Source organism: Camelus bactrianus, chromosome 9 (assembly GCF_048773025.1).
Source record: "Camelus bactrianus isolate YW-2024 breed Bactrian camel chromosome 9, ASM4877302v1, whole genome shotgun sequence".
NCBI lineage: Eukaryota > Metazoa > Chordata > Mammalia > Artiodactyla > Camelidae > Camelus > Camelus bactrianus.
Genome location: NC_133547.1, coordinates 67,140,591 through 67,212,679, shown reverse-complemented (window position 1 = coordinate 67,212,679; position 72,089 = coordinate 67,140,591).

Below are 72,089 nucleotides of genomic sequence, written 5' to 3'. Positions count from 1 at the left end.
CATTTACAACAGAGTCCAGTGTACTTTTTTAGTAACAAGCCAATTAGTACATATTGTAACCTTGTGGACCCAACAGATTGTGGCCACTACTCAACCCTCATGTTACGGCATGAAAGCACCATAGACAAAATATGAATAAATGATTATTGTTGTGCACCAATGAAAACTTACGTATCAAAACAAAATTTGAATTTCATAAAATTTAAGTTTTTACATATAAAATAATCTTTTTTATTTTTTCAGCTAGTTCAAAATATAAAAAAACATTCTTAGTTCATGGACTAAGACAGCTGATAGGCAAGATGTATCTCATGGGCCATAGTTTGCTCATTCCTGGTCTACAAATGGTTTGAAATGAATATTACAATGTAAAAGATAAATAAAAATGAAAATAAAGAGTAATTTTGTACCTACATTTAAACTGTGCTCAATTAGATGGTCTTACCTGGAGAATTTCACATACATTCTTTGAAATAATGTTTGACGCCTTCAAAGTATTAACCTTTCTAGGTGTAACAAAACTTGTTTGAGATAGTTTCAGTATTTACATTTTCTGTGTTAAAGCTAGGATATTTACAACTCAGTAAGTTGAATTCTTACTATATGCCAGGCTTTGTGCTTGGGGTGGACGTAGGGAAGTAAGGACATGTTTCCTGCCTTAAGATAGCTTTTACAAAGCACACTTTGGTGAATTGTATTCCTGCTTATAATTATTCAGTGGCTTCCAAATGTTCCAAGTCTAAAGTTCCTAATGTGACTTATATTCCTCTTCGAAACCTGGTCCCTGCCCTTCTCTTCAGATAAAACTAAGGCTGTTGCCTATGTCTTAATCTATAGGGGACCTTTTTCAGTTTATTAAACACTATATTCTCATTTTCTACCAGGAATCTTTCAGTGTGCTTCCTTCTGACTGCAATGGTCTCCATCTGCCTAACAACAGTTAATCCTTAAGTCACAGTTTAAGTATTCAAGAGGGCTTCTGCAATCTCTAGATAAGATTAAATCTCTTTTCTGTATGTTACTATACTACTCTATACATTCTTTTTCAATTCCCGTTTATAATTAATGATTTAATATATATCTTCTTGACCTCCCTCTTAGCCCAACACTGCAGGACAAGGACCTTCTCTATCTCACTCAGGATTTAGCCTTGATGCAGGGTCCTGCAATAGGATAGGTACACGAGAACTGCTTAGAGATATTTGTTGAATTATATTCAATTAAAGACAATTCCTCAGTTTAATGACACAGACCACTAAGTAAACAAAATATATTTCTAGAAACAAGATATTGACTGTGCAATCTTGGAACAGTCTGCATCATGAAAACCAGTCTTCAAATCATCCTGATAGAGTAACATTCATGGAATTGATGAGACTCGATTAAGAATCAGTTACTAATTTTCCTGCGTTACATAATTTCTTAAGAATAATCATTTCAAATTATAAATTATTTTAAAATTCTGAATTTTGTAAAATTGTATGGATATGCTTTTGATTTCCTCTGCCCCACATTTCAGTTACCACTACCAAGTTACATCCATTGTTAAGCTTTTGTTGTGTATCATTGTAGACAAGTTCTCATGCATTTTGGAAGCTATTTTTAGTGGAAATATGAAGGGTTGTTAGAATCAGTTATCTTTCCTTTTAAGATGATGTCCTTTTTAAGATAGAGAATTTTTAAATCACATTAACTACTTTTTGTTTCATTTTTAATATTCTACCTGAAAAGTTTCTAGCCTGATGATCGAGTAGCTTGAAGAAACTCAGAAATGTTGAAAAGAATCACATTTATATGAACTGTAAAATTGGAAGGACAGGACTAAAGTGGCATGCTTCTTTTGTTTCAAATATGGCTAACCTTTAAAAATCTAAAATCATTCTTTTGGAAACTTCTTTAGAGAGAATAGCATTTTGAATATATTTATAGTGCCTTTCAATAGTGTTATATAGATTTCATGTGGTATTCTTTATATCTGTAGGTTAAGAAAATTATTGGCATAGTTGGCATGCCCTGCTAGAGTTCAGTAATATCAAAAAATAAACTAATCCTGTTGCTGTTATGTACATTTTATTCGCTTAAAGCCGTTTACTTAACACTTCAACTTGTAAATTTTTTTGCTTGTTTGTTTGGTTTTATTATTTACTCTTTGATTAAAAAAAACTAGTAATTTTAAATAAGTGTGAGTGTAAATAAACGTACATACTCAAAGAGGCCATGTATACCAAGTGCTGCTTGACTGAGCAAGTAAAATATATTTTTTGATTATACCAATAAAATCATTGTTATTTAACATAGGATGATTTTAAGTGAAAGAAACTTGTATCTGCATGCTCTCTTCATGAATATTCAGCAGTTATAAAGAAAGTGAGGAAATTGAAACCATTTTGCTTACTTATAAAACCTCTAAAGTAGAAAGACTAATAAATGCAACCTCAGAGTCCTCAAGACAACATTCCTGGTAACTAAGAATAATAAATAAGATTCTATTTGTTTTTTCTGTTAAAGGGTTAAATAGATGTCCATTTCTTATCCATTTATTTAAAAATACTTTCATTGTTCTCATTAATATTCTGTAACACTTATCTATTAATCAATTGAAATTTGTAAAACATTTATAGATTTGATGATTTTCAAAAAACAATAGTAACAAACTAAGTAACATATGAATATAAATCACAAAGAAGTGGAAAGTAAGTATTCCAGAGGGACATAGTTAAGGAGCAGTTCTCACTAAATGTCCAGACTTCACATTTCAATATGCTTTATTTGTTTTTTGCTTATGTTTGTAAATAGATTACATGAAGGAGACTATATTGTGCTAATACTTTGAATTTGATGTACCCCAAATATCACTAGGTAAATAGACTCCTGGTATTTATTTTTTTAAAAAAAACTATTTTAATTGTTTCCCTGAAGAGAATACTGAATCACTATGCTTTGGTAATTTTCCCAAGGATAACAAGTGGATGTTAGTGGTAGCTAAGCTATTTTGTCTGTCTTCAAAGGCTTCATATCCTCTTTCTAGTATCATTCTCCAGTCTTTGGGCACAAGTTTAAGCATGTGACAGAGTCTTGGGGTAATCATAATATATTATATTCCTGGCATCAGTGATTGGTGCAAAAGGTAGTAGGCATATCACCCAACCATGGATAATCAGTGTTCATCCTTAATGTCAATATATGCGTACAGGGAGAGAGTTTTCCATATTGCTGGGATATATAAATTGTAGCTTATGTTTTCTATTTGTCACTATCTGGAGAAAATTAATGGGAGAGAAGAAAATTAGACCATCACTCAGAGAGAATCATAGAGAAGAAACATAGGGTGAAGGAGATATATATTTTACCTGGATGTTTTGAGTCCTTAGGTTACTGTCTCTGAGACTTTGATTTCCATCTGTTTTTCTTTGATTTGTGTAAGCTATTACTATGATATTACTGGTTAACTGAGCCAGAGAGTTTTTTAAGATTCAAATGAAGTTTGAAATGTACACTGTCCTAATGCTTAAGTCCATGCTCTTTAAAAAAACATTTACACTTATTTTTATTATTTTTAAAGACTGTACTGTTTAAAGCAGTTTTATATTGACAGCGAAGTTGAGAACATACAGTTTTCCCATATATCTTCTCCCTCAACATATTTACAGCCTCCCCCACTATCAACACCTGTGCTCTTTTTATGTATGATAGTGAGGCTAAGTTTTTTGTTTAAAAATTAGTAGTTTTTTTTTCAATCATAAGCACAAGCCACTTTAATTCAGATTGGTCTTGTTTTTTTCAGATATTCCCTTCTGTGTGATAGCTGCTTCTCAACCTATAGTAAACAAAGAGAAATTTGGATGCATCACATATTACTTTAAAGTTTTCTGTGGATATCAGAGCAGGGTAAATAGTCTAATATTGGAAAATAAGAGGCATAAAGCTGAAGACATTCTTGAGATTCCTTTTTAGACAAGGAGTGGGTGAATAAATTATAAAGGAGATGTAAAGGAAGGCTTGAAAAATTAATGGAAGTGTAAGAGATCAAAGTAGCTGTGATCTGATATAGAATCATTTAATTTTGATCATATCAGAGGAGCAGCAACCATTTTATCAACAAAAGGCAGCACTCTTTTATGGTAGCACCATTTCAAAACACCCTTATTTATAACATGTTTTGAAACTGTATGTTAAATGCATAAACACATACAAAGATACATTTTTTAAAAACAAAGCTACTAGCCCATTAGTTTGATTAATTATTAACTAACTTTTGTATCTGTCTTACATTTCTGGGTAGCTTTCTCCATACTAAATTTATAACCTTCTGATATTCTTAGTACAAAAAAATCAGTGAAAAATTCCCAGTGAAAACAAGTAAATGAAAAATTGTAGATTTCAGGGTTTGGTGATTCTAACAAGGCCAGATACTAATCTTGATACTTTTCATGGAGAGCTCACAAGGGTTAGATGGTGCATTGGTATTGAAACTCTCCCTAGCTCTGCCTCTTCCAACAAATAATCAACAAAATGAGGGTTGAGTATTTATTTGAACAAATCAGAATGTAGGTGTCATTCTGATGTTGGGATGAAGAGTGGTATACTGGTGATGAGCAAGCATGGAACAACTGTCGTTTGGGTATATATGTATGCCTGCTGGTGTGTGTAATGTGCATAATCATCCACTGGCGTCTTTCTTGTTCTAAGAATACTAAGTCTAGGGTATTGATACCTGTGAATGGTATTTGAGCCAATTCAGGAATACCAAAAGTGAATTAGGAATCTACCCCCAAGAGCCAGCTGGCTGGGGCTGATTAAAAAAAATAGATGTTAGAACTCTGAATATCAGGTCCAGTCTGGGTAAAGTGAAAACTTAAGGGCCAAAATCTAGATTCAAAGGCAGAAAGTCCTGGAATCTTGCAAATAAAATAAAACTTGATTCCAAATGTTGAACAGTAATCAGTATTGAGGCTACAAATAACAAAGAGCTTTAATTTGGGCTCTTAGGAATTGCAATTTGGGTGACACAGATTCAGGTAAAACCAAAAGAGTGTTCCAAAGAAGAGAAAGAGTCAGGGGCTTATAAAGGCAAAAACCACAAGGTTATTAAAGGTGTCTTACAATAATTATGATTGGCTCTGATACAAAAAGAAAATAGTTGTCCTTAAGAGATAGGCTGTCAAGAGTTACTTAGGGTAAGTGTCTTATATGTAGATAGCCTATCATTAGTTATTTAGGGGAAGGATTCAGTAAGTATGTTGAGTTTCTGGAATATGGTGCTCACGTTCCCAGATGCCTACAATGAGACAATAAGTGGTCTAAAGTTCAGGTTCCATCCAGGCTGAGAAGTGCATAAGTCCCACTTCCTCAGTGGCCTCCCCACTTTGTTTTAGAAAGCTCTTTTAGCAATACCAGCTACATTTTGATATTCCTTTCACATAAAAGGTCTAGAATCAAGGAGTACATAAATAAGAGAGATCAACAGATTGTGGGTCAGAATTCAGATAGTCAAGCATGATTTATTTTGAGCCACAGCAGGATGAAAAATCTGGATATACAAGTCATGTTCAGGAAATGGAAAATTTGTAAAATTTGATGATTAGGTGATTTGGGGAAGAGAAGGTGCAATAGATGAAGTGGGTTTGTGATTGAATCTGTAAGTGGCCCACATGTCTGATATTTATAGAAATAAAAAAAAAATTGAGCTGGTCAGCTTTATCAAATTCTTTTATTCTTTAGATTTTACTCTGTATTCTGAATACTGCCTCAAGAATGAAAAGACCATGGAGTGCACAATTGTTTCCCTTCCCAAACATTCTATCAGTTTTGATCATACTTTGATGTTGAAAATAAATAAGTTCAATCCATTTGTTTCTCTCATGTACCTCTTGATTTCTAACTGTTCCTTTTCTGAGCTGTTTTGAATAAGAATTAATTTTTACTGTGCCTTCCCATAGATTGGGGAGAGAAGGTCTTCATGCATGAAATTTCTGCTATTTTTTTTTTCAAAATCTAGACATCATTGCTTCCCAGCACTCTTTCAGGGCTTGCATCTTTGAAGGATGGAAGGAATGTTACTACAGCCACTGAGCATCAAACAGGTAGAACTCTGGGTTATTGTGTCTTCTTCCTTAGGAGAGAAAGAAAGGGCTGATTTTAGGTCCCTTGCTAAGATCAGGTGAGAAGTCTTTTCTCCTTTCCTCTGCCTCAACTCCCAGGGAATGTATGTATTATATAAAAAAAAATCTAAAAGAAAGTCCAACCAGTTCAAGTAAAGAATAATTCATTTTTATTCATTCTTGAAAGCAGGTTTTGCTAAAAGGTTTGATGAGAGCAACACTTTGTTCCTCGGCAAAACCTTTAAAAAGATACATCTTCTAAAACTCATGTACGCAATGACAATAGAATAATATTAAACAGAGAAAATGAAATGTTATAAGTACCACCTTATCTGTTTATATAGGTTAACTGGATTAAGTGAGATAATGAGTATGAAGGCTCATATACAGTATCCAGTATAACAAGATTGGTGTCTTTAATCTTCAGATGACTCAGTTTCTTAATCAGTCAAATGGGGATAAAAGATTTATGCAGAGTCACATTTTGAATATTTTAGCAATGTAGGGAATGGAAAATAATTCTCCTTCTACCTTTTTAAGTTATTGCCTGAGGCACCCCTGTAATAAAAAGACACAGTAACAAAAGGAAAACAAACAGAAGTTTAATAACTTGTATGCCTGCTGTACACATGGGACATATCCAGGAAAACTGAGTAACTCCCTGAAGTGGCCCAAGCCACCACCTTAAATATCATCTCTAGCTAAAGATAGAATAAGGGGAGGATAAGTTAAAGGAGGTTATCAGGAAGCAAAGGTATGGTTGCTATGAAGATTTAAGTCAGGGCCTTCACAGTGAAATAACAGAGGTTCTTGTGATTCAGACTCATCCTAGTCTCTCTGGTACTGAGAGGAGAACACCCTTACAAATGGAGATTTCCCTTATAAATGTAAATGTGTCTTATGAATGGGATAACTTTTACTCAGTTTTCAGAACATTTGTGTCTGCAGTTTCTTAAAAATAATCAGCTCAGAATAATCCTTATGTCAAAGAGGCATATTTTGGGGTTGCAAATTCTGTTTTCCTTCAGCAACATTGGATTAGAGCCTATGGATTTTCACTTCCATTTTCATGCCTTTTATTTATGTACAGCTAAAAGAGAGTCCTGTATGGCAAAGAGCATGGCAAAGACAGAGCAGAACTGCTATAGAGAGTGGTGGTGTCTAAGAAAAGGCAAATCAGAACTAATATATCAAGGTAGAGAATGTAGACTCTATACAGTCAATGCCCATCAATGATAGTCTTGACCCAGGAATCTGGCATAATAGGTTTGAATTTTAGAAAGACTCTCTGGCAGAGGAGAGGGTGACATCCAGGAGTCAGTTGGGAGAAACTTTTATAGATGAGAATATCAAGGCACAATAATCTTATCTTTCCAAAGTGCTTATTTGGACTCAAGTTCCACAACTAATTTTAAAGTTTCTGAATGCTGAATCTCCCTGTTTCTCTCATTTCATCCTTCTCTCCCTTTCAGAATTCAAATATTAATTGTAGTATGTTTATGCGTGCACACACACTTATGTATTGTAGTTAGTCTTTATGATACAAAGATGAATGATACTGGAAACCTGTCTGTTAAGAATTCCGTTGTGGCTTGGAATAAGTATCACATACTGCATTCTTTGCTTTATTTGTGCACAGCTGCTGCAGTAAATGTTATTTAAAAAGTTTAGGAGGAGGAAGAAATGGAAGAATTTAAGAAGTCCTCACAAATTTCAAAGAGCCAAGAAAATAGGTTGGGAAGCAAGAATTAATAGACAAAAGAATCACACAAATTGAATGTGATTTTTTATCTTATTCTTAAATTTTTAAAATACCACAATAACCCATTAAGATGGGTTTTAAAAATTTACAAATAAAGAAACAGAGATTCAGAAAGATGAAGTATTTCAGGTCATACAGACAGTGAATGGTAGAGCTGAGATTAAATTTCACAGATATCTGACTCAAGGTCATTCTACAGGCAATACAAATTCTCATGAGTATTGACTTAAAGGGTTCTTTCATATGTTCAAATCTAAGGAACTGGGTTTTAGGAAGAGATGGTAGAGCTTGAATGGGAAGGAATAAAGTGGAAAGAAATGTGATTGAAAAGAATGTCAAGATTAATGACTAATATTGTGTGTGATTTCCTATAAAGCCTTTCTAATGTCCAGTGATTCCTCTCTCCGCAACCAACAAGGGAATCCTAATCACAGAGTTTCTCATTTTACCCTCTAATTAAACATTTTCTTTGAATTCTCCTAATAGCATACAGCATAAAACTATTTGACATGGAAGCCCCTATAAACATAAGGACTCAACATAGTACCTCACATTCTGTTCCTCCTGTGCCATGAATAGTAATGCTCCAAAAACCACTTAACCTTAATTATTGTTTATTCAACCATTGCATTCCCTCTGTTATGGTGACTTTTTTTTTTGCCACCCAACTTTTTATCAATCAGTAATTTAATAAAATATAATAAAATAGATCATTTGAAAAATAAACTAAAAAGACATAAAATAAAAGTTGTCTTTTTTCACTGTTAGATTCATTTGTGTATTACTCTGTCAAGACAGCTATAAACATTTATGGATACTTAGCCTTGATTTTTATACTTATCATATAATAAATTGATAACACAGGACTCGCACCAATTTCTGCACCAAACTTGATTAGCACAGCTCTGACATTTTCATAACCTATGCCACCTGCGTAGCACTTCCTGGAGATACGAGTTCAAGCATTTTGCAGTCTTTTTGTGGCTCTGTCTTTTATCTTGCTAGCTCATCTGTATAGAACTTAATATTTAAGTTAAAACCACATTTATTAAAGGAAGAGGGTATAGCTCAAGTGGTAGAGCGCATGGTTAGCATGCATAAGGTCCTGGCTTCAATCTCCAGTACCTCCTCTTAAAAAAAAACCAAAAAACAAAAAACAAAAAAAAAACCCAAAACCTAATTACTTCCCTCCCCCAACCAAAATAAAATAATTAAATAATACAATATTAAAAAAACACAGTTATTGAACATTGACTTCGTATCTAGCGAGAAAAAGAAGAATGTGATCTTTCCTATTCCAGATCCATCTAATGGCAGAAAATATATTAAGTACATACATTCCTAATAGCACAGTATTTTAAGTTATTTTGGAATATAGGAGATGATGTATCAGAAGTGAAGAGGGGATCAGGAAATGTTTCCAGATAAAATGATTTTTTGATAAATAAATGGATCCAATGTTTCGAATTCTAATTCTCCCCCAACTTATGCACCTTGTGTAGCACACAGTCTAGCTAATATATATAGGGTTTATTTAAAATAGAACAAAAAAAACCTCAATAAAATCATAACAAGTTATATGTATAAGGATTATTATGTGATGTCGTTAAATGTTTCCAGATTGGATGGAAAAAAGGGCATGAGGATGACTTTCTTTTTACTCTGCCATTGTTGTAATTTTGAATTTTGCTTCAAATATGTGAAAAATCTTACTTTAAAGTTAAATATGTTAAAGGAGAAAGTAAATGGGGCTTAAGGGTCAGTAATTCTGAGAATGGTTCCCAACTCTACTATTGCTTCTATAATTGGAAGTCTCTGAAAAGGTACAGATTAGGCAACTGAGAAAACCAACAGCAGTGAAAGTACTGTGAGGTAGAAAAAGGGTAACATTATGGCAAACACTGCTGGAAGCCATTGGGCAGGTAGTTTTGATGCAGCTGAATCAAAGCACCTGTAATTTCTTTGTTGCACTTTCCTTCATCATCTTCTTTTGACATAACATAGTTAATTACAGCCCTGGCTGGATCCAAAACTTCACCAGCTCCACACTGCATCCTCACAGCTGCAAATGGCTCAAGTGAAACACACAATGCTGTTTCCTCTTTAAATCCCTGAACCCAGCCCCAGTGGGCTGCCTGGCAATCTTTCCTTAATCCATTCATTATCCCATCATATAAAACAATTATTTCACACCTTTTTCTGTTTGCCCAACCTTCAGTCCTCACTCTCAGTTTATGACCTTGGTTCCTAATTCACTTAGACAAGCATTTTGAAAATAACTTCCACATATGGGCAACTTCACAGTTGTTAATTTTGTGTATCTGTATCAATATACCCTATTTTTTTTTTAAGATTTCTGTTTCTGTTAATAAAATCCTCATTGCCCTCAGGCCAACCCCTTTAATGCACAAATGCCCATCTCCCTCATTCAAGAACATAAATACATCACTCCAGCAATTGCCCTGTCAGTCTTTACATCATCAGTCCCTCTCCCTTAAGTAGGTAATTCTCAATGGCATACAAAGGAGCTATGTTTCTTCATTCTAAAATAAAAAAATAATATCTCTGTGTTTTTTATCTCCCTCCAGCTACTACACTATTTTATCTTCTCTCTCTAAATTGAAAACCATTAAAAACGTTAAAGTTCTAATGATCTCTAACTTCTCTCTTCTGATTAACTCTTAAACACACTTCAGTTAGGCATTCACCTCCAGAATTTCATTGAGAAACCTCTTACAGTAAACATAATATCAATCCAAATTATCAATTTTACTTTATTTTTTATTTGACCTATCATCAGCAATCAATCCCTTCCTTTTATACTTCTTTTTTCCTTTTTTTATTTTGTATATGATCCTTTTATTGAAAGTCTCAATATAAATGTTTCATTAGACATGTGAAATATTTTCTTCTGAATTATTTTGTATTTTTTCCATAATTTTCTAAATTTCTTTTACGACATTTTTTGTCATGAATTTGATGTCCATGAGTTTGAATATGCCAGAAGCATATTGTCTTTAGTGTATGATTTTGTATTGTAGATTTAAGCATTTGAAATAATTACTTTCTTATTTTACTCTCTGTAGAGTAGAATACTTTTTTCAATTGACTTCTAGTACAAAACTTTCTTCACTGTCCTTCTTACTAGCTACTGCTCCTCTATATCATTTGCTGGTTCCTCCAAATAGGTACCTAAACATTATAGTATGAAGGATGGAGGCATGGATCTCTTTTCTATCTGTAATTGCTCTCTAAGTTCTAGGTCCACTCTCATAACTTAAAAAAGTCTTATTCCACTGACATCTAAAATTTTACATCTCCAGCATTGATATTTCTCTGGGCTATATATACAACTTCTTTCTGTACATCTCCACTTGGATTGCTAATAGATACTTCAAAAATAACATATTAAAATCTAATTTTTAGATTTTTTTTCTCCAACTATAATCCTGTTCCATGCCACACCATATTGGTAAATGGCAATTCTACCTTTCAGGGCATTGTATTCTTAGAACTTGAAATCAACACTGATGTATTTTTATCCTTCACACAACACATCTGATCCATCAGCAACTTCTGCTGCTTATACTATAAAAAACCTGAAGTTTTACTACTAATCTCTTCCTTTATTGCTGTCATCCTCTCTAATCCATCATCAGTGGTATCTGGCTCACTATAGTCATCATCTAGCAGGCTTTCCTGCCCCTAGCCCCAGGGTATGGGTTGCATTTTAACCCTTACTAAGATCATTATGACTCTGCTAAATTTTTTTTTTTTTGGTGTTTTTCAACATTTATGTCATGTACTGCCTGTGGTCAAATAAAATCAGGTTTTTTTGTAATCTGTTTTCATAAACAAGTCTTTATTCAGCAGGATTGTCCTAAGACTGAGTATCAAATTTGTAAGACTCAGTACCAAAATGGAGACTACTCAAAGGTGTTTTAGCAGAATGGGGAAGAATTTGAACCTGTAAAAAGCCACTGACCAACGTAGTATGATTAGAATGGAGACAGGACATATGGAGGAAAATGTTAGCAGTTTCCACATGGGCAAAGTAATGAAAAGTAATTTAGCTTATTCTAAATAGCAAAATTAGGTCTTTACCAATGAGTGGAATTTAAAATTTTTCTTTATATTAATCTATGGCTAACTTCCTGACATATAACTGCTAAAGACTGGATAGAGTTTGCCTTAATAGATGGTGGATTCCTAAACACGAAAGATATTCCATAGATAATGAATACTCAACTGCTGGAGATATTCTCAAACAGTAGAATAACAGGATGTTTCAGCTGAGATTTAAGTACCAATATTTGATCAGACAACCACATTTCTTTCTACTTTATAATCAGATGTTAATGCTTACTCTTGGTTAATGTAGAAGCAAAACGTGTTCCACCCTTGCTTTCAAGAAGCTAACAGTCTTGTAGTTAGATCAACAAAGATACCATAATACAATAAACTTGTGATTATGTATTAGTTTTCTGTTACTGTCATAACAAGCTACAACATACTTGCATAGGCAGAACAGATTTATTGTCTTATAGCTCTACATGTCACAAGTTTGCCACAAATCTCACTACATTGAAATCAAGGTAATAAGAAGGCTACATTCTTTGCTGAAGGCTCTTAAGGGAAAATATAATAATATTAACATAGTGAAAATATCTTTTGTTGTCTCACAAAATACCCTAGGGATATAGGCAGCAATTATGTATGGCACTTTAATAAAGCCAGCACTATGTTGTTTGTTTTATAGACTACAATAAGACCTTCAATGTAATTTAATAATCTCTTAATATTTTCAGTGACTAGGGGCAGAATGATCAACCCAAGCTATGATCTCTGCCCTCAACTGGCTTATATAGCAAAGGGAAATATAGGCAATTAAATGAAGACCATTACAGAGTAAGAAGCAAGGGCAACACAGATCAAGAAAAAATAATGAAGACCGGGTTATGTATCCAAAGAAAACATTATTAGGTAAAAGGAAGGAAGATGATACTCCAGATAGAGAGAAGAGGATCTGTAAAGTGTGAAAGGTGACAAAATTGGTTGTGTTTCTTCAACTGTAAATGAATGGCTAGTGTAGAATCTGCATGATGGGGAAAGAGTATGTCAGTAAATGTTAAGTAGATTAAGGTTAGTTAAGATAGTGTTAGGATTAATGTTTAGATGTATTATTTTGCCAAACATATACAGATATTGAGTAACATTTTTGTCAACACAATCATTTTGGTAACTTATGGCCTACTTTTCATGTTGGTTCTAATTCTGCGCTACCTAGTAGCTAAGTACCAATACTACAAGATATAATTATGGGGACATACTACAGAACAACTTAAAATGTCCTTTTATTCTCCAATCTACATGGAATTTACAGTTAAATCAGGTAGACTTAATGGCATCAATCATTTCATACATTCATTCATTCAGTCTTTAGAAAGTCAAGGATGTTAAAATAATCAGAGATACTATCTTTCTTACCTCCCTTGAGGATATGGTATGCCAAATAACCCACCATAAAGACAGCAGTGAAAAAATGCATGTAAAATATTTAACAAAGAACTTGACTCATAGTGAGCCAAGTTATTTTCACAACAGAAAATAAATGATTTGATTTGCTCATTTATAGTGGTAGAGTGGGAATAGATAAATATTGGAAATCTAAGAGACATGGATTCAAACTGGAATACTAGATCAACCATTTATTTCTGTTTGATCTTGGCCAATTCTGACATTCTTTTTAAGTCTCAATTTTCTCAGTTTAAATGTGGATAAGTATATTGAGTTTACACAAGTAGTTTGAGATTTATAACTTAGACATTTATATGTATAAATATGATACAATATATTATTCCATTTAATTCATTTCAATTCAAAGGTCAATATATGGCAGATTTTTAAAAAATTGTCCATTTAGCAAATTTAAATTTATTTCCTCTTAATTCTTTTCAATTCAGCCATCAACAGTATCAAACTTCATCATTTAAATGGATGATAGGTAAGGCTTTATAAGAGGTTATTGCAGTCTTTTCAGATGCTTGCTTTCATAATGATGGATTATCACTTTATAGATGTTAAAATGAATTATGAAAGAAAGTTGGCTCCCTGTGGGAGTTTCCAAGAAACTGTAAGAATATATCCAGGACTGGCTTCATTCAATAGTAAAGATACATTAATACCTGTTAATGTGTCTTCTTTTTTTCCCATTTGGTGGGCCATTTATTTTATATAGGTTTTCATTTACTCATTAAAGTGATATGCACCATTAGCTTGGACTTCTAAAATGATAGCAACATAATAAGCTACCTGCAGACAGTCTCTTCAGTTCTCCCACACATACCCAGAATTGAGCCAGCAAAGTTTCATAATCTGTATGGGCTCTTTTGATTATGCACAAGCTATATTATTTTATTTTTGTCTGGTTCTAATAATCTCTGCTGACTATCAGGATGAAAGGAATTATTGATGAAAAATATGCAAGAATAGTTTGTTCAGGTAAGTGTTTCCTCTTCCCAACCTTTGCTTATTTGGCCTCAAAACATCCTATTGGTAGTCTTTGTATTTAAAGTCATAAAATGTTCCATGAAAGTTCCACTGAAGAATAATGTTTTTGTAATATATTTGTGAATCTTTTTAAATAAGAAAACTAACATGAGTCCATTTTGGGACATTTGGAAATCACAGAAGTATATAAAAGCAAGAATGGTCATCCTTTTCCCCCACTAGTATTTCCATGCATTATTAAATAATTTACTGTATAATTTTATTTTAAATAATTTTACATTATGGATATGTAGTACTATAACTTTGCAACCCACATTTTTTTTTTTTTTTGCTTTTGTTAAACAGAATACATTTTGCCATGGCAAAACAAAACAAAACCAACAAGCACACAAGCAATAACACAACAATAAAAACCACTTTTGGATAGCATCATTCTACACTCTCCTCCTTGTCAAAGAAAACCAGAGCAAGACATACATTGTGGCTGTGAAGGCAAATTTTATTCAGGACTACTGCAGTAGGGGAAAGAGACCCCAGTATAGACCTAGGCTCCTTTCCCAAAACAACAAAGATAATGGTGTGTAGAGCCAAAGAGAAGGTGGGTCTTTGGATAAAAAAAAAATTATTAAGAGGAAATGTTAAGTCTAGGATAATTCTGGCTAAACTGACCTAACAGGATTTCTGCTGAAGGCAGACCAGGGTGATCAGATAAAAAGAGTAGGGAGTGAGGAATTTTGATCAGATGTAGAGCAGGATCATATATCAAGGATAGGAGTTTCTTATTAAACTGACTTAGCAAGGTTCTTGCTTAAACTGGAATTCACAAGGGCATGTGCAGATGGATGTAAGAGGAGGTTCGGAAGGAGAAGCTTGGTCAAGCCAAGAATGTTTGTCACCCCAAGGAGATCAACATAAGAGGAGGTTCGGAAGGAGAAGCTTGGTCAAGCCAAGAATGTTTGTCACCCCAAGGAGATCAACATCAAAGTAGAGATACAGCACAATGTCACAACTGTCTATTGTTACTATTACTATTATGTTTCTGTGCTATATGTCAATTATCTATATGTTTAAGTGCCCGATTGAAATACCCTGTCCTATTCTCTAACCAGCTGTATATATTCAGTTATATTATAGTATTATCTTTCCCCTTTTATAGTAAGGAAACTTTGTGTTGAGTTGTTAAATAACTTCCATACTCTACATAGTTGTTAAGAGTTAGAACAGTATGACTTTAGACTTCAGAGTCAACTACTTTAAGATCTTGCCTACTCTATTGGGTAATTAAGATCACTATAGAAAAGGATGATTAACTGTTTCTTAGATTCTCTTCTAAGATGAAAACTTTCATGACAAATGGCAACTAAAGGTACTGAGGTTGACGGAATATAGGTTTAGGAGCTTGCAAGGTAAGTTACTGACTCTGGAATATTCTTGTGACTGGCTCATATTGTAGTGTAGTTTGATGGAGGAAGGAGTAATGGTATGAAAAAGAGAAACCCAGTAGGAGCAATGAGGGTAAAGTGCAGTAAAGGGAACTCTGACTTTCAGTTGTTGTTTCTCAAAAATCTATTTTAACCTGAGTGCTTTGTTAATCATCTTTTTGTTTTAGCCTTTTACATTTGGGGAGAATCTTCATAATTCATGGTCTGATTTAATCACTACAACAAACCTCTAAAGAAAGTATGATGCTCTTCAAATTACTAATAAGAAAATGGATGCTCAGAAAATTAAATCATATGGTCTGCAGTCACAATGAGGAAACTTTTATTTATCTAGCAATTATTTAATTTAGCACCAATGAAGTGCTAGGGCACTGTGTTAGGATCTGAAGAATTTTTTATATAACAGAACTTAGTCTTGTTAGAGTCATTACTATTCAAGTTATTTCCTAATTACTCAGTTATGTTCCAGTTTTACAGAAACATTCAGAGCAGTTGCCATTTCAGATAAATTGTGACATGACTGCCATTTTTTCCAGGGGCTTCATATATAGGGTTAAAACTTCTGAGGCTTAGAGGAAAAAAAAATGACATTAGCTAAGCATTATAATAAAATTTTCAGAGGTGATCTGACTCTGGAGGTTTGACGTGGGAGCTGTTAGAGGTATGTACACAATACCTTTAAAATTGTGTTGCAACTACCGCAATAAACTCTAGACTTTCTCTCTAGGCTCTTTGTGATCTCACTTGTGTAGCTTAGCAGCCCAGTACCTAGAATTTTTTATATGTACTAATATTATTGGCTGAAGGCAAATCATGGACTTCATGGCGCTTAAATTTTTTAAGTCAAAAATAGTAAAGGACTTTGGGTCTGAATATCATCATCCAAAAATGGCAGTCAAGGATCATCTAAAGGGTATATATAAGCACATCTAGATATTCATTGGAAACATTGATGCACCATCTTTCTTTATCTCTCTAGTCATCATTTCTACTCTTAACAGGTACTTTATATTCTGACCTTCCCTTTCTTTATTAAAAAAAAAGTTCACCTCAAGTAAAAATGCACTTTTTATCCTCAGCCTTTTGTTGTCTCCCCAAAACTACATTTCATCTGGCTTCCTATTTGTTTGGTCCATTGAGAGCCCTGGCTAGAGATCAGATGGAAGTAGGAGAATAGTGTTGGGTTAGTGGTGTATAATAATTTGTCTGGTCTTCATCTGGAGATCCTGGGAGGAAACTTCTAAAACTTTGGACTTTTCATGTGGTAGGAGTATCTTTGTTATTTGTAGTGGGCCCTAGGGACCACACCTGAGTTTATGCTGATAAGTAACTCATGGTGGGGCACCAGATAGGTGGACTTTTAGACAGTCAGAAAGAGGGGTGGTCATGCTAGAAAGATCAGCAGTGTGATTAGAGAGTTATATCTTTGAACTGAGTGATATCAGCCTGATCTCCTGATCTCCATGGAAAGAGGGAGGGTTGAAGATTGAGTTCAGTCATATGGCCAGTGATTCAGTGAATCTCACTTATGTAATAAAAAATCAGTAAAAAACCCTGGATATCTGAAGCTTGAGAGAGTGTCCTGATTGGTGAACACATCAGTATGCCTGGAGAGTGATGAGTCCTGGTTCCACAGGGATAGGAAATGGTAGCTACATGTTTAGGACCCTCTCAGACTGCTCACTATACATCTCTCTCTCTCTCTCTCTCTTTCTCTCTCTCTTTGTGACTGGTTCTGATTTGTATCTTTTATAATAAAACAGTAATAATAAGTAGAGCACTTCCTGAGTCTTTGAGTCGTTTTAGTGAATTTTCAAAGCTGAGGGATAGTGGGAAACCCCACATTTGTAGCCTACTGGTCAGAGTGTGGGTAGCATGGGAACACCAGAACTGATGGCTGGTGTCTGATGTGAAGGCACTGTGTTTTCACTCTGTGGAGTCTGCCCTAACCCTGGGTAGCTTTAGAATTGCATTGCAGTATTGCAGGCACTTAACTGTTGGTCTTTTGTCCAAATACACAAACATCCTTGCACTGTTTATGTATGTCTATCCCCAGCTAATGTGTGCTTTTGTTTTTAAGGGCCAGCATCTATAACTCTCCTTGGAGGACTGTCTTAAGAATAATTGGTCTACCTTGGCCAATGTAATAGGTTAATTGTAATGCCCCAAAGTTCATATATTGGAGCTCTAACTCCTAATACCTTAGAATGTGACTGTATTTTGTTATAGGACTTTGAAAAGGGTGATTGAGTTAAAATGAGGCCACTAGGGTTGGCCTTAATTCAATCTTAATGGTGTCCGTATAAGAAGAGAAAATTTGAATGCACAAAGAGACACCAGAGATGCTCACACACAGAGAAAATACCATGTGAGGACACAGCAAGAAGGCATCCATCTGCAGGCGAAGGAGAGAGGCCTCAGGAGACACCAAACCTGCCAACACCTTAATCCTTGGACTCTAGCCTTCAGAGCTGTGAGGAAATACATTATTGTTACTTGAGTCACCAAGTCTATGATGTTTTGTTATGGTAACCCTGGCAAACTAATATAACCTTATGTGCAGAAGAGTAGAAAATGCTTAAGAATATATGTGCTTATGGTTAACCCCTAACTAATGATTGATTAGCACAGAAGGAAAAGCCCATTGATTTTGCCCTGAGACAGTATAAACTATGAGGCCTAATTTGTACCCCATACTTCCCTGCTGACTCTGCTGAAACTGGAACTTTGCCTGAAAATGTACCCTTGTTAGACATCTTTTCCCTACTCCATTGCTGTTCCTCCTGGGAGCATTTTGTTAATAAATCACTTAAATGTGAATCCTAGTTTCAAGATCTAACTTTTGGGTAATCCATTTTAAGAGAGGGTATTTACTCTGCTGTCTCCCTTCCTTTGAAATTGTGGTAGGCTGGCTGGCCCTTGATCAGTGTGTACTGCACCCTCTCAAGTTAGTCAAATCATATACCCTTTCCTTCTAGGCCTCTTCTAGCCATCTCTCTGAACTAGACATGGCAACAGCTCTGTTGATGCAGGTTCCAGAGGGCAGCCCTATCCTCTGTGGTTTCCCTATACTGAGCTCACATTATGTCAATAGAAAAATGGAAGGTTAGGGTACATACAGAAATCTTGGTATTTATAATCATCAACTCTAATTACGAAGTCTTACTTTTTTAATTTTAATTTTTGCTATGTGTATGTCTTAGTTAAGAGAAGCATAATAACAAAGTAGTTAAGTACAGGGATTCCAAAGCTTTGTCACCTAACAGTTAAGTGACCATGGATAAGTGCAAAGTATTTTAGCACTTTGTATATTAACATCTTCATCCACAAGATAGGGATAATGATATTATCTATTTCATGTTTTTTTCCTAAATTGAGTTAGCATATCCAAAATATTCACAGTGATAAATGCTCAATAAATTATAACTTCCTTTGTTATTATTTGTCTATCAAATAAATTTATTTTTAGAGTATTAGAGTATGTTTAGTATTTTAGAGTATTATTTTTTTAAACCTTTTTTATTGTGTTATAGTCATTTTACAATGTTGTGTCAAATTCCAGTGTAGAGCACAATTTTTCACATATATATATTCATTGTCACATTTTTTTTCGCTATGAGCTACCACAAGATCTTGTATATTTTTCCCTGTGCTGTACAGTATAATCTTGTTTCTGCTATTCTGCATTTTAAAATCCCAGTCTGTCCCTTCCCACCCCCCGCCCCTTTGGCAACCACAAGTTTGTATGTTATGTCTATGAGTCTGTTCCTGTTTTGTATTTAGGTGTTTTTTTTTTGTTTTATTTTGTTTTGTTTTGTTTTGTTTTTAGAATCCTCATATGAGCAATCTCATATGTTATTTTTCTTTCTCTTTCTGGCTTACTTCATTTAGAATGACATTCTCCAGGAACATCCATGTTGCTGCAAATGGCGTTATGTTGTCATTTTTTGTGGCTGAATAGTATTCCATCATATAAATATACCACATCTTCTTTATTCAGTCATCTGTTGATGGACATTTAGGCTGTTTCCATGTCTTGGCTATTGTAAACAGTGCTGCTGTGAACACTGGGGTGCAGGTGTCATTTTGAAGTAGGGTTCCTTCTGAATATATGCCCAGGAGTGGGATTCCTGGGTCATATGGGAAGTCTTTTCCTAGTCTTTTGAGGAATCTCCATACTGTTTTCCATAGTGGCTTTCCTTGATTCCCTCTCCCACTCGTAATGATTTACATGTCTTCTTTTACAATTTTGTGTTTATTCTTTTTGTGATTCATGGCAGTTATCTCCTTTCCAGTTATGAGTTTCTCATTTTTGTAGCATCTTGCTTTTTTTCTATTTAGAGTAGACCTGTCAGTATTTCTTTTAGCATGGGTTTAGTGTTGCTAAACTCTTTTAGTTTTTGCTTGTCTATGAAGTTCTTTATCTCTCCTTCTATTCTAAAGGATAGCCTTGCTGGATAGAGTATCCTAGGCTGCATCTTTTTTTCATTCAGGACTTTGAATATATCTTGCCACTCCCTTCTGGCCTGTAGTGTTTGTGTAGAGAAATCAGCTGACAGCCTCATGGGGGTTCCCTTGTAACTCACTCTTTGTTTTTCTCTTGCTGCCTTTAGGATCATTTCTTTATCCTTGACTCTGGCCGTCTTGATTATATGTCTTGGTGTGTGTCTGTCTGAGTTCTTCCTGTTTGGGACCCTCTGAGCCTCCTGTACTTGGATATCTGATTCCTTCTTTAGGTTTGGGAAGTTTTCAGTCATGATTTCTTCAAATACCTTTTCAATCCCCTTTGTTCTTTCTTCCCCTTCTGGAACCCCTATTATGCGTAAATTGGCACACTTTATATTGTCCCATAGGTCCCTTATATTGTTTTCATTGTTTTTTATTTGTTTTTCTCTTGGCTGTTCTGATTGGGTGCTTTCTGTTGTCCTGTCTTCTAGGTCACTTATTCATTCCTCTTCATTATCTAGCCTGCTTTGTACAGCCTTTAGGTCAGCTCTCATCTCAGCAAATGAGTTTACTAATTCTACTTGGTTCTTCTTTATAGTTTGTTTCATTTTTGACATATTTTATATTTCTAAACACTATTTCTTTTAGTTCCTTCAGTAGTTTGATCACTCCTTTTTTGAAATCTTGATCTAGTAGGCCATCAATGTCTATTTCCTTGATCATGCTTTCAGGGAATTTCTCCAGATCTTTTAATTGGGAATGGTTCCTCTGCTTCTTCATATTGCTCATATCTCTCTGGCACTGTGTCTTACGGAGTATGAGTTATCTAGTTCTCCTGGAGATGGTGTGCTCTTAATGATTTTATTGAGAGGTCTTTGTGTCTTTGCCCTGTTTCACAAACTCAGCTTTGTGTTTCCAGAGGTCCTCTGTTGGCGCCCTTTTCTGGTGCTGCTCCCAGTGGCTGTCGGCTAGCAGATCAAACCCCCTTCCAACACTGGGTCAGGTGCTGAGCTCTTACCAGGCGGGCGGGCAGGTCACCCCCCTTCCCGACGGAGCAGTCAGATGCTGCGCTTGGGTGAGGCAGGTGGATAGATTGCTCCCCCTCCTAGCACCGTGGTCAGGTGCTGCATTCCCGCCAGGAAGGTGGATGGCCGCCCGCCCTCTCCTGGTGCTGGTTGCTCCGCTGCTCTGTGCAGCTTCCCGCTCTGCCTTGGGTCGGTGCTCTGAAGGTGGGCTCGGGAAAGACTGCGGAACGGCCCCGCCCCTGTTCTGTGCCAAATCTCAGCTCTTTGTACTGTTGGCGAGAGTTCTCTGAGGTGGCAGGGCAGAAAGATCCTATCTGCCTCAGGCTGCAAGCAAGTCTCAGTCCTGCCTAGGAAGCAGTGGAGCCCCCAGGTGTGGACCCAGGTCTCAGCCCCGCCCCCGTCCGGGCACTGAGCACAGGAGGAGAAGGAGGCTGTGGCTGAGCCCTGCCTCTCTTCTCCAGAGAAGCGCCAGTAATGGTGGCATAGGTCTAAGGAGACAAAGGCTACGATGCCCCTCCCCCTAGAGCACACCAGCCGTGTTGCTTTGCTTTTTTCGCAGTTTATGGGAGACCGAGGTGGTTCTGCTCTGTATCCCCTCCCAGCCACAGCGCGCAGCACTCTGCAATCCTCCGGGGCTGCCTCAGTGTAGCCGCCCTAGTCCTTTGCCCGGGGGTGGCCTCTTCTGGCCCAAGCTGCCGGCTCGCGTCTTGGGCTGGGTGTTGTGGGGACCCTTTGTGCCCATTTAACTCAGTTCTGTCAGTCAAGGGGTGCTTGGGGCAGGTCTGAGCCTCGGAGGCTCCCCCTCCCTCCCGTTGGCCTCTCCCAGTGAATGAGCTCCAGTCCTCCTTTGCCACTCCCTCCCTGTGGGACCAGTCCCGCACTGTTTTTCTCTTTCTTCTTTGTTTTTACCTTTTCTACTACCAGATATTTGGCGTCTTTGTCTTTCGAAGAGGGTAATATTCTGTCGGAGTTCGGCAGGTGCTCTGGTTGGCTGAGTAGGTCAGTAGATTTGAGTTTTGGTGTATTTATGGGAGAGGGTGAGCTACAAGCGTCCTTCTACTCTGCCATCTTGCTTCTATCCTAGAGTATTATTGAAAGTAGTGGTAGAAAAAGCCTTTTCCTCCTTCTAAACTTCCTTCTATGCCCTAAAAAATGAAAGCATTGACCTCCTCCTTCTTATGTCCAGAAGATGTCCTTGATTGATGAATCTAGGAGAATAAATCATAAAACAAAAATCTCAGAATAAGATCAGGGGATAGTTTTACAGTATTATTCTTCCAGAGCAGAGCACACTCTAGTTTTTGGTCTAGTTGATGCTTGTGTTTATTCAGTGTATATTTGTGTGTAAGACATGGGTCTAGGCTCTTGGAGTATAGCAGTAAACAAGACAAAGTCTAGGGCAATCATAAGGCACACGATACAAGTAAACAATGGAAAGTTTGTAAGACCATCACTTTCCCATTTGAGAAAGTGACTGGGCTGGGGATTGTGTATTCTTTTCATATGAGAAGTTAACAAATGACTCCAGGAATAAGTGGAATTTGAGAAAGGCCCTAAGGCCATTTAAGAAAAAAACAGTCATGGAAAGGGACAGGGTGAAGGACTTTCTAGGTAGATAAAACAGCAATTGCAATGACCCTGATGTAGGAGAGAATGTGTTCTGTTAGGAAGAAACACATAAAGTAACAAAATGATGAGAAAGCAGTAAACCTTCAGAGTTCTCTGACCCAAATAAGAGAGTTCTCTTGAGATATTCATTATATACAGATAAAGCAATTTGCTTTACATTAAAATAACAGTAAACAAAAGTCGTCATATCATAAACTGAAATTTTCCTCCAATGATCTCTATGTAACATGAGGTGATCAGATTACTGACAAAGAGAGCTATCCACATAACTTGCAACAGATTTGCTTATAAGTATCTAGAATTTCAGATACTTGTTTGTATTTGTTAGAGTAATGCTGAGTTCTCAGGACTAGAAAAGCACAAAGAAGCCAAAAGGAAAAGTGAAATGTCAAATGGCTGCTCACATTGGCCCTGAAATAACTCCTGGATGGTAATGTTGAAATACACAGTAACTCATTCAATCCTAATTCCTCCCCAGATCTGTGTTCTTCTCTAGTTTTGTACAGATGAGTTTAAAATTTTCCCAGGTAAGATTTGGCTCTGAGCTTCTAAATGTTCATCAAAGATAACATTGAAAAACTCAATTATGCTACCTCTTTTTTTTTTTTTTCCCAAAAGGAAGAAAAGAAAACCTTGCCATAATCAGTGGAGCTATTTTTAACTTGCAGGAGGGCAGGAATGAAGGTACAAATTAATGAGCTGATGTCATATTAATGTAGTCTTTTTGATCTTGTAATCATGAGCTCTTCACAATTCATGTTTGGTTTTAAGATTGTGATTTGAGACTCCTGGCTGCAGACATATAATTTAAATGCCATTAAAGGAAGTTCCAGATGTTTCAGGGGAAACATTTCTTATATTTAAGAATGAAACCACAGAAGACAATTTTGTCTAACTAACTGTGTGCCCATGGACAATTTGCTTTAATTCTCGAGGCCTTAGATGCTTTATTGGGATTAATTGATTCCTAGGGCTCTTTCAGTTCTAGAATTATATGAAAATGGTCCATGATGGCTAAATCTAAGAAAATAAATCTTAAAACAAAAGTCTCAGAATGTCAGGTGATAAACTTTGACATATTATTTCTAGAAAAAATTAGAATGTCTAGGTTACACAATTTTTCTTTTGGCAGGGGGATGGTGTCTTGTCATTCTACCTTAAGATTCTTGTTGCCTACATGTTAATGTGACCACAGAACCCAAACTTCAAAATGTAGGTCACACTGCATTGTGACGAGGGTGCTTTGGAAGTAGGACATTTATTAGTACTGTGACAACTCTTTCTAAATCTTTAGGATCCTGTGACTAGGTAGGAAAGCTTCTACAACAAAAACATTTTTGCTAAGTGTAAACAAACAAAAAAAAAGTGGTAAAACAGAAAAAATTCCAACAACCCAATAACAAAAATCTTGACATTTAAAAGTGATTTGAAAACAATACAAAAATATGAATTATAAAAAACCCAAATCAAAATGACTGTGTAGTCGAAACAGTTCCTAAGAGAGAAGGCAAGATAACATTTTTAGTTTTTCAGAAATGAATGTTTTTGTTCTTTCTTGAATATTCTTCATTGAGTAGAACCTATTTACTTACTGAAGGTCAGAAATTTTAGTTTAAATGCTGGAACAATTAGATGGAATATGTAGTGTGATTTCTTCAAGGACCACTCAAAGCATTGTTCCTCCTTTGTGGTTTAAACAGTGTGTTTTTTTTGACAGATGTGTGGTTATGAATATTTATAGTATTGCCAAACATGAAAAATAAAATGTTTTGTTTCAGCCCTAGAATGAAATGTATATGATGGTTTTGGAAGAAATAAGGAAAAATGATAAATAGTTATTTATCTTTGAAATTGAATGTGTAGTCTGGATGATTTTTGCTATTTAGAAGGCACTACCATTGAATGATTTCGTAGTGAGTAAGTTTATTAATTATTTTTAAAATTTACATCACTTCACTCATTCTTGATAAAATTCATCTGCCGTTAAGGAATCCATTGTTTCACAATTAATTCCATTAAGGATTTTAAGGTTTCTGTTCTTAATTGAAAACAGAATTCTTGGCTGTCCAAAAAGCTGTCCAAAAAGCTGAACAGAACACAATTAGCTGAATACAAAATATAAAATATTAAATAGGATCTTAAACCAAAGTATATTCCCTGCATCTTTCAAATGCTGATGCTGTCTTTCACATATACTATCATAGTTTTACTGACCAAGAGGCCATATAATTTTCAACAGCCTCAGTTAAAAGTCCCTTTCAGGACCAAAACATAATGTTAGTTAAAATCTGAACAAACGCATATAGCAGTTGGTTACAGGCACAAGTCTACTTCATAGAGGGCAGTGTTTTTGCCTCAGGTTCTGATTTTTGGGGATTCAAGGCTAAGTTGGAAGCGAGGCTTTTAAAAGAAATGGAGTTTCATCTCAGGAAGCAGGTACAAGACTAATGATGAAAGGAAGGAGAAAGAGCCAATATGAACTTGTGTAATAAGGCTGGTCCACTAAGGAGGACTGACTAGTCTACTGGGAGGGAGGAGAGGCATGGAGAGAGCGAACATACCAGTATTTATCTTCCATCTGTCAGTGATTCAAACACAGAACCATTAACTCCTGCCTATGCTTCTGGGTTTTGTGGATGTGGGAGCATAGTGAGTTCCCCCTGTGTACCACACATCAGCATCAACAAAGGAAGCCTCAGGACAGGGGGTGATAGGCATATGGGGCAGCATGAAGGTTGCATTTTTTATGGATCTGGTTGGAGTTCACATAGAACCGGCTCCAAAAGCAGTAGCTACAAGTGACAGATTGGTGTTGAGTGAATGAGTTGTTCAGTTATATGCAGGAAACTGTGGTATTTTAAAAATCCGTGTAAGAAGAAAAGTGTGTGGTGTGGGTTTTATTTCTAATTTTATTCTCTTTGAAACTGTTCAAATATAGCAATTCTTTTTCAGTTGTGGATTTCTAGGTCACATACATAAACTGTTTATATTTATGCAACAGCAAGAATCCTGCATTAGCCATGCATAAGCAATTGCAAGCTAAAGTTTATGTGTTCATAATGCCATGGCCATGCTCTCTTACTAATACTACTTTGAGTTTGTGAACTTTTGGGTCTCTTATATCCATCTTCTGGCATTTGCCTACTGCTCCCCATGAGATCAGTCTTAGTCATAAGTAGTTCCACAACAAATGTGTATATGTGTTAGTGCCATATAATCATTCAGTTCTTAAACATAACCACTAAATATTATGTCCCACTCATCAGTTGTAGGATGTTATTTCCAACTTAATGTATGTCAGATAACTTTTGTCAGTTATTTAATCAGTTTAATATAGAACCTCTATTTAAGTTGGAATATAAATATAAGTACTGTAAAAAAAATTAAAATACCTTGAAAAGTTAAGTTAAGGAATTGGCAGGAAGGGAATTAGAGTCAGAAAATAGGAAATGAAAAGAAAATTAGTATGCAAATTTGTGTCTTTTTTTCCTTCCTCCTTTTATGTCCTCCTCCTTTTTTCTCTGAGCTAAATGTGAGTTATACCCCTTATTATCTTAATTGCCACACTTTTAATTCACTTTCATGATAAATATAAAAGGTTTATGAGTAAATATATAATGGAATAATCTCTGGCCATGAAAATCAAACTTGTGAACAACCCCCACGCTTTTATTCAGTTAGCCCTGAATTTATGATATAAAAACTGCCAGAGCAGTAACCCTGACTCAAAATATGCAATTGATGACTTAAAAGTCCTGATCACATAGCTGGAAATGTTACTTAAGCTAAGGCAGAGAACAGTATTTACCTGAATTTATATGAATGAATTCTTCCAGAGAAGTTATTAGTTAGTCTTTCTACAAATTCCAGTAGTGAAGTTTGGTTACCCAGTAGGAAATATTTTTACCAATCTGAGATAGGTGAGAATGGTCATGATATTAATAATTAATAATTTTTACCATTGGCACAATTATTTTCTTTAAGTGAAATTTGATGGGAAATAGACAGGGAAAATGAAGGGAACCTGCCCTTTTCTGAGATGGAAATCTAGAAAATGATATCATTTTTCAGTTATTCCTAAAGTCTTGGCAAGGAGTTGCATCATGACTGAGATCCAGACAAGGAGGCCTTATTATATATGTTGCATAATTTCAGTGTAATCCCTACTTTATTGGGACAGTATCCAATATCTTCTAGTAGTATTTGGATCTAATAATCTTAAACCATGCTCTTGCTACTGTTATTCAAGTAAAGTTTTGAAGTAGTGGAAATCTATCCAAATTTTTCTTTTGTTAGAACCAAATACATGTGAACACTAATATTTCTTTACCCTTCCGGATTACTTTTATGTTGTTTTAAGAAAACATAAATAGAGGCATTGATGGGGTTCAGAACATACTACCCCAAAATATGGCATTTTGGTTTATTGAATATCTTAAGCTGTGTTTGAGAAAATGGCAGAAGCAGAGTGTTCAGTTTGACCTTCCTGTTCTTCTCCCCTGTAAAAGATCATAAAACCCTCCTGTGAGAGGTGCCCTCCCTAAACCCATAGCTTCCTATACCTCCATATACCCCAGTTTACAATTACTTCATGCTCCTTAACCTGTCACATCCCTCCAAGACTACCTGCTCTAACCTCAAGTCTGTTTGTTGGAGAATTTATTTCCTTACAGAGGTTCTCATGTCATTAAAACTTCTGTAAATTCATTTGTTTTTCTCCTGTTAATTTGTCTTTTTCAGTTTAATTTCAGACCCAGCCAGAGACCCTAGGAGAGTGGAGGAGAGATTTTTCCTCCCCTCCAGCATCAATAGAATAATATTTTTGTGAAACCAATGGCTGGTTCTGTAAAAAGATTTAATGCTCAGATGTCAATGGTGTAACTATCATGCATGAATCTTAATGTAACGCCTACAGGTCACATTCACTCTGAGACCATAAGTTCTGGAATGACTTTTTAGATTTACCGTTGGATCACAGAGCCTCGCCTGGAAATCTTACATTCACCTTTCATGCGGAGAAGTCACAAGTTCATGAAACTTGTCTGATTTGCTTTAGCTTCTAAATCCCCAATAACCATGTTTTAATCTAACACAGTCTCGTCATTTAACCCCTACTAAAATATGGGAAAATAGGAGTTGTTCTTTTTAAAAAAAAAACTAAAGAACTAAACTGAATTTTTAGGAGCAGTCTTTCCTTTAAAATTTTATACCTCATTTAAGATAGAACATGAAAAATGGAGAATATACTATTGTGACTGTTCAAAACCTGGAGGCTATTTTATTAATTTTAATATTCATGTAATTCTCCTATCTTTAATTTAAAAATAAATTTTCTCTTACTCCAAATGCTTTTCCTCTTTTTTCTCTCTAAATTTCCAAAAAAATTTAAAGTTTTATTACTTTAATGCAAATGTCAAAAAATAAAGATGCTGAACTCAGATTGCTCTTGAAATTAAAAATACCTTCGATAATTATTCATCGAAGATCTAGAGTCAAAAGAGTTATTTTTTAAGGTTTATCAACTCATTAAGATAAACTTTTGTAAACACCAATTTAGTGTTTTTAAATAGTGTGGGAATATTGATAAATAAAAAAATAATAAGCACACATCATAATAAAATGTATTTCTGTAATTCATTTGGTGAGGGATGTTGGGAGAAAGGTAGAGGAGAGAGAGAGAGAGAGAATGGGAGAGAGATTCTTCTCCTCCTAGTCAGCAGAACTACCCTTAATCTTTGAAGAAAGGATGACAGTGAAGAAAACACTAGTTTTTACAGTTGCCCTTTTGGCTGGATATGGGCCATCCTGTCTTCTCATAACAGAAGGCAAATTTTAGATCTCAAGGAGAAAAATCAGTGAAAACCCTCTTTATGAGTTTTTTTTTTTAACTTTTTAACTCTGCAGATAATCCACAGTGTTCTATAGAAATTAAGACTCTGAATTGCATTAGAATTAAGACCAGATAATGCAGTGTGCATTTGAATTTTAAATCTGCACGTGGTTGCCTGCATTTATTACTAAGCTTTAGCTTATAGAAGAGCAGATGGTTCCCTGTGCTCCAGATCAAATACTGTCAACTACTTATTTGATCATCTGCATTGGGTTTTTGATTTAAATAATTGAGCTTTCGCAGTCAGTGCTTCTGAAACCTGACTTGCTTCTTGTGGCTCTCCTGATATTGGAGACCATTTTTGACTTTTGACCAAGGCCTGCTTACACAAACGTTTTGCATGTAGTTAACCCATTCATAGCAGTTTAAAAGAAAGTCTTTTGAAATATAGGCTTCTGTATTCTGTTTTAAGTAGTCAAATAGACACATGTGCTTGATTTAATAAAACCATTATCCACAAAGAAGGGAAAATGGATTAATTGGTTTCCTGATTTCCTTCTAGGGTAGATTATTTGCAAAAATGGCCCAATCAGTCTCCTCTCTTAATTCACTCCTTTTTGCTCTGTGACCTTGACGCTTCTCTCTGGAGAAGGAGAATGTATTTCCTCACCCTCTGAATCTGTTCTGGCCTTATTACATGCTTTAATCAGTAGAATGTAGTGTTAGGGACCTTATGACAATACTAAGCCCAGTGAATTATCCCTGCCAAGATCAGCAGAGCCACATACCTGATCTACAATTGATCGAAAACATTTGTGAGAACCCTCTATAACAACAACATAGTTGAACATAGTCTAAATGACAACTCTGCAAAAAATGAAAGCTAAAAAAATTGTTATTTTAAGCCATTAAGCTTTGGTGCTGTTGATTATATAAGAATAGCTAATAGATACAATCTCTATTTTATTTTCCACTGAGCATTTATCTCTCTATGACTTTGGAGTTCAAACATGGGCTTCAAACCTTTATTGTTTCTTTAACTTGACATTTTTTTAACCCTCATGTGCCTCCGCTTGTTTATAGTTGACAGATATTTAAATAAACTTCTGTTATATACCAGTCACTGCACAGGGCACAGATAGAGTGGTGACCAAGGAGAAAGCCTATCATATGGTGATTTCATTCTAGAAAGACAATAATATCCATCTCTTAGGACTGCTACGAGGAGTGAAGTGGACGATGAATACATAATACCCAAGCATGTGAATGCCAGCTGCACTAAACCCGACCACTCCCCAGTCTCTTTTCAATAGAAAAGACGCATTCCCTAAGGAATGATCTCTGACACAGCTTTAGAACAAACTGTCATTTACCCGAAACAAGAGAGTCAGACTAAGTGGAAGTGAGATCTTGATTCTACCATTATCATCTATTACTTAACCTTTCTAAATTCTGTTTGCTATTCAATAAAACAGGGCTAATACTTCTAAAATATATTTATTAGTATGTCATGACTCTTGTCCTCAATTTGTCTTGACATTCCGTATTGACTCTGAATCTCTGAACTCACTACCGTGTCTAATTAATAATACTATAATTGGAATCAAAAGCCTAAAACCTTGGTTAAGTTGTTCTTGATATATTTTTCTTCAAGGTACCTAAAGGCATGTAATGTAGATCCCTCTTTTTGGAGCTGTAGTTGCTGCTGTGAGGACTGTTATGGAGCCAATCCCCACGCGAATTTCACAGATTGCTTAGTTGAACTGAGAATATGATCAGAACATCCAGGAACTTCAAATCATTAGTCATTTCATGGGGGGAAGCAGATGGCTTCCTTAGTAGAGGGGTTTTCACCTCCCACAGAATTTGGACAACCTTGCAGAAGTAAGCCTAATTGTTCAGAGAAGCATGTTTGAGTTACTTTCAACCTGAATTTAAAATTCTCCATTTTCTCATGGTGCATGTATGTATATATGAAGGGACTCCCAAAATAAGAACCATCGCATTTATACAATCCAATCATCATATACATCCGGTAAGAGTGTAGTAGTGTAGAGTGTCTGAAGATGCTCTATTCTCTGAAAGTTTTCTAAAGAAAAAAAGTGTATATCGTGTACACAAACCATATGAACTAGTTTTTTTCATCCTTGGCACTGTTGATATTTGGGGCTGGATAATTGTTGTGAGAGGCTGTCCTGTACATTGCAAGGTATTTTACAGCACCCCTAGTCTCTACCTACTAGTTGCTAGTAATACCCCCTCCACAAATTGTGGTGATCGACAATATCTCCAGGTTTGCCAAATGTCCACTAGTTGCCCTTGGTTAAGAACAACTAATATACAAGTATCAGAATATCAGAAGGAGAAGGGAAATGCATTCATATTCAGCATGACCAAATGGAGGAGGGTGATAGGAGACATGGAGTCCAACTTCATTTTCTATTTATTATTACAGACTTATTATTCATTTAAACATTAATGTATCTGTTTCTATATATGAGGCACAGAGCTAGGGACAATGAGGAAAAGCAAAACTGTGGTCATTTTCTCCCAATAAGAGCAAAATCTACCAAAATATCATCAAATATAATTCTATCATGTTTCACAATGCACCACCATCAATAAAAATGGTACAGAAAACAGTAGTTACTGGATTTTAAAGGGAGTATTAAGTCAGAGTCTTATAATGGTATAGAAAATGGAATCAGGAAACTGATTATCTAGATTTTAAATCCTAGCTTTTATCATTCTGTCAGTGTGTGATTTTGAAAAATGTATGCCACCAGTATTAGTTTGTTACAGAGTCCCAAAGATGGTATGGATTAAACAACAGAATTTTATTTTCCCTCATTCTGGAGGTTGGAAATTTGAGATCAAGCTGTCACCAGAGCTGATTTCTTCTGAGACGTCTCTCCTTGGCGTATAGAAGGCAGTCTTCTCATTTTGTCTTTATATCATCCTTCTTTTGTCTCTTGTGGCCTAATTTTCTTTTCTTATAAAGGTACCAGTCATACTGGATTAGAACCCATCTAATGACCTCATTTTACCTCTCTAATGACCCTATCTCTGAATACAGTCACATTCTGAGGGACTGGGGTTTAGGACTTCAACGTGAATTTAGGAGAAACAGAATTCAGCCCATAACATACCTCTCTCACTTTCCATTTTCTTATTTATAACATGGAGGGGCATAATATGGGCTTCACAGTTGATTTCTGTGCAAATTAGATGAAGATAAATAGATTTATCCTGTATTTATATATATATATATCACACTTGGCATCATCTCTAAAACATAATGCATCTATAACAAAATTAACTATTATAATAATATTATTATTTTGTTCTGGCTAAACAAAAAATATTACTGAGAAGGAACATTTGAGTAGAGCTGGAAAAGCAGATGCAGATGAGGGAGCATGCAATTCAAGAATGAGAACAATAAAACAATGTACAAAGACACAGAATTCCATTTCAGAATTGAAGAGTATGTCCTCTTTTTAAGTATTTATACTTTTTTATATTATTATTGAAAAGAATTTATATATATGTCATACTCATTTTACCTTGTTTCTTTCAATTCCCTTCACTTCCAATCTCTTATTAGATCATTTTCTACTGTCATTAGCCAGAAGACTCAGGTGTTAAAGTGATTGCATTTCACCTGGAATATGGCAAGAATCTATGGCAGTGAAAGCGTAGGTAGGCAAAAGCTTAATTTATGAAGAATTTCCTGTTCTTCATGATGCAGATGTTTCTTTGAGCCTGATTGTGGAAGTACAGGTGTAAATAATTGGACTAAGGAAGGCAGGAAAAAGAATTGGACCTGGGGAGTTTGGTATCAAGCAGGCTAAGCTGGTGAGTTAGACCATGTGCAGGAGAATTTGCACTGTTGATCCCAGTCCCTCTTCCCATTCTTAGGAACACAGAAAAATGTAGTTATTGAAAAATATAGTAAGAATGTGATTCTGTTTCCTGTCCCTGACCTCTTTGTTGACTGCCAGTAAACTGGTATAAAAGAACACTTAACATGGGGAAGACTTGCTTAAGTAGCTAATATCACATGAACCTGATGTTCTATATATAGACTCATCTATATAAACATGTGTACATGCATGCTTATATACATACATGTTCTTATACTTTCTCAATTATAATACCACATAAAATGAAAATGTGTAAATCAAAATCTAGAATACATATCAAAAATAAATTTTATGTTACATTTGTACATTAATAACTTATTGATTAAGTATGATAACAGAAGAAATACTTTTATGGATTACAAGTCAAATTTCAACTTGATTTTGTAAAATTCAAAGAGAAAGATTAATTATTTTCTCTAGTAGACTAAAATCCTTTTGAAGTCAAGTCTTCTTTATAAGCCCTATTTTATTGTCCTTATAATCTCTATGCTTTTCAAACATTTGGTGGTATTGGTGGAGTCAATATAATTTTTCAGTTTAGATATGCCTAAATTTGAATGTCAACTACAGCTATTCAGATATTCATATTACTTAAATTCTCTGATTCTTAGTTTGTCTTTTCTTCTATAAAATGGTGATAACATCTGGTCTCAAAATTTCTTTGTGAGGATTCACTTAAATAATGAATGCATGAAGGGCACCTAGTGAAACATCATCTTCATAATAGGTATAAGGTACATGGTTCTCCTTATCTCCTTTATCCTCATTGAACAGGGAGATATAAATCAATGTCTAATGACGTATAGGAATAGAGAAAATTACATTTTAACATAAGCAAGTTTCCAATAATTTATTATAACTTAGGGACAAATTTTTTTTATGGAAACACATTTTAAATTATAATTTGACTTCATATAGCCTGGGAACACTAAACACATCATAAACCACAAAAACAAATATTTACAAAGATGGATGCACAAGAGCATTTCCATTTCCACTGCATTTCCCCCAGGGGACTCACCTGACCTGGAAGCGTTCCTATAAGTTTCTAAAATGAAATAAAATATGTGAACTTCCTCCTAAAGATTTCAGAGAAAACTTTTTCAAAATGCCTTACTGCAGGGCATAGAATCTAGTTCTTTTGTGCTTTTGGGGTACATATCATGTTGTAGTGAGGCCAGTTTAGTAGACAAACAGGCTTACTGCTCACAGAGAACTGAGAACTGTTTTATAATAAAAGTGAAGCCTAAGAAAGAACTGAAACAAGCCAATCCTAAATTTCAACTTTTGCCTCACTGTACTTTTGCTTTTGTTTTTACATCTTATTCCTTTAATTTTTTTCATGCATTAATTGAGCACCTGATTATTGCAGTAAATATTTCTATATTAAACTAAATTTGGCTTCATTGTACTTACCCATCACAGTCTCTACTTTGACGACTTTCACACACATAGACTTCTATGTGCCTGACACAGCACTGTAGGTCCCTTTCACTACGGTTCCTCTTCATGACTGTCTCAAATAACAGTTTAACAATTTTTTCTAGATTTGGTAAATATTCTGATTACTTTTTAGGCCATTTTGTCCTTAGAATGTCTAAAATGTAGCAATTGTGTATCTACACAGTAACCATCACTGTATCAGTTTATTGCATGTATTCTTATTGAAACCACACAATAACTAAAAGAGGTAGTAGCTATTATTAGCACCATTTCAGAGTTGCAGAACAGGGAAAATTAGGCTTAAAGAAGCCAAATAACCTGCTCAAATTCACAAAGTTGGTAAGAGAAGTTGTGTCTGACTCCATTGTCTCTAGTCTTTCTACCATTCCTAGCTCAGGAGAAAAAAACCAAAGCAAAAACTGGTAGACAGAGCATAAAACTGAATTCAGAAACTAAAACTTTGCTGGCTGATAATTGCAGATTCCATTAAGAAAGATGAAGAAGAAATACCTTTAAATCCCCATCAAGTTTAAAATCTATATGTACAGTTGCATGGCAACAGCAATCTTCATTTTAATTTACTTTTATTTAGGTCCATCTCGAAGGATTTTGACATGAAAATAAATTCTCTAAAACTAAGCTGAGACAGAGTATTGAAATATAAATGAAGACACATTGGAAAAGAAATGGAAGTGCAAAATTGATTTGTGCAGTTCCATCTTTAGTTTCCCTTCATTAATTGTTCTGTCGACTCTTGTTTTTCATGGTAAGCTCTACACCAAAAGCTTTTCAGAATGTGCCTTGACAAAGATGGCACTTTTAGTACAGACCTATTCAATTCATAATAATGTGTCTCAGAATCAAACCTAGAGGGAGAGAATTGTGGAGGGATGAAGTTTAATGAAGGTTCTTTCGGGCTGATGGGAGAACTGGATAGAAACACACACACACACACACACACACACACACACACACACAAGTACGTTCAATGTCAGGACAATGAATCAATGTGAATGAGACAGGTTTTTTTTCTCCAGTGATCTTAAACACAGTATTGTGTGTGAGTAAGTGGCTCCACTACAGCACAAGAAGCAATAATCGAAAAGAGAACCTGGAAAATGCAAGCTGAGTACCAGTGAAAAATGTGAGCTTGGAGTGAGGGAGACACCAACAAGGCTGGTCTGATAAATTCTCTGGAAACTACAAGTATAATCACGTTCTTTCAAGTTTACATGTCTTTGGTGGAGTACCACTGACAGCTTGCAATTGAGACGCTTTCAACATTGTTGACAGTATATTTGCGATCCTGCCATTGTCTGCCTGTCCAGATTCAATTCTAACACAATCCTCCTTACACTTTATGCTGCAACAAACTTTATCTGCTTAAAGTTGCCCCAATGAATATTCTTCTTATTTTATGATTATTGCATAGGCTGATTTTTCTGCCTGAAATTCATGTTTCCTACCCATCCTGTCTCTGCCTTCCAGGGTCAGTCAGAAGTTTCCTCTATTTTGAAACCTTCTTGAGAGTCATTGAGGCAGATAATGAAGACTTCTTTTTGTGCTCCTAAAATATATTAATTTTGTATATGGTAGAGATGGTATTACATTGTATCTGATTATGATATGACTCTGTTTGGTCTGTATCTGCCATATTCCTTCCATTTAAATATCATACTCTCTTGAAACAAATCTTTACCCATTTGCCTATCCTCAGATTATAGTTTAGTGTCAACCAGCATTATACTTCCTTTTCCTGTGACAGGCATCACTAATCTGTCTCAGCAGGTTTCTGCTAAGACAGGAGACATGGTTTCTTAATCCTTTATGATCTAGCACTCAACACAGCACTATCAATCATAGTTGATGATCGTAACAATCATTATAAATGTCCTACCAGTTAGGACCCAAACTATGATTTTTAATATTAACACATATTGAATATTTACTGTGTCATTATATTATTTTATGTAAAACTGTCTGCTATACTTGGCCTAGAAAAATGTCAAATGCAATTTTGTGTTTGATTAAAGTGTGTAGTTGATTGAAGTATGGTTTAATCAATATCTTACCAATAAATCTTTCCTGAAGTTCTTTTAACTTCTCTTCTTCCTACTTGTCCCATAAACACATTGATTCTTAAAGTCATGTCTTAAAGGTACTCTCCATCACTTGCAAAATGGAAAGTTGCAAATATGTTTTAAGACATGAGATAGGACATTTTTCAATATCAACTAACTTATTAGCTGTATGGAATCTTTCTTCCAAGACTAGTGGGAAGATCACAGAGTTTCAAGAACATCATGCAGTAAAGAACCTTCTAAGACAACAGGGGTATGTTCAACTAACAGATTGCCTCCTTTCTGTGGGTACTATGTGCATGCTATTTAAAAGTTTAGTCTATTCCTGGATGGTAATCAAAACTCTTGTCCAGCCCCATGTCTTAATAGAAGTTCTGTCTAGCCAGCGTTAAGATGACATCTCTGAATTTGTGCATTTTGCAGTGAATGGGTAAAGGATGTGGTCTATAAAAAGGGCTCCTCTGCTTATGGACAGTCTTGATATGGGATTGGATGCATTGTTCCCAGATCATGTGTCTTTTCTTATTTCCACTCTGGGGGTGAATTTGTCCATAACTCCATGTTTGTCCTAGTTTATAGTGGCTAACAACACCAAAGTGCTAAGGAATTCATTTGTGCTCAAACAATGACCACCAATAAGAGCCCTTCAGAGAAATGATTTTGAGTATCCATTTCTTGTACTAATCAGTGAACCAGTGATTCCTGTAATTCCCTCTGGTGTTTTAAAGACAAGGGGAAAAGATTGCATTCACTACAGACGAGTTTTAAAATCTCCTGGCAGCTGCACCTTGTGTAGCATGGAGAGTTATATTCTTTTTCTTAAAAAGAGAGAATATATCTATATTTTAAAATCTGAATCAATAAAATTATCTCTACTGAGAAATCACTGGATTATTATCCAACCTGTTATTCCAAATAGTTTGCATTTTTAGCTAAAAAGTATGTATAATGATTTTTATAAATAAAGAATATGCAACGTGGAAACAGATTATATAAATTCCTGAAAAATTTGATATATTGAATTTCATATGTACTTAGGAGAGAATGTGAATATGTTCTTTGAAAAGCAGGATGTTACGTTGGCCCATTATGATTATGTTTACCATTGACATGCTAAAACTGTTTAATTATGTGGTCGTTAGAAGGTACATCCTGTTGCCTGGAGGAAAACTTAATTATTAGACAGCAATGCAAAGACACACGGTTCAGAATACAATGCAAAAAGGTTATTTTCCCTTTGGATCCCCACTGGGACCATTTAGACACCAACTCATATGATTATTACAGATTCCCTTTTGCCAGAGCTGTTTCATTTCTTTCTAGTTCCTTCCAACTCCATCCAACACATTTCTTGGTTTCTCTCACTTTACTGTTTGCCATAGGTTATTTTTAACCACTTGACTCTTTATGGTTTTTCCCTTGATGGAGATGAAAAAGTTTTCTAGATTCTTCAGTTTCCTCCAACATTATCTTTTTATAAGAAAAACTTTCCTTTGGCTAATATCTGGGCTTTCTTATGGTATAAATCTGGTACAAGCATTTCTATAATCCAAGCTTTATGTGATCCCAAAATTGATATTACAAGAGAGAGGAGATAAACACATCAGAAAAGTGTAAAATAGCCCTAACTTTCTCTATCATGAAGTTTAATAATAGCACTGATCACAGTGCAGTGCATCCACTACGATTAAGAAGAAGCTGTAGAACACTTGTTTTCCCCTTATATCAATTATAGTATAGTAATGTTTCTATGATGACACAGTATTATTTCAGCTACTAGAAAATATAGTGATGTTAATCATTTACAAAATAATACAGTAACCCCTGTGATAAAACTAGCAGTTTATAATATAGATAGAGTCCAATATCCGATAGGTATCTCTCAAACCTTCTGGCACAGAAGTTAGGCTCTCTGACTGAAAGCCGTTACTTGGCAGCAGGAAATAGAACATTGATTGACTCTGGATTGGTCATGGTCTCTGCTCTTGAGGGTTGTCCAGTCAGTGCTCGAGAATAGAGAAACTCTCACTGACTATCCCAGAAGCATTTCCTCAGGTCTGTTTGAACTTCTACAAGGGAAAGTTAAAGACACCCTCCAGAATAAAAACATGTTCAGATTTTCGACTCCTTTGGGACAATGAGTTGAGGAAGGAAAGAGTGGAATGTAAATCCAATTATTTTGTTAGAGAAGCCCCAAGGAAAGTAATTGGAAGTTGAGAATCTAAACAATAAAACCAGTGCATCGGGGGTCGAAAGGAAAAAGGTGAATAATAAGCAACATGCATGAAATTTGTGATTTTAATTTTGGTTAACTTTTTGCAGTCTGGTGGTGGACAAGAACTAATTAGAAAAATCTAGGCTATTTTTGAGATTCCTGACTTAAGGTGAATGGTAGTGTTACTAACTTACTTGCTTGCCCTGTAAGAACTGAGCATTTCTTCCTTAAATTTTTTTCTGCCAAGAAAAATCAAGAATCACTTTACTGAATGCAACAGATTTTGCATATTGATTTATTTTATTTAATTTTATTGGAATATATTAAAAGGTTTCTTTTTATTGAGCAGAAACGTGTTCACCACAGATTCTAAAAAGATTGCCAGTAGGCATTTGTGTATTTAATGTTCCTTCAGTTCAAATATACTTAATCATAATTAAACTCAGTTGAATGGCTTTTAAAGGAAGTTAGTTGTTAATGTGATTGGCAGTTCTCTGTGCCTTTGACAACATCTAATGAAATATGCCTGGGTGGTGTGTAACACTGACAAATGCCAAAATTTATCTTCTGTGATCTCTAACTAATGTAATGTGATTATCTTGAATCCTCTGTTTTCAAGAAGGCATGTTATTACTTCCCATTATCTAAATAAGAATGATAAATGCTCAAGGGTTTCATTAAATATAAACAATCTTGAAATTAGTATTCTTCAAATGCTTTTTTAAAAAATGAGAGTGAGTATTTTTTGTGGGAGAAAATAAACAGAAACATAATACATATTTTTTTCTTCAAAAGTGGTATTAAGTCATTATATAACAGAAATTTCAAATTCAAAAAGAGGAGAAAGAAGATAGTGAGAAAGTGATACCAAAGATATTACATGGGAGGTACTAAGCCTGTAGCTTACTTGTCACCACTCAATGACTGTTTTGAATATTTGGTAGTCACTAGCTTTCCCATTCTTTTCTGGTGGGACTTAGTGTAATTCTCCATATTCTCCAGCATTTCAAAAAATACATGAAAATAAAAATATCTTTGGAAAAACTTGCATCAAGTTTGACCAAGGAAGAGACCAATTAATTGTTTGACCAATTAATTGTTCCTCATTGTCAATGGTATTATTTATGTGAAGTAGAAATACTTGCTCAAAATATTAGTACAGATAGGTTTTTAATATTCTCTATAGTTTTGAACAATTTGATTTAATTTCTGATTTTTGTGTTGCAACAAACTTATTATGAATTTCCATATAATTTCTTTTATAGATAAAGTCACTTTCTGTAATGTTTTCACCTCTGCTGATTTTCAGCTCATACAGCTACAGAAGGTTGCTTTCGGCTTTGAGGAAAGAAGGACGACCAACAAGATGTTGCCGAACCTATGTAGCCACCTATTTCACATTAGGCTTGAGTTCAAATGATGGATAGTGATTAATTATGAAAATCCTGACATAGCTTTTCTCATAATATCCAACATAAAACCTGACCTAGACTTAGGCTTTTTGTATGCCTCATGATAATTAGGCTTTGAATAAGAGAGAATTTAGAGGACAAAAATAAGGAGCAAGGGGCCATGTTCTTTCTTTACAGAAGGAACACTAGCACATACATTGATTTATTAAATCATCTACTTATGAAGCCATCTTTCAGTAGCAGCCAAAAAAAAAAAAAAAAAAAACAAACCTTAAAGTCTTTCTATATGAGTGATCCTCAACTGGTGAGAATTTAACCTTCTCTCCAAAATCAAGAATGTTTTTGTTCATGACTACTGGAAAAGGATGGCAGCTAGTGGGTAAAATCTGAGGATGCTGATGAACATCCTACCAGGCATAGAACAGCTTTCTGCAACAAATGATTACCCAGCCCAAGATGTTGGCAGAGCCATGACTGATAAATCTGGCTCTATCTGCCTCAGCTTTTCACTCCCAAAGAAAGCACTGTAGTGTCAATGAAAAATATGGACTCTGAAGTTAAGCATAGTTAATAACTATATGATATTTGGCATGTTGTCTTTTAAATTCTCTTGTTGCCATGATCTCATGTGTGTGTGTGTGTGTGTGTGTGTGTGTGTGTGTGTGTGTGTATGAAATGGAGATAGTATTTACTATATTTCTAGGTAGTTCTGTGAAGTTAAATGACAATATCAAAACATTTAGAAGAGTACTTGGCACATATTTTATGTATTTTCCCTCCAAATTTAATTTCAATTATTAAACCTTAAGATGGTCTTCACTGTCCTCCAGCATATTGGTTACAATGTACCATGTACTTATTTTTATAGAAATTTATCATAATTGTACTTATATATTTATTTGTGTGATTCCATATTTGATATAACTCTCTTCCTTGGTCAAACTGTAAGGTACAGTGTTTTAGAGGCATTTTTATTTTTACTCAGCATTTTGTCCCAAATATCTAGCACACTTGCTATATGATTGCAGGTACCTGATAAATATTTGCTGAATTCTAGTGTTCATAAATCAGTGAACTGATAAACTGTGGAAACTGTAGAATATGAGGAAGAGGAAAAGTTGAAAGGGGAAGGATGAGGGAGTAGGGCCATAGACTGATTCTTTAATCAATAATAAATATCTTTTACACATTTAGGTAGGGTAAGAATGACTCTGGCCTGAAAAACCTGGAGATTTGAATTCTAGTTCCAGTTTAGAGCTGTAATAATTTCATGAATAATAGCAAATTTCATAACATCTAAAACTCAATTCTCCCATCCTAGTGTTTGCAAACTAAGGTCTAAATTTTTGAGAATCAAATAGTAAAGTACATAAAGGATTTTCTGAGTCTGCTTGTAAGGAGTTTGTAAGTTGCCATTACATCCTAAAGCAAGTGAAAACCTGAACAAACTGAAAAATCAACAACTTTCTAGGATTCTTAAAAGAGATAAGGACACAGAGCAAACTGTAGTCCCCAAGATTGGAGAGGGAGATAGGCTTCTATAGGAAGTCATGGTTTACCAGGGCAGAGACTTACAGGCAGAAATCACTGCAGAAACCAGTGTTAGCACAGGAAAACCTGAACTGTAATCAACAAATTGCTGGAGACTCAGTGCAGATAAGTCAGAGAGTTAAAAATTATGAGAGTACCCAATCATAGGTGCACACCCACAGTATTGTGAGATTTACCTCCAGGATCTTAGCTGTTTTCCCACAGTGAATGGGAAGGGGGGAGAAACCCAAGGCTTCCAGCAGAAGGAGGGAAAAGGAACCATTTTGAAATACAACAAAGAATTCTTATTAACAAGGCCTGCCCTTAAGGGGAAGCTAGTTAATCAGAGCCTTAAATGCTGGGGTATTATTAGAGCCTAACTGGCCTGAAGGGAGAGAAATACCCAACTCCAGCACCCATTAGCCCTCCTGTCTCACCTAAGAGGAGAAAAAACAAAACAAAACAAAACAAAACAAAACAAAACAAAACAATAAACCTTAGAAATACTGGTGAAGTTCAGTGTCCAAAGCTGTAGGCTCACTGAAAGACTGAGACCGTATAGACCTTATACCTGAGGATTATAGAACATTTCTTCTCTCCTATGTATATTACCATCACATTACTAAAAGTCTGTTTACAACAGGTTTTTTTACCCTATAAGTCATACCCTACTATCAAGAAAAAAAATTGCATGGCATACCAAAAAGCAATAAATACAATTTGAAGAGACAGAGCAAGCATCAGAACTCAGCATGGCAGGGTCGTTCTACTTATGAAACCAGGAATTCTTTTTTTTTTTTTATTGAGTTATAGTCAGTTTACAATGTTGTGTCAGTTTCTGGTGTACAGCACAATGCTTCAGTCATACATGAACATACATATATTCATTTTCATATTCTTTTTCACCATAAGTTACTACAAGATATTGAATATAGTTCCCTGTGCTATACAATATAAACTTTTTGTTTATCTATTTCATATATATTAGTTACTACCTTCAAATCTCCAACTCCCAATTTATCCTTTCCCACCCTCTAACCCCCCAGTAACCATAAGTTTGTTTTCTGTGTCTTTGAGTCTGTTTCTGTTGTATAAATAAGTTTGTCTTTTTTTTTTTTTTTTAGATTCCACATATGAATGATATCATATGGTATTTTTCTTTCTCTTTCTGGCTTACTTCACTTAGAATGACATTCTCCAGGTCCATCCATGTTGCTACAAGTGGCATTATGTTTTTTTATGGCTGAGTAGTATTCCATTATATAAATATACCACAACTTCTTTATCCAGTCATCTGTCAATGGACATTTAGGTTGTTTCCATGTCTTGTCTATTGTAAATAGTGCTGCTATGAACATTGGAGTGCATGTATCTTTTTGAATTAAGGTTTCCTCTGGATATATGCCCAGGAGTAGGATTTAAAGCAACTATGATACTATGATTCATATGCTAAGGGCTCTAATGGATAAAGTAGACAGAATGCAAGAACATTTGAGTAATGAAAACAGAGAAATGGAAATCCTAATAAAGACCTGAAAAAAAAAGCTATATGTCAAAATCACTTTAAGAGAAATAATGAATGCCTTTGATAGGCTTATTAGTAGACTGGACATGGTGAGGAAAGAATCTGTGTGCTTGATGATACCACAATAGAAACCTTCAAAACTGAAAAGCAGAGAGGAAAAAGACTGAAAAAAACCAAAATAGAATATCCAAGGATATTGAGACAACTACAGAAGTTTTAACATACACGTAATAGGAGAAAGGAGAGAAAGAAATAGAAGAAAAATTTGAAACAATAATGACTGAAATTTTCCCCAGATTAATGCCAGACACCAAACCACAGATCCAGAAAACTCAGAGGACACCAAGCAGGATAATGCCAAAACAAACAAAACCTACATCTAGGCATATCATTTTCAGACTTCAGAAGACAAAATGAAAAATTCCTGAAAGAAGCCAGAGGAATAAAATACCTTACATGTAGAGAGCAAACATAAGACTACATTTGCCTCTCCTTAGAAATCATGTAAGTGAGAAGAGAGTAGAGTGAAATAAAATGTTGAGATAGAAAAAAGGCCCCACCAACCTAGAATTCTGTGTTCTATGAAATTAGTCTTCAAAAGTAAACAAGAAATAAAAACTTTATCAGACAAATAAAAAATGAAGGAAGTTGTTGCCAGTAGATTTCCCTTGCGAGAGATGTTAAAAGAAGTTCCTTAGAGAGAAAAAAAATATTGGTCACAAATTCAGATCTATGTAAAGAAAGGAAAAACATTAAAGAAAGCATAGTAAAAGTAAAATTAAAACTTTTATTTTTTTTTATTCTTTATTGATCCAACAGATAGCAATATAAAAATAGAAAACAAGGACAAATATAATAGATATTAATCCAACAATACGAATAATGATTACGGATGACATTGGTTTAGAGACACTGATTTAGACAGAGATTGTCAGAGTGGATTAAAAAACAAAACTCAATTGTATGTTCTTTACAAGAAACCCACTTTAAATATAAATACACGTATAGATTAAAAGTAAATAGATGTAGAAAAATCAACAGAAAGCAAGAGTAACCATATCAATTTCAGAATCAGCAGACTTCAATGCAAGGGAAATTAACAAAGATAAAGAAGGACATAGCATAAAGATTCAGGGATCAGTTCTCTAGGAAGATGTAAGAATCTTGAATGTGTATATACCTAACAAGAGAGTGTAATACTATTTGAGGGAAAAAGTCATAGAACTGTAAGGAGAAATAGATGAATGCACTATCACAGTTGGAGACATCAGCAACACTACATCAGAAATAGATCTGGCAGGGAGAAAGTAGGCTAAGGACACAGTTGAACTCAACATTAACATCAATTAACTGGATATAATTACTATCTATAGACTATTTCATGCAACAACAGCTAAGTACATATTCTTCTCAAGCTCACATGGAACATTCACTGAGATACAACTTCTGTATGAGACTGTAATTATGGATATATGTCATTATACATTTGTCCACACCCATAGAAGTGCAAAACCAAGAGTGAACCCTCATAGACTCTGGGTGATTATAATGTGTCAGTGTAGGTTCATCAGTTGTAACAAATACACCACTCTGGTGGGGGATGTTGATAATGGGGGAAGCTATGCATGTGCGGGGGCAGGAGGTATATGTGAAACCTCTGTCCCTGCTTCTGAATTTTGCTTTGAACTTAAAACTGTTCTTTAAAGTATTTAAAAATAATAAAGTAGATGCAAATATGCTTTGTAAATTGTCAAATGCATAGAAATATTGGCTGTTTCATTGTCTTATTATTTGACATTAAGCAAGACACTGAAAACTTCTCAAATTACAGATGAAGATACTTAGGTATAGAAAGATGAGCTGGATCATCTTTAGAACCCTCTGCGCCTAACATTCTGTAATCTTTTACTCAGTAATACCAGCAGTTCCTGAAATCTCCTCCATGGGACTCTAATCCATGTAATGCCATATTAAAAACAATTTTTAAAAAGAGGTCCAACAAATGTAAAAAATAAAAAAAAACTCTCCTCTTATAGAGTGATAATGCACTATTAGAAGTTCGAAGCCAGAAACTATCTTGATATATGAATAATTTCCCATTATTTTTGTATTTCCTTATGTGTGGCCCTTGCCCTGGTCTGGAGCACAAATAAAAGAGAAGGAAACAGACATTAAAATTTCTTGACTTCTAATTTAGGCTTTTGAAAAACACAATGGAATAACCTAAATGTAATTACTGTGTAGAGTTAGTTACATCAAAATAATTTGCTAGGATAAAAAGGAATCAGATGTCCCTATTTCATGCCTTAGCAGAGATTTGATGAAGGTAAGTTGAGTATGTTATTGAAATTACCTTGAAGGGTGGGAAAGTAGATGAGAGAAAGACCTTGCACACCAGCTACATAAAGTGCTAAGCACAGTTGCCAGCAATAGGGAGTTCTAAGAAAGGAGAAGCAATGCTTTCAGTTCTCACTCTACTGAGGCAGCATGCCACCTGAGGTGAGGGTCATTAGTCTCAGGTGCGGCATCCATCCTCAGATGCCTGTCCGTCACTCATAGATGGTCCAGCAAAAATGACAAAATGCACTTCCCAGGATTCGCTGTGCCCCATATGAACAAGGCACATTCCAACTTTTCCATGTGAATACTTATTTGTTAACGTCCTAGGGCACTTGTAAAATTCTTACTTCTGCTAAATAGGTCATAGTCATGATCTAGCAAGCTTTGTAAATGTATATTCAATATTATATCAGTCTTCTCAGGAGGTCCTATAACTCAAGGGAAAAAAAAACTATTTAAACATGGTTAGTATGTTTAAAACAAGTATTTGCTCTCAGATTAATTATTACAAGAGACATCCTATGGAAACACTTTTCCTCAGCGTTAAGAAATACGGATCAAATGTTTCCCTCAGCACTTAGAGTGATCAATGCCTGACACTGGTTGCCAGTACTACCTTGGAGATCTCAGTACTGTTATCTGTCCAGCTTTCTGTTCCTAAATCTTTACTAGAATCTGTTCTTTTTTTTTCTTTATGGCCACATGCCACAGTTCTGCAAACAGAACTCTGTACCATGCATCTTGGAATTGTAAGGACAATGTTTCCCAAATTGAAATCTCTGGAATTGGAAGGTTATGGTTATTAGCAACAGGAGCAGGGGCTCAAACTGGTTTCTTTATTCTACGTGCCTAATTGTAAAATCACAACAAAGCTCCAAAAAGCTTTTTTAAAAATAATTGAGGATAGGAAGAATATATCAAAACAGTTAAGAAATTGATTATTTCTTGCAGATTAGAGTACATAATGATAGACAGAGGAAAGTTAAACAGCAATATGACACACTTGAAATATAGTTATTGAACTGCTATCTTATATGTGCACAAAAAATCATGATAGAAAGGAGTCCTCATCTTGGGACTGCATTCCAACATGTTTTAGGGAAGAAAGAGCTGTGATGTGGATGAAATAATTTTATAGAGATGCACTAAGTTTTCTGCTTTAGCACAAGGATACAGTTATTCTAGAAAGAATTAGGGCTTTATATCACTGAATTTGAGAGGAGAATCAAGATTCCTGTATCTCAGATGCAGATGAACATTCTCTGTTTCATTTAATCTATTGAAAGCATCTCAGTGAATCTTGATATCAGAGTCAGAGCAAGTGGGGGTCAACAGTGAGAAACTCTGTCTCTGTTTAGCAAAAAGTTATCTTTGACTGTTGATGTATTCATTCAAAATAACACTGGTAGATAGATTAAAATGCTCACAATATTTTGCAGCTTTTGTATGAAGAGATGGAATCTATGCCCCCATACCTTGAATGTGAGCTGGTCTTAGAACTTGCTTTGACCAATAGAATGTGGTAGAAATGGTATAATTAGACTTTCAAAGCTACAGTTGAAGATGCCTTGCAGCTGTGGCTTTCTGTCTCTTCGAACTGTGACCATAATTCTGCAAATTAAACTGGTATGAAAGACCATGTGGAGAGGGAGGACTGGTAATCTCAGCCATTCTGGCTGTCCCAGCTGAGATTCCAGACATGTGAGAGAGGCTGTCTCAGAACATAAAACTCCAGCCAAGCCGCCAGCTGGCTAAATACACATGAATGGGTCTAGGTGAGACCAGCAAGAGAATTGTTCAGTGAACTCACAGAATCGCAAAAAATCGTAAATTGTTGTTGTTTTAACACAATTAGTTTTGAGATAGATTTTACGCAGCAATAGGTAACTGAAAATTATTTTCAAAATTAACCTACTTAATAAATGAAATATTTGAGAATACAAACAAGATAGACAGGTATTCTAGAAAGGTATTTTGAAAATAAAAATACTGATGACCCCTGGTTTTACAAGCCACTGCTTTATTATTGGTTAGAAAAGAGGAAAAAATGTACACCATCAAAATACAACTTGGGACAAGATTTTGATAGAAACGCTTGAATTAGAAATTAAATGTACAGTCACACTAGGCATGCATATTCATATGCTTGTCACAACATAAATGTATATAGCTAGCTATTTTCTAACACATATACTAGGGTGTTTTGACAGATGTGACAGATATGTATACATATATATATACATATATATATATATATATGTATATATATATAGCTATCGGTGTTTTTAAAACTCGTATGATGGATGCTTATTTTCAGCATTTCATTATTTTTTAGTCATAATATACCTGAAGAACAACTGCATCTCATTTTTAAAGCAAGCAAGCGATTTTGCTTTCCTGTTAACCTCTGACAGTGCAAAGTAAAATGACTCATTAAATACATACATTATGAGTATTTATGAGATGCTAACTAGATGTGTGATGTGCTAATTATTAAGAAAATGCACATCAAAGCATCTCCAGGTGTCTCTCTGTTGCCTCCTTTTTCCCTCAGGTGTAGTTGCTCTCCCTGTGGAAGAATGTTAGAGTACTGCACCATTTCTTTACTGCACTAAAAGAAGTTCAAGAATAAAATTCATAAAAGCCATTATAGATTTTAGTTAAAATAAACAGTTAAAAGGATAAGAAAATAAAAATAAAATAATGTTTAATGTGATGGGGAATTAAATGTTAATAATGTTTTTTAACAATAAAAGTTTGTAAGTTTTTACACAATGTTAACAGTTTGATCATAATGTTGTTAAAAGACCCAAAAAACTCCACAAAAAGATACAAAGATGATATATCAACATACACCTGTAACATAGCAATTATTGTTTATCTTTCTCTTTGATTTGTTATTTTCCAAATTCAAACATAAATAGGTATGTTTAATTAAAAACATTACTAGTTTTTAGAGGGGAGGGTATAGCTCAAGTGGTAGAGTGCATGCTTAGCATGCATGAGGTAGTGGGTTCAATCCCAATTGACCTCCTCTAAAAAAATAATAAAGTTAATGAATAAAACCTAATTACCTCCCCCTTCAAAAAAAATTACTAGTTTTTGAGTTGTGGAAAAAAATGTAAAATATATTTTTAAAATACTTTATATTAAAATATGTATTAATTTATTATTGATAATAGCAACAATAGAAACAGATAACATTGATCATTTGCATGTGCCTGGGACTTGGCTAAAATCTTTATTACCTCACGTGGTTATCTGAATTCTGTGTTTGGTGAACTATTTCATTGACTTTCTAACCAGTTTACCTACATCCACCCGTAGCCCTCTCCAATCATTTTCACCTTTAAGTGATTTTCTGAAACAAAGTTCTAATCATGTCATTTCCGGTCTTTTCTTGAAAAGCTTGTATTGCTTCCTGTTATTCTAAGAATCAACGTAAAACCTCTGAAACTAACCTCTAAAGTTGCTTTGGTCTGGCTTCTGCGTAGCTCCTGAGCCTTACCTTTTTCAGTATTCTCCCTTGCTTTCTGCATTGCATCCACCCAGGATTCCTTCAGTCCCTAAGACTTGCCAGCTATCCTCCTGCACCATGGTGTGCTTTCACCTATTTCCCTTCACTGGAAGTTTCTTTCTCTATCTTTGTCCAACTAATGCCTTTTCATCCTTCAGATCTCAACTAAAGTGTCTTTTTCCCAAATGAACCAACCTATATTTTCCTGATTTTCTAAAATTCCTATTATGTACACTCTTATAGACTGTAATAATTTAATTTTTAATGTTAATACTTTTAGAAAATTTAAATTTATTTGTCTTATTACTTAAGTAATGTATATCCACTCTAGTGACTATAAACTTTATGAAGCCAAGATACTACTTACTTTTATTCATGATCTCCTCCCCAGTGGCTAGCAAAATATTTGGAAGATGATAAAGAATGAACAACCATTTTCTTGAATAAATGTATACATAAGTAAAAGAATAAATTATAAAATTAACATTTTTGTGATTGGTTAGTTGTGTATTGAATCAAATATTATGAATATTCTTACCCTGTCTTTTCTCAAAGTAGAATGTAGTCAAAACATCTAGTCAAAATGTAATCAAAGCACCTAGTCAAAATGTAGTAAAACAGCTAGTCAAAACAGATTATCTCTAGTTGATATCAGTACAAGTTTTTGTTTTGTTTTGTTTTTAGGGTAGAGGAACTTTATAACATGTTGATTCAGAAAGTTGGTGATGGTCCTGGTAGAAGTATGGGTGGTAAATTTAGATTAACACAAAAAAGGAGTAGTTAATACTTAATGGATGTCTTCTTAAAGCTCAGGAGAACCAGACCTTAGGTTTAAATAGGTAGTGAGGTATAAAACAAAGAAGATTTTGAGTAAAAATTCAAGGCCAGTGTATAGGCAGCAGGTTTCACTGAGAAATATAGCACTCTGGATTCAAGAATATATCATTCTCTCACATGAAAAAATGCTCAATATCACTAATTATCAAGGAAATGCAAATCAAAACTGCAATGAGGTATCACCTGACACCAGTCAGAATGGCCATCATTCAAAAGTCCACAAATAACAAATGCTGGAGAGGCTGTGGAGAAAGGGGAACCCTCCTACACTGCTGGTGGGAATGCAGTTTGGTGCAGCCACTGTGGAAAACAATATGGAGATTCCTCAAAATACTAGGAATAAACTTACCCATATGACTGAGTAATCCTGCTCCTGGGCATATATCCAGAAGGAACCCTACTTCAAAATGACACCTGCCCCCCAGTTTTCATAGCAGCACTATTTATAATAGCCAAGACATGGAAACTGCCTTAATGTCCATCAACAGATGACTCGATAAGAAGAGGTGGTATATTTATACAATGGAATACTATTCAGCCATAAAAAACAGCAACATAATGCCATTTGCAGCAACATGGATGCCCCTGGAGAATGTCATTCTAAGTGAAATAAGTCAGAAAGAGAAAGAAAAATACTATAAGAGATCGCTCATATGTGGAATAAAAAAAAAAAGAACATAAATACAAAACAGAAACAGACTCATAGACATAGAATACAAACTTGTGGTTGCCAAGGGGGTGGCAGATGGGAAGGGACAGACTGGGATTTCAAAATTTGTAGATGCTGACAGGCATGTGCAGAATAGATAAACAAGATTATACTGTATAGCACAGGGATATATACAAGATCTTGTGGTAGCTCACAGCAAAAAAAAAAAAAATGTGACAATGAGTATAAAAAAAGGATATATCATTCTCTGTGGATAATAAATACAAGATATTATCCAGTTAATATGGAACAGTACTACTAAGACTGTACTAGAGAAATTGAACACCAAAATCATGGATAGGACATAAAATACCAATGTTCTCTGTTTCTTTAATTCTCAGAATATTTTAGTGAATCCTTTCAAGGAAACAAGACCAATCACTGTACCATCTGTAACTGCGTTTACAAACTTTCCTAACTGTTTTATTGGTTTGATCACTAGCCAATGGCTTGACTGGATCAACCCATTTGATAGTATAGACCTTTCAGTTTAGTAGACTGTTGAACCATTTGGAGCATGCATTTTTGTAGCAGAATATTTCCTGGTCAAATAGGGGCTAGAAAAATCTGGGATAGAAAAAAAACAGTATGGAAAATATTCAACATTGGCTTTAAAAATCAGCAAAATCTAGGAAAATGTAAAGTTTTCTTTTTTCAAACCTTTCATGCTTAATTTCCCCTTTATCTTTGCCCTTGATGGTCTTAGATATGCTGCTTTGATACTTTCCCATTTAAAGTCTAGGTCAACTGAGAAATAACAAAGAGAATCACTGACTGTCAGCTTCACCTAAGAGAATATGTATGGACCCACCATGGGCAATGCCTAGGAGAAAAGAAGGTGAGGTGTAAGATAATAATTGAATGTTTGAAACATATAAGCCAGTGGAGAGAATGTAATTATTTTAAAAAGATAAACAATACTGGGAGTCAAGTCTAGTAGACAGAAAAGTATTTGCAAAAGTGAATATTTGAAGACACTGTGACTCCGAAGGGAGTATGTATTTGGTGAGCATGAAGGATTGACAGTTGTAATTAGGCTTGGCCTCTGAGAGAAAAGTGGCAAGCTACAGGGAAGAGATACATTTACACAGGGATGGGAAGAGTCAAAATTTGAAAAACTTCATTGTTCTTAGATTTCCAGCCAGATGGATTAATGGCAGTTCCCAGCTGGAATTTGAAAACACAAACTCTGAGATCAGGATGTTGAGTCAGTTCCCCTATTCTACTATTTCCTATCCATGTTGCCCTGGGCAATTATTAAACCCCTCTTTGCTTCAATTTCCTCATCTGTAAAATAGAGATAACAGTTTATAAAAATGCTTAACTCATAGAGTTCCTGCAAAGGATATTTGGATAAATTTTATATAGTATTTATACATGCTTATCATAGTTTATGTCTATAGCAGATGCTGTTAAGGTTCCTTTATATACACTCACCCTGTGCTGTTCTTGAATCCACTGATATGCAGGAACCTCTACTAAGGTCTTTCTCTGTCTTAAAGAGAGTAATTGGCTCTGAGGAGCAGACCGTAGCTAATGACTTGATAAGAATTTATGGTTAACTACCCCATTTCGTGTTTCTCTTAAAGCAGTTGCTGAAAAGGTCTCTCAGAAGTCCCCCGTGGGCCTGAACCTCAGTTGCTCACAACAACTCTCTCATTAATACACCCTATATTGACTTCCTACCCTCCTTCATGTGACTTTTGTCCTCCCTTTCTTGTGCTTCCTGAAATCATTCCCAAATAAACTACATGCTCTCAAATACTTGACTCGGGGTCTGATTCAAGAGGAACCCAAATTAAGACACTGGTTAATAAATATAAACTATCATTATTACCTATTAGAATAAATTTGATTTCTGCTAAATTACATTCTCTATAAATTACCTAGCAAATTTATGGCTCAGAGAAGTAGTCAATTTTTTTATTGTCCTCATCCTCTACTGGACTTTGTGATATGGCTCAAAATTAACTGATTAGATATACTGGCTTCATATTTTTCAAGGGAGTTTTTTCTAAAATATTTTTTGTTGCTCTTGTCTTAGCCTGAAATTCCATGAATAAAGGCTCTGAACTGTTCTGAAGGGTTGCTGGACATTTAACTACACAGACTATATTTTTCATTTCTGCATGATCCTCCATAGTATTTAAGAGACATGAAAATTTCCCAAAACAATTGAGCTGCATAAGACTCACTTGGAAACACTCATTTAATGGACACCTCTAGAGGTACAATTAAAGTGTGCAGAATCAGGAGTATGTAATGACCAGAAGTCCAGGTATTATCATTTATCTGATTGCTCGTCCAAATAGGTAAACAGGTAAACGTCTAACATTGTTGCATAAAACACTTTGGGAGTCCACAAGGGATGGAACCTCTGATGAGGTACTGAAGGAACAGGGAAGGTGAGTGTTACCAACCAAGTAGAAATTTGTCAAGAGGGGAAGGTTAATACCCTGAAAGAGTTGGTAGCATATATAAAGGCCTGGGGTTTTGAAAGCTTTTGTAGAAGTCCAGTGAGACTAGAACATAAGCACATGTGTTATAGTAAAAAGAGATCAGCCTGGAGAGATGGATATATTTGTCCTAAGTTCATGCTAAGGCAATGGATCTCAAACATTAATACACTTCAGAAATACCACCTGGAGGGATGTTCATTGTAGCGTTATTCACAATAGGCAGCACACAGAAACAACCTAAATGTCTGTCCACAGATGAATGGATAAAGAAAGTGTGATATATACACACACACAGTTGAATATTAGTCAGCTATAAAATAGAAGGAAATCCTACCATTTGGGACAACATGGATGAACCTTGAGAGCATTGTGCACCCACCCATGTTGAACTTTGAGAGCATTGTGCTAGGTGAAATAAGTCAGACAGAGATGATCTCATTTATGTCTGAAATCTAAAAAAAGTCAAAATAAGAGACAGTGAATTGATGGTCAACAGAGGTTGGTTGTGGGCAGGGAAATTAAAAGATCTTCATCAAAGGATAGAAATTTCTCCTTATAAGATGAATAAATTCCAGAGAACTAAAGTACAGCTTGTAGAGGATAGTGTACAATACTGTATCAAATACTTGAAAGTTTCTAAGAGAGTAAGTCTTAAATGTTCTCACCATCACCAAACAGCACAACAACAACAAAAAAGTAACTATATGAGGTGATGGATATGTTAACTAACTATATTGTAGTAATAATTTTGCAGTACATACACGTGTATCGAGTCATCATGTTGTATACCTTAAAGTTACAGAATGTTATATGTCAGCTGTCTTTCAATAAAGCTGGAAAACATTTAAAAGAAACCAGTCCTGAAGGGTTTATTTGAACAGATTGCTGAGTCCCACCTACCCCTAGAGATTCTGATTCAGTAAAATAAGAATTTATACTTTTAGCAAATCTCTGATTGATACTGATGCTCCTGATCCAGGGACAACACTTTGAAAACCACAGTGCTAGAATAATACTTTGCATTTCATCCTGAAGTTATTGATACTGACAGATGTTAATTTTAATCGTGCTCTCCAGAAGCATATGGATTATTTTTAATCCCTCTTTTACCATATCTTCAAGATTTCAAAACTATTTTTATATGACAGCTAAGTCCACTTTCATCCAGGATAAATTTAGCTTGTTCCATGAAATATTCTTAGAGGCCATAGATATCTGAACACTTACCATCCTGAGAATGCCATAGTTTGTTTTAAAACATGACTAAATATAGTGCCAAAAACATAACCTGCTATTTTGCATATGATATGGCCAGGAAAGATTGTGAGGATATGAAGTTTGCCTTTAGACAGACCATATGCTCTTACTGATGTTGCCTAAATGTGTATTATCTGATTTAGCAAGAACAAACTACTATTTAACATCATGCTTGTTTCCACAAAATCCCTGGGAATTTCCCTCTGCAGGAGATTACTTGATGACAATTAGGAGGTAAAAAAGTAGCTTTTATATTTATGATAACAAATGATTTTGTTTATATCTATATTTCCAGCATCTAGAGAAATGCTTGGCACATGGAAGTTGCTCAAGAAATATTTGCTCAGTGAATTACTGAATCAATGTCCAGCCTTATCTCACATGTTTACAAATTTCAGCGTGGCATTTAAACAGTGTATCAGAATTAGATTTTTTCCCCTAAGTGTTGCTCTAAGGAATGACTTCATTGAAAGCCTCACTTCATACCCTTACCCCTTTCTCATCCCACTCATACAGATGCTTAAACCAAGTACATACAAAGATTTTCTCTTTGCTTCTTGAGTGATAACTTGAGAATTAAAAAAATAATAGAATTTGGCAGTCATCTCAACTATTCTGTTAAATATATTAAAATTTTGATGATTTAGGTCTGTGATCTGGCATCTATAGCTTTCTCCTTGGTCCTGAATATAGACTCTTAAGTAAAATGAGTATGATAAGAAAGTGAAAGTAAAGGAATCAGCATTATGTGTGTTTTTTCTTATGTTAGGCACATTTTAAAAATTTTGATTTCTCATGAGAATATGTAAAGTAGGTATTTCTAGTCTCATCATATTAAGGAAACTGAGATTGAGAGACATTAGGTAGATTAGTCACAGTACTATAACTATGAAGGAGAGGATTTGAGTGGAAAGAAGAAGCAGATTCAAAAATGCATTCCTGTCGTCTATAATTTAACTAGTATGGGTAGACCCCCTATCTAACAGGTTATGAATGGCTGTAAAAGTACAGGTGAAATAAGAATACTATATTAAATAAATGAGCCTGTTAGTGGAAGACCCTCTGTCTTTATTAGAAATACTCTGTAAGTAGAGACAATTGCTAAAATTTGGGGAATGATATTTTTTTAAACCTTGTTAAAGGCTTAGAGCTCTGCTGGAGACTTGGAAAAGGAAGATAAGTACAATGTGTTCAAACTGGAGTGAATGGAGAGACCTACGCATAAAAGATGTAATAAAATAAAAAGAAGAAATGACATTGGAAGGGTAAGAGTTAGAGGGGAATTACCAATTATAAATCTTAGAAATTAGTTTATGTTGATTATATACATATAACTGATAACATATATATGCATATAGTTGATTATATACATAAGTGTAACGAGTAACTCTGAACTGAAGAGTTCATGAGAAAATTAGTAATTTTAAAGAAATTAGTAAAGAATTCATCCAGAACTCAACTTAGAGAGGCAAAGAAATATTTAAAATAAAAAAATTAATGAGAAGTTTGGAGCAGTGGAAAAAAGATTACAAATTCCAAATCTACCTGTCACGTGTTTCAAAAAGAGGAAATGGAGGGGAGTATGTAGAAGCAACATTTAAGAAGATATAAATTCATTCATGTTTCCACAGCTGAAGGAAGGCATTGGTCCTTAGCTCAGAGAAACTGACTGAATATAATGCAGCATAAATAAGAATAAATTGTAGCCTAGACACAGCCTAGTGTAACCACAGATTGGTGAAAATCTTAAAATCTATAGGAAATTGGGGACAGATTGTTATAAAGTTAAGCGGACTGACAGCAAAATTCTCATTAACAATTAAAGATGCCAGAAGATAACAAGGTCAGATCATTAGAATTGGGGAAAAATAAGATACACATTAGCTACTTTATTTTGCCCTTAATTTTGAGAAATAAATGCATTTTCAGAGTTATGTAATAGACATTCAACCAGAAATTCTTACTAAAAGAATATGAAGTCATGCATTTGAACAGGAATAAGAGAATCTATAAGAAAGGGCAGTTTGGAAAAAGGTAAGCAGAACTAAGTGCACTATTTTATTAAAGTTTAAAAAAAGGTTAAATTAAGGTTTTAGATACCAGTAACAAGCTGGAAATTTCCCAGTGATGAAAATAAACTAAAATGTATGTTGTGTTTTAGTAAAACTTAGAAATACTAAATGGCTAGGTTTGTTAGAAAGATTTATAAGTGATTATATTTATGTATATTTATATATATGTTATTCTTTAAAGAATAGAAATTTAAACTTTACTTTTAGAATCTATAGATTGAAATACAGAGGAATACTGAAATTTTAAATCGACAAATCTATAAAAGAAAGTGAAGGCAAAGAATAATAAACAGAATAATTAAGCCCAAATGTACAAGCAATTATAATTAGCATTGCATTGCTAATTAGAACCAGAAATTATCTGATTGGATTTTTTAAATATCCAACTATTTTGTATTCATAAGAGACCAATATTGCAAATTACACAAGAAGACTAAAATAAAAGATTGGAAAAAACAAAACCTATGCAAACACTACACAAACATAACTGGCAGTATTAATATAATAATGATTGACTTTTATAAAAAAGCATTAATAGAGATGAAAGAAGTGAAACTCCTGTGTTCACTAATGGTAAGCTTATATGCTATTCTGTATTTATAAAATAGAAATACTGTTAAATAGTTAAAATGAGTAAAGCATATTAACATAGATTATCCATATAACACTGTGCATTAAAAAAGGTAACAAAATACTACATGCAGAATTATATGAAGTTAAAAGCATTCAAAATACCAATAATATGTGTGTACATGCTTGAGAATGATAAACACCAAATTTAGTGCAATGGTTACCTTGCAAGCAGGGACTCTTGTAAAAGTTTAATCACAAAGGATTCAAAACTGCCCTTATAAAATCTTAGAAATAAATAAATAAAAATAAAAGTCTAATACAGCAGGTTGAAATAAAATAATAAAATCTATTTTAAGAGCTAACACGTTGTGAATATGAGTAAATGGGAGAGTGCATGCCTGCATGTGTGCCTGCTTGTGTGTGTTTGTATGTTTTATGTGTGCGTATGTGTGTAGTGGATGAGTAAGGGGACATTTGCTCCTTGAATCTTCGGCCTATGTCTCACCTAGACTGGGACACCAACCCGTAATTAGCAATCCAGGGCACTAGGCAGATGAATGAGGAAATCAATATGCGAAACTCCTTTCTTTAGAGGTTTCAACTCTCAGAGGCAATGACTTGAGCTTTGCCGGCTTGTTCAGCCCTTTCCTAACCCTCCTTCTGCTCTGATTATTCTCGGCAGCTCATTCCCATCAGTCACCCTCCTCACGGAGCTCCCAGGCAATCACACAAACCCAGTTTGCATCTGTCAGGCTGTGCCTGAAAAAGTCTGAATTCATGCAAATGTCGCTTCTCAGCCTGTAAAATCCAGAGAGGGGCTCTCTCATTCAACAGATGGGCTACAGGCAAATCATGAGAGAAGTGGTTCTGGCCTTTTTTCTGTTTTAGTAAAAGGAAATTTTAGAAATTCGCTCTTACCTCCAAAAGCTTTTAAAAAAAAATTCTGTTTAATATCGGCACCTACTGACTCACATGGTTTATAAATAGAACAATGGCAACCTTATTCAGATGATGACCTTAGGAGAGAAGTAACAAGGTGTGTTAGAAAAAGCTGAGATTTTGGCATCAAGTCTCGCTTTAAATTGCCAGTATTGATGTCTTTCAATTTGGGTCCATCTAATGGTTTTCTCACAATTATATTGGAGTTGCGGGTTTCGGAGAGGAAGACTACAAAGATGAAGTACATTCTTATATCATTATCAGAGATACACACTATCATCATTATGTTAACACTGATCACCTCACTGAGGTTTTCTACTATACTCTTTATCTCCCCTTTCCATACAATGCTTTTTAGAAGGAGGTCACTATGTGTCATCCATACTTAAGGGGTAGAGAGCTAAGCCTCACATACTGGAGGACTGCTTATGTAAATAATTTGAAATTCTTCTGCATGGAAGATTTGTCTCCTTTTCCTTATATATTTATTTATTCAACCATTTGTTTATATTGGTATGGGTACGTGATTTTCATTTGTTTTCACTGTGAAAAACTGGTTATTTTTTACTAATCTATATAGCTCAAAAAAGCTAACAGGGACATTCTTATGTGTGCTCAAGACTAACATTCCAAATACCTCTCTGGTGCACAGTTATCATAGCACCTCAACTCTGTTCAATATAATATCACTCCATAGCACATGAGAACATATCAAGACATACTGGCCTCACCTCATAAAATAGTATAATTTATTTCCCCATACTGGACAGAGGAGATTTTATCCCCTTTTTTTTCCTTTTCTCTGAATTCCTGTTGCTATATAAAGAATTGCCTCCAAACTTAATGACATACATCAACTGTTTATTATCCTCCTGAATTCTGTAGATCAGGGATTTCAGTAGGGTACAGCAGAGATTAATTGATTCTGCTCCCCTACACCTATGACTTCAGTTGGAAGAGTCAAAGGCTCGGTGGGGGTAACTCCATATTTGTGGGTTAGAATCATCTGAAGCCTTGTTCACTTACATGTTTAACAATTTATACTGATTGTTAGCTGGGAATTTAGCTGTGTCTGTCATTCAGAGCAACTGCATGTTGCTTCTTCATATAGCCTGGGATTTCTCATAACGGTGACTGGATTATAAAGATGAGTTAATGACAGAGAGAGAGATAGAAATGGTGCCACCTTTTGTAATTCAGCCAAGGCTGTTGCAGTGCCATTTATTTCCAAGATACCCTACCAATTGACACATTGTCAAATGTACACCCAGGTCCTAGAGGAGGGAACATAGATTTTGTTTTTTGATAGTCATGGGAAGGTTCTGGAGAATCATGTTGGATTATTAATACTTTTGTAGTCATTTTTGAAAAATAAAATGTGCTACCGTCTCTTAGCATCACTTATTAGGACAACTTGGGATTATCAGGTGCTGTAATTCTGAGTTTATGGTGACTGTTGGCCAAAATGTCTCCAATTGCTTATCTCTCTTTAAACAACTCCCACACCATACTAATCATGGCTTGCTGCAAGTCTTCAATCATTTTTAATCTGTATTGCATCATATCCTTGGAGCCCTATGGAGGTTTTTTTCATCTAAGGACATCATTACAGCAAAAGAAAAGAGACATTACCAGTAATTTTTAAAGAAGGTCCAAAAGGAATGTGAAATATTTTTTAATTGGAAAAATACAATCAGTAAATGGAAAACAAATGTCTCTCACTGACCAGAGAAGTACAATAGACGTGTCAGATTACAGGGTAATAAAGAGAATTTAGCTGACCTTCACTAAGAGAATCCTGTGAGCAAATTAACCTATTGTCAAGAAGAAGCAAATCTTGATTTTGCAGTATTAATGACTGTGTGAAATAAAATTGGAGTGAAACCATGAGCACAGATAGTCCAGGCTAGTGAATCAATGCCAATTTAAGGGTTAGAATGCAAATCACTGGTTTCCCCCAAATCTCTGACAAATATAACCCAACCAAGACTTACTTTATGTAAAGAATTTACAGTAAACTGCTGATACAAATCATATAAGAAATGTAGCACTTTCTAAATGGAAACTATTTAGCTGTATGAATATTCCTTTTGCCTCACAAATCCTAGTTATTTTTGCTTCCTACTGATAGTGAAAGCACATGAAGAGCCATATACTTCAGCAATGATGTTCAGTATTATTCATGTTCTTATTAAAGTCAATGTTAAGAATCTCCAGATGCTGAATCTGCATGCTGCTTGAATTAGTGCACATACATGAACTGGAAATGTGCAGTGATGTCCAGGTTGCACGTTAAAGAGTCCTTCGTAGTTTAGAGTTAACTTATTTGCCTAAGGCCTGTTTACTATTACTTTTACTAGGTATATTCTGCATTTTAAAAATTGTTGTATAGTCAGTTTACAATGTTGTATCAATTTCTGGTGTACAGCATAATGTTTTGGTCATATATATATACATACATATATTCATTTTCATATTCTTTTTTATTATAGGTTACTACAGATAATTGAATTGAGTTCCCTGTGCTATACAGAAGAAATTTATTGTTTATTTTATATATAGTAGTTAGTACCTGCAAATCTCAAACTCCCATATTCTGCATTTTTGTAAGAGTGCTCTGAATTTCTTCACAGTGCTTACCAAAATGTTAAATTGTTTAATTGTATATTTGTATATTTAGGCATTTAATAATTGATTTTCTTAAAAGACTATAGCCTTAAAACTCCACCATGAGATGCACACACAATATGTGCTTTTGTGTGTTTGTGCATAAATATACACTGTATATGTATACATACAAATAAATAGTACACATGTGTATTTGTGTGTATGTGTGTGTGAGAGAGAGAGAGAGAGGAGAGAAGAGAAGAGGAAAGAGGAGTACCAGGTTAAATGTAAGACAATTTTTTTGGAGCTTTGTTTTGTCTTGTAGTTCATAGAAATCATTTATAGTAGAAGCATCTATATTGCCAACAAATTATTTAAGATTTTTATTCCAGAATATATTATTCATTGCCTTATGTGGATAAAGTATCTTTTTAAATAAAATGTAATATCAAATCCCTTATCAATGAGGATGACATATTATTACCATATATATATGATAAATTTCAATTTGTTTATATATTGTTGCAAACCTTTTTTGGGTTAATGTTCATATAATTTATTTAATATTCATTGTTGATACATTACCTCAGCTTCCTCAACAAAAAGTATTCTATTTTAAAAATTCATAAATCAGCCATCTGCTGTGTTTTAATCTGTGACACCCAAATACCTTATTTTTATTATGCAATGAATAAAATTCTTAGGTAACAGTTTTAAACTCAATAAAGTGTGTATTTTATAATCATTGATAGATTGATTTTAACATTAAGATAATATATAATCTCAAATGTCCTCAAATATATAAAAACAATCATTTTACAGTATTGTGTTTTAAATAATATATGTACATATTTTAAAGTATACATATGTATGAATGTATGTGTATTATCTTTCAGAATGGATTGTATAAGAAATATTTAGTTAAGACTGAAAATATCTAGTTAGGACCAACAATGCATTGCATTGGTATGTGTATTAATATAGAATATTTTAAAAATATTTAACCCTGAAATGCATTTATGAAAAACAAACAGAGCTTCTGCAAATTTCTCAGTCTCCTGAACATTTTACATCCTCCAGGGATTATTTTAATTTGATGTATTTAGAAAGTTTAGTCCTATGACAGTGCCACAACATGAGCAATTTTATTGAAATAGAAAGCAAAGAACAAAAATATTCAATAATTATTTTATTGATGTGAAGGAAATGAATTATTCATGGTTTCAAACTATCTGTGAATAATTCTAATTACCTGCTTTTAAAGGCTATGAGACCCACTGAAAGTACATTAACGATTTTGATTGAACACCTGCTATCTGGTAGTATGTAGCAGGCATCACAACCAAAATCCTCTGTGTGTGTGAGTGTGTGTGTGTGTGTGTGTGTGTGTGTTTCTGATTTTCTACGTGATCATTATAGACTGTGATTTGTTGGCCTCTGATATGATGCTTTGGTAGTTTAAAAATAGATCATTCAAGGTGATAAAGCCAAATTATTCCTAACTTGAATATGTTATGCACTTTATAACAATCTCTATTCATTTGCAGCTATGAGACACATTTTTAAACATTATAAATGCTTCCTGAGAAGGTTTTCTGGGATAGGTACTCGGTTATATACCTCTGCATTCTCTTTAGTGAGTGGTGGATAAAAGCAGTGTTACGTCTGCCACTAACCAGCTGTTTGGACCCAGGCTTTTTGGATTCAACATCCCCACACCCATCTGTACCTGTGATTCAGCTGCTAATATAGTTATAGCACCATAATCCATGTACTTAATTGGCCAAACTAACTCTAGAATTTGAGTGTCAAACTTGAGTTAAGGAAGCAGGCAGCATCTAATCAGGCAGGAGTTCTGGGCAATTCTATTGCCTTTATCATTTAAAAAATTTCTCTGCTTCTTTCCTGTCCCTCTGCTATTTGCTTAATTCATCAGTATTTTACCTGGAATTTCACTGAAATTATAGCCAGTCTTTTAAATCATATTTCTCTTCTATCACCTCTTTTCACAGCATTTTCTGTATCATATTCAGAGTGGTAAATTCAGTACAGTGGACACTTATTCCACATTCCTTTCTGAATCTTTTACATTATATAGTACTGGCTTGAAGAAAGCCTCTTAATGTGTCTTACAATGTCTGCAATTTCTTCTTTGATCTGGGCTTTTTATGTTTCTGTGCATTTATTGCTTAACATTTTTCCTCAAATTCTATGATCCCATACTATTAAACATCTTTCAGGTTTCCTGTAGTACCATCTATTCTTCTAGATGCTTACACGTGTTACTTCTTTTACTGTGAATGCCCTTCCTCTCACTATTCACTCCCTTGGATGTCAAGCTTTGTCCTACAACACTTGACTTAGATGGATATTCCTTAAGTGTCTTCATTGATTTCTTAAGACTGGGTTGCGTGTCCATTCTCTACGGTCCTACATGTTCTTCATTGACTCCCATTTATAGCATTTATTTCTCTGTACTATTACTTGACTATTTGTCTTTCTCCCCATGAAGACTACAAATACCAGATCTATCCAGATCATGTCATGGCAACTAACACACGCCTCAGGCCTTAAATGTGTGTTACAATGGTACATAATAAGTTTAGAGATAAAAGGATATTAGATATTAGCCTGTGAAAAGAATGTATTTGGCCAAATGATAGCTGGCCTGTGAATTTGATATTTAACAAATTAAATCAAAGAATGTTGTGCTAAATACAAATTAGGTTAACTTTTGATAAAAGAAATGCTTACCATTTTTTCTTAGTTTATAGGTCTTGAATTTTCTCAAATTATTTTTGTCCATATTTTAAACAGAAGTGGATCCTTGAAAAGAAACCTCTGTTTTTTTAACACAACAATATGTCAGAACTATAGTGAGACACGATGCCTACAATTCTAGAGGGATTCTTTGATGCTTGACTCTGAAAACAATAAGGATCCAACATTTTTCTCTAGGATAAAGCCAGGAATGCATCTGTCTCATAATTGGTTCAAAAAACAAATTGATCCCTAAGGAGAAGGAAAAAATGCTAGGGGGAAAAAAATAGGAAATCAAATCAGCAGTATTTCTACCAAACATCCAGAGTTTAATGTATGAATTAAAATGAAACCTGAAGGAACAAATCAAGAAATACTTTTGGTATATCTTTGCGGCTGTGAGATACAGATGATACTGCTTTCTCTCACTGATGAAGAAACATGCTTGGTGGGAACTTTTGTCAGTGGTTCAACAATAGAGTTTCAATAACAGAAATCTAATCCTAGCATTGGGCAAACGTCTCATCTGTACCAGAAGATGTAGACATTTTGTATTTTTGTCTCTAATTTTCACAACCATTTGGCACTTGGGAATTAAATCTCCCTTTCCAGTGGGGAGTCTGAGTCTTAGTTTAAGTCCCCAAATCTGAAGTAGAACCCGGATATGGACCGAGTAAATTTCTTTTTTTCTTTACTACTCCACACTGCATTCTACTTAACTGGCCACATTATAAGATATATACACACACATATGTACATATAAATACTGTCTTTATATTATATAATATATATTATAATCCTGCTAAGGATGTGAGTCATCCATTGTCCAGCTTATCCTGCCCATTAGTCATTTAGTAGCCATCTCAGTTATCAGGTCCGCTGTCTAAGTATGGCAATGCTTGTGCTCAGTCAACCCTTATTTACCTTATAATGGCCCTAAAGTGCAAGAGTAGTGATGCTGGCAATCTGGATATGCCACAGAGAATCTGTGAAGTGCTTTCTTTAAGTGAAAAGGTAAAAGTTCTTAACTTAATAAGGAAAGAAATATGGTAAGAACAAGTCTTCTGTTCGTGAAATTGTGAAGGAAAAAAAACTTGTGTTAGTTTTTCTTTTGTACCTCAAACTGCAAAAATTATGGTTATAGTGAATACTTAGTTAATATGCAAAAAGCATTAAATTTACAAATTAATATATTTTGAGAGAGAGGTACCACACTCACACAACTATTATTATAGTATATTGATATAATTGACCTATTTTATTTTTAGTTACTGTTGTTAATCTCTGCTATGCATAATTTATAAAATAAACTTTATCATAGGTATGTATGTATAGGAAAAAACATAATATATGTAGGGTTTTGTACTATCCATGATTTCAGTCATCCTCTGAGGGTCTTGGAATATATTCCCACAGATTAGGGGAGACTACTGCGTACAGAATTTATGCTGAAATATTCAGAGGCAATGATTACACAATTAACACCATCAAAAATTTCACTTCAAAACAAGCAATGCACAGTTGAAAAAGATACCAGATTTTTTTGTTTATCATATCCTATTTTAGTATATTACACGTCTACAATCCTTTTAAGTGAGTAGTTGGCAAATTTTGATGAGCTCTTGGGTTCTTTTTATGTCAGAAGACAGGCATTTGACTTTTTAGTAGTTTCATTGATACCCCTGCTCTGGTTCATCAATATACATATATCTAGGTGTTTCCTGTAATTATTGTGGATTTACTGAACTAAGTGGGACTAAGTTACTACTTGCTAGGCAAAATATGGTCAAAATTAATTATAGCCTTTCAGATAGAAAAGAACACTGGGCTTTCCTCAAAATTATTGGAATAAGAAAATCTGTTTCAGGAATGCATTTGTGTGACCATGTGTACATAATTTAAACTTTTTGACCTCATTTTTAAAATTTATTTACTTTATTTTTTTCATTGTTTATCTTTTAAAATGAAAGACTTTAAATAAGAGTGTTTAAGTAAATTGTGACCTATACATACATTAATATACTAAGCACATTTTGTACTTATCTAATGAAATTTATAGAAATTCCCAAGTATATAATATTATGCTTAAAACAATACAGATGTATCTATACATTAATTGGCAAATAATATTATAAAATGTTTATTATTATGTCTTTGGGTGATGAGCTATGGACAATTTTTTCTTTTTTTGTATCTTCAATGTAGAATATTTAGTAAATATTCTGTTTATGATTGAGAAAGAATATTTCATTAATTAAATTTGAATAAAGATTTTCAATTAAGATTTGAGAGCATGAGGGCTTTATAAGAAAAACTTATTGTATGATTCTGATAGTCATAAAAATTAATATTAACAACAATTTTTAAGATTCATTATAAAGAATATCTTTTCCCATTTTATCATAACCATTGTAATTTTCTGAAATCTCATGTAAGATTTGTCCTCAAAGTTAAAACTCTTAGTCTTCAGGCTTCTAAACAGTAACGAGTACCAAGAAGGTCAGAGGAAGTCAAGGAGATCTTTTAATGAAAGTAATTAAAAACCCAGTTAATAAGCAGATTATCTATTACAAGAACATGGGAAAACAATACGATTTTTGCCACTAGTCTTTCTTCATTCTATCTCTTTGAAGCAAAAAAAAAACCAAAAAAAAACCTTGTAAAATGTTACTTATCACCCCAGACTTCTGGAATATAACTACCCTACCCCTTGGGGAAGGAAGATGTACAAAATGTAATAATTGTGCACAAATGGCTAGAGTTTTTTTTTTTAAATTAACCTTTACAATAAAATATTTTCTATATAGAAGAGAATTCTAAGTATAAAATAGAATTTTAATTTTATTTTAAATGTTTTAATTATGAAACATTTTTAAATAAAGAAAAAATCAACAATAGTGATGACCAATAGAAATATTATACAAGTCAAGTATGTGATTTCAAATTTTTTAAGTCATATATTAAGAAGTAAAAGCAAATCATGTGATTTTTTTGTTTGTTTGTTTTTACAGCTTTATAGAGGTATAACTGATAAACAATATGGTGCACATATATAAATTATATAGTCCTGTGAATTCAGAGAGATACATACACTTGTGAAACCAATACAATCAAGATAATTAACATTTCTAACACACACACAAGTTTCCTTGTGTCCCTTTGTTATCCTTTCTACCTTGGCTTGATCCTCAGGCAATCAGTGATCTGTCCATGTGAAGTTTTCTGTCCATGTGAAGTTCTTTTAATGCAATATTTTTTTTAATCCCGTGTACTAAAAATATCACTTTGACATGTAGTCAGTGTAGAATTATTGTGATATCTTACATTTGTGAGGAGTTTTGGTACTAAGTCTTTGACACCCAATGTACCTTTTACACATTTAACACATTCTCTTTTGACTAATCACATTTTATCTCCTCAGTAGCTGCTTATGGTTCAGGACTACTTGCCATATGAGACAACACAGGATGATGAAATAGCTCACAGACATGTGTCCATCATCCAGATTTAAAATATTTTGATTCTTTAAAGAAAAAAATATGTGGAGAACAAGATGACAAAATATTAACATATTATAGATAAAAATGAAGCCTTCAACCACCTGCTTCTGGCAGACCTAAGTTGCATTTTAATCTCAACTTCCCTGGAGCTAACCGGTACTTTGACATTCATTTATCCTTTCATTCTTTTTAATATCTAGAGTTTTTGTTTGCATGTTTGTTTAGAATTATAAATAATATTGACATTGTTATTTTTAATGGCTATTCCAGTAAGGATAATTTCAACTACAAGAAGCAGAAAGCTCACCTCTAATTGGCTATATCAGTAAGGGGACTCTGCCCCCTAAAAATAAGTTGCTCACATAGCTTGAAGCCCGAAGAATGGCAAGTTTAAATAGGTTCATTTAGCAGTTCACTTTTGTGGTCAATGCCAGATTGTTCTCTCTTCATTGAAGCCTAAATTGTTGACTCAAGTCTTCAGTGTTGTTGGTTGGTTACAATCTGAGTAAAACGTGATGGTTGATAGCAGCTGACCCCACAAAATTCCCTGCTAAGGTCCAACGGTTGAGAAAAAGTAGCTTCCTGGGACATTCCCTAGCAGTGAGCAGAACTCCTGTAGAACATGCCATGTCTCCCATTTCCTTTGCAGTGATTTGTTCACATCCCTTTCCTGAACATATCACCAAGGAGAAAGACTATACCTTTAGTCAATGAGGTTCTTTTTGAGGCTGAGCCAGTCATTGAAACTGGGTTGCTACTATTACTTGGTAGAGTGATGACAGTAATTCTGAAGAGTTGACCATCATGCTCACCACAGTGTTTGTAACGAGAGTAGGGACTTTCTATTTGCCAACCACTCCCACTCAGATGGTGGTCACTCTCATTCTCTAGTTATTAAAACAACAAAAATAAGCATTGTTTTCAGATAACTCCCCGAAAAAAGAGCATGAATTCTTTCTGAATTTATTATACAATTTTGAAGTAATTAGTATTCTGAATAATAGCAGTTTAGCATTTTGGTTATCACATGTGATTAGGTTAAAAAAGAACATTTAAACAATGGACACTAAACTGCACAGTCTTCAACAGTTTTTCTTTTGAATCCTCTTGTCTGTATCCATAAAGTCCCAGCTTCCTGCCTTTACTCATACTATTTTTACCTCAATATCCATTCTTGTTATGTTGTATTAGGGTTCTGTAAGTATTCTGAGATCCAGGGAAAATGATAGCTCTCCTATGAAGGCTTTTTTAGTTGTAAACAATGACATCTGCCTCACAGAACACATTATTAATATCTTTTCTATAGTTGTTAACTATAATTTTATGAAAAATGTGAAATTGAACACTTGAACATCTCTTTTCTCAAGTTAATGCCTTGAATTATTAATTTTTCTGTCCCACATGTTTACTTGAACATGGTAAAATTCTACTAAATATCTTCTGAATAAATAAAATCCAGCATGAAGATACCATGATCAATGCAGTTATTTGCCTTCTCTTTCTATCTCTGATAAATGAGAAGTGATCAAGTTAAAGTCATTATGCCCAGACATGTACTGAGAGTTATAGTTACATTTGAATAGTCTGGTGATTCTGTGGATTATTTACAAGAATCATTGAAAGTTATGAGATTGTAGGAGATGTATGGATCAGGTAAAATAAATAACTCAAAACTAGTTCTGAGACAGCCTGTGCATGATCTTGAACTGGTCGTAATCAATGAATATGTTTGATTTGGGAAACAGCAGTAGAATGGTGATAACTGATAATGTGAAAACCCATCTTTGAAGTTGTGATTTATTGCATTGTTCAAAATGGCAACCAGTACAACTCAAGAAGAGAGTGATGTGTTACTACCCATTTTTAACCTGATGGGCTTTCAAAGTAAACATAGGAGATAGTGTTATAAGTACTCTGTTGCATAGGCTTTTCATCCTCTGAAAGTCCAATGTATATAAAGCATTTTATTAATTAAGACTGTGATAAAAAGTAGTTTGCTTGTTTGTTTTTAAGCAGTAGATTAATCTTGTTCTCTGGTCACAGAAGTTACAAAATAGTATTTTAAATAATACCAGCTAAGTTGCTGTTATTCCGTCAAGTGGTTATCACATAAAATATTTACAGAAAAATGAAATTTGGATATACAATTTTTAAACAATTATAGCACACTTCAAAAAATTATAATATACACATAATGCCTGTCATTTGAATGGACAATGTCAAAAACCAGTGGAGAGCAGGTGACCAGCCTTGAACCTTCCTTTTGGCATACACTTCAGACAGGCATGCTGTACTAGAGCTTTCTTTGAGGAAGAGAGCAAATATTGCTGGCTTCTATCCAAACCACTCTGTTTCTGTTCACAGTCTTAGCATTCCTACCTCTCCCACTATCAGTATCCATCTTTTTTTGTCCCACAGTCTGTGTCTTTTTAGCGTGTTCATTTTGACACCTGCTCTATATTTTCCAGTGGTCAGGATCACCAGAAGCTCACCAGAGTTAGAAAAGTCATTCTTCCTTATCCTACCTAGATACAGCATGAGTGCTTGGCATGGCACAGATATAGTATCTTTGTGCAAATTAGATAGCAGACTCCCCTTTCTCTAGGTGGTCCTAGCCTTGCTCTAGCTTCAACTTGCCCCATTGCCAAGGGCCCTGGGATAATAAACAATCTTCACACCTGTATGTGGCAATCCAGTAACTTTCTGACCCTTATCTCTAGTCTCCTCACTTTACGAAGTTAGTTTTCTCCTTCTGAAAAGATGGAAAGTCTTCATGATTACTACCCTGCTATGGGCCACATAGGCACATTTTGATTTTTTTCTTCAACCATTTTCCCAAACCTGTCTCTCATATCAAAGTCTCCTTTCGCAGCCTACATTCTACTGTATGGAAAATTTTAATCCTTGAATTTCTGCATTTGCCCCATCCATTGGTTAGCTCTGAATATTTTCTATTGATGTCTTAATGCAGGAAAAAAAGCATGAAAACATTATACCAAAATGCTTAGTGTTACTCTAATTGTCAATTTTTCTTTCCTTTTTAAATTTTTTTTTCAGTTTTTTCTAAAATGAACATGCATAAATTAGGTAATGCATTTAGAAAAAGAACTTCTGGTTTAAGAATACATAATAATCATTCCTTTTTTTTATGCCTGTGGGTTTCTTTACACTCCAAACAAGAGTGTTTGTTTGTTTGTTTGTTTTTCTCTTTTTTTTCTTAATTGTGAGATGACACAATTTAAAGGTGGGGGTGCAATTGTTAGAGGCATAAGCCCAGGTCACTTCAGTCTGGGCATGGAGTTGAAGTGTATTATAATGGATGCATGGAAAATGAAGTATAGAAACAAATTATTATTCCAAGGGGAAAGCAAAGAGTCACATAACAAAATTCCCCAGTTTCTCACAATCTGTGAAGGAACCCCTTTCCTCCACAGAGTTTATTCCTTCATCTTGGTATTTTGCAAGCAACTTCCAATGAGCTGAAACTCAGTATTTGAGCATTACATTTTAAGATCTTTCTCTGTCTCCTTCTGTCTCTCTGTCTCTGTCATCCTGCCTGACCTCCCCTAAAGGGTTGAAAGCTCCTCATCAGTTCTCTTCATGGCCTAATGTGTTTGGGCACTTTTCATGAGGATACATTTTCAATTTTGAAATGAGTACTTAATGTTTACCTAATGTGGAAAGCAAAAACAGTCAAGAAGAAAGAAGAAGAGGAAGAGAAGGAAGAAGAGGAGGAGGAAAAAGAAGAGGAAGAGGAGGGAGAAGAAGGAAGGGAAGAAAATAATTTGTTTTTGTGTCTGGCAGAGAGTATATGTCTGCTGATATAATTATCCATTATGCAAACGTCCACTCTGGTATTACATTGGATAAAAGTTAACTAAAACTAAAGTAATTTTCTTATTACAACATCATGTTGGAAAAAAAAAATCACAATTTTATTCCTCGAACTTATTTGCATTTTTTCCCTTCACTCACTCTGAAAAACTTGAAGATACTGAAGGAGAAAGAATCCTGAAAGATGGGTCTCATTTTTAATTACAGTAAAATCTTGGGAGCAGATTCAAATTAACTTTTTTCAAGATTAATTTGAGTAGCATCCACTACTTCATCTAAGATTTTTATTACATTTAAAACCACATGGTCCTTTACCTTAAGACACCATTTATTGAGTACCTGTTGTTTGCTGAATAGTAGGGTGACTAAGATTTCTGGAGGATCTCATAGGATAGTGGAGAAACGTATGTAAACATGTCAATCATATTAAACACAATAAATGCCATGGCAGAGGACTGGTTAGGGCACATTGGGAATCCAGACAATGGAAGTCACAGTTCTTTCCTTAATACCACTTAAGAACTTGTGTGGGAGATGGGGATTAGACACATGAAAGCACAATCAGCCCCTGCATCTTTTGTGCTGAGATTATACTGTGGTGCCACTGTTTCTTTGTATCTTCATCCAGAGGCTTGTGGCTAATTTATATGGTTGATTGAAAGGCAGTAAAAGCTTGTGCATGCATGCAGTGGATAAAAGCCTGGTCTTGCCAAAAACAAAACAAACAAACCAAATAAAATTTTAAAAGGAAAGAAAGAAATCTAAGCCCTACAGTGGGCACAAAAGCTTAGCTCTGCAAGAATGTTAAACCCTATTTTATTTCTCTGCCACTGAATTTAAAATGAGATTCGAGAAGGACTGTGAGTGTTGAGAGGAGTGAAGCAATTTCAAGTGACAGAGTTCAAAGGAGGTGGTTATGCATTTCTAAATGGGGACTGAATCTCCTTTAGAGATATTTTGCACTTAGAAATAAAGAGTTCAGTCAAGACCGTCACCTAACTTTCTGGAGAAAATAGCCTATGCAAATAGACTATATCTTTTGCTGAAAGCCACAGCCATAGTAATTCCAGGCTTCATTCATTTGACATTCCACAAATATTTATTGAATGCCTACAGTGTGCTAGGAGCTGGAGAAACAAAGCATAATATTTCAAAGGGATCTGTACATACCTTATGCCCCCTGATGGTATTTGTTACCAAATAATCTTCAACAATAGGCAAAAAATGCTAATTCTGACTTTAGCAATAATTTGAAAAAAGCTCAGATAAAAGAATAGCCATATAACTTCATAAGTAACTATTGCTTAAAGCAAATAATGACAAAGTAGAATTTATATTTATTAATAGAGGGATATCTAAAGGGAAGCATGTATTTTTTCACAGACTCTCCAGAAGAGATGTTGCTCTCTACTATGGCTTGATGAACTGTTTAATAAAAAAATGTGAGAAATTTGTACAAAAAATACCCCAAACCTAAGACTAAGTTTTCAATCAACATTCTCACCAAAAGTTTTTATTAGGGGCAGTTTGCTAAGTTTTGCTTTCATTTTACTTTCAAATTATTATAGAGGATAGGCAGAGTAAACATTATTATCAAAAATTGTACTTACTGAGTTTACAATGATACAAGTAGGACATATGTATCATAATTTCTAACCAGCATCCCTGCCTTTTTGGAATGGTAAGAAAATTCTCAATTTTGCTTTGGGAAATCATCCCTATATCTTTCCCTTCCTTTCTCCCTTCCCTCTTACATTATCTCCTTCCAAATGGTCCTTGTTAAATTAGAAATAGAAATCTTGTGTCAA